This window comes from Phascolarctos cinereus, unplaced genomic scaffold (assembly GCF_003287225.1).
Source record: "Phascolarctos cinereus isolate Bilbo 61053 unplaced genomic scaffold, phaCin_HiC Scaffold_2;HRSCAF=192, whole genome shotgun sequence".
Lineage (NCBI taxonomy): Eukaryota > Metazoa > Chordata > Mammalia > Diprotodontia > Phascolarctidae > Phascolarctos > Phascolarctos cinereus.
In genome coordinates this window covers 2,960,482-3,030,328 of record NW_027555625.1, presented here as the reverse complement: position 1 = coordinate 3,030,328, position 69,847 = coordinate 2,960,482, and the positions used below count along the sequence as shown (strand labels likewise).

The 69,847-nt window shown below is 53.1% G+C and overlaps 2 protein-coding genes across 2 annotated transcripts; both read right to left on the bottom strand.

Annotated features, from left to right (window-relative positions):
* Window positions 1-24,723: 24,723 nt before the first annotated feature.
* Window positions 24,724-45,957, bottom strand: HS1BP3 (HCLS1 binding protein 3). The gene is made up of 7 exons (XM_020967405.2): window positions 45,650-45,957; window positions 42,344-42,509; window positions 38,777-38,984; window positions 36,319-36,538; window positions 28,138-28,274; window positions 26,876-27,014; window positions 24,724-25,745 (listed from the first exon to the last, which is right to left on the bottom strand). Exons 1-7 carry the CDS (start codon window positions 45,682-45,684, stop codon window positions 25,478-25,480), a joined length of 1,173 nt encoding a protein of 390 aa, XP_020823064.1. The 5' UTR covers window positions 45,685-45,957; the 3' UTR covers window positions 24,724-25,477.
* Window positions 45,958-46,698: 741 nt separating this feature from the next.
* On the bottom strand, window positions 46,699-63,814 carry LOC110194844 (uncharacterized). The gene is made up of 5 exons (XM_078149216.1): window positions 61,459-63,814; window positions 59,781-61,043; window positions 58,899-58,999; window positions 56,964-57,157; window positions 46,699-56,796 (listed from the first exon to the last, which is right to left on the bottom strand). The coding sequence occupies exon 5, from the start codon at window positions 52,884-52,886 to the stop codon at window positions 52,437-52,439; it is 450 nt and encodes a 149-aa protein (XP_078005342.1). The 5' UTR covers window positions 52,887-56,796; window positions 56,964-57,157; window positions 58,899-58,999; window positions 59,781-61,043; window positions 61,459-63,814; the 3' UTR covers window positions 46,699-52,436.
* Window positions 63,815-69,847: the final 6,033 nt, after the last annotated feature.

Below are 69,847 nucleotides of genomic sequence, written 5' to 3'. Positions count from 1 at the left end.
CAGCCCAGGCCCCACCCACTATCCCACACTCCCCTGGGCTCCTCCCATTCTCCATAGCCCTGAATTGGGCCCGGGGTTCTCTGGGCCCATGTGCTGGCAGATGAGAGGCACTGGGGACACAGGGTCCTCCGTAGGTCTGAGGCTTCCTTCCTAGAGCCCCTGCCCTGGTCACCTACATTCCAGGCTCCTCCCCCTCCACTCCAGACCTGGTGCTTTCTCTATGCCAAGCCTACTCACCCTTCAAGACCCACCCCACCAGGAATGCCTTGCTTCTTAAATCCAGCCCCCACAAGGCTCCCTCCCTCCCTCCCTCCCTCCCTCCCTCCTCCTTCCTCCTTCCTTCCTTCCTTCCTTCCTTCCTTCCTTCCTTCCTTCCTTCCTTCCTTCCTTCCTTCTTCCTTCTTTCTTTCTTCCCTCCCTCTTCCCTCCCTCCCTCCTTCCTCCCTCCCTCCTCCCTTCCTCCTTCCCTCCCTTCCTTCCTTCCTTCCTTCCTTCCTTCCTTCCTTCCTCCTTCCTTCCTTCCTTCCTTCCTTCCTCCTTCCTTCCTTCCTTCCTTCCTTCCTTCCTTCCTTCCTTCCTTCCTTCCTTCCTTCCTTCCTTCCTTCCTTCCTTCCTTCCTTCCTTCCTTCCTTCCTTCCTTCCTTCCTTCCTTCTTTCCTTCTTCCTTTCCTCCTTCCTTCTTTCCTTCTTCTTTTCCTCCTTCCTTCTTTCTTTCCTTCCTTCCTCCCAGCTCTCTGCCCCCAGCTTCATCTCCATTCCCTAGGGGGCCTTTGCCTGCCTCCCACTGGGCATCTGGTGGCTGGCACCTTGACCTTTCTGGTCTGCTGCTGCTCTCTGTAAAATGGGGAGAAGAGTCTTGGTACCCCATCTGTCCAAGAGGGCATGAGCAGGGGTGCAGGGGACCCTCAGGGGGTGAATTTTGTCCCTTTCCTGGCCTCTCTTTAGAGCTCCCTAAGGGTGTTGATGTTTGCTTCTTCCACAGCAGTGGGGCCCCCCTCCTTCCCCCCAACCCTCAGCCTCCAAGGTCAGCCCCCCAGCGTGTACAAGTACATGCACACCCACAAAGAGCCCAGTCTTCTTTGGCACATTTCCTCTACTGTTCCTCTGTGGGGCTGGCTTCTGCTCTGACCTCCCATGGCCTGGGGCTGGGTTTAGTCTCTGTCTGTCTGTCTGTCATGTGTTGTAAGTGTGTGTCTGTCTCTGCAGATCTCCCCTGTTGTGTACCTGTGAGTGTATGGGGGTGGGCGGGCGTGTACATTGTGAGTCTGACTGGGCCTGCCGCTTTCTGTGTGCGTGAGAGAATGTGGGAGCGTGGGTGTGGGTGAGTGTGCACAGGCTTCAGGCTCTTTCTAAGAACATGAGGAAAGCAGGCGGGGACCCCCGTGGGCACTCCCTCCCCCCCATTTCCTGCTGTCTGGTCTGCTCTGCTCTGGTCTGCAGATGGCTCTGAGGAGTCAGACCGGGAAGCCCCATCTCACTGCCTGGAAAATGGGCCAAGGCCTGATTCCTCACATCAACACCGGGAACAGAAGAGCCAGAGGCGCAGACCGCCTCCCAGCCCTACCCAGTCTGACTGTGGTCCTGTCTAGGAGCTTGGGACGATGCCTGCACGCACACAAACGTGCAAACATTCATGTGCACACATCCACGCATGTGCACACCCACTCACAGCACCTACATACACACTCAGGCGTGTGCATGCCCACTCACAATTCCTACATACACACTCACGCATGTGCACACCCTCACAAAACCTACATACACACTCACGCACGTGCACACCCACTCACAATACATACATACACACCCATGCGTGTGCACACCCACTCACAGCACCTACATACACACTCATGCGTGTGCACTCCCACTCACAATACCTACATACACACTCAGGTGTGTGCACGCCCACTCACAATATATACATACACACTCATGCATGTGCACACCCACTCAGAATACCTACATACACACTCATGCATGTGCACACCCCTCACAAAACCTACATACACACTCAGGCATGTGCACACATTCACACATATAAATAAAAGCAATATACATACACACACACCACAAACACACCCATTGACACACATGCACCATACATACAAACATACACACACTCATTCATACACATGCACACGCACATATAAACACAATGCACATGCACATACACACGAGGAAGCCTGTGCCCCACCTCCACAGCCCTAACCTGCCAACCTTCCCCCCATTCAGCCTCTTTGGCAGGTGTAGACACCCTCCTCCGTGTGTCTGTTTGCCCTTGGGGACCATACACTCATCCATTTAGAGCTCGTGGGGGCCTCTGAGGCTGCTCAATCCAACCCCTTCTTTCTACAGATGAAGGCTTGAGTCAAGTGACTTACCCAAGGTCATGAAGACAAAACTTTGATTTGAGCCCAGGACCTCAGGCTTAGAACCAAGCCGTCTGGGTAGAGGGCCTTGAGCCCACACCACAGGAAGACCAGTGGAAGGAGCCCAGGACCTTGAGCCCTAAGAGGACGAAGGTCAGGGAGGAGGGCTCAGCAGCCTTCAGGAACCCCAAGGGCTGGGTTTGTTCTTGGCAGTTGGGGTGGCAGATGGAACACTGGGCTTGGGGTCAGCATAGACCTGGGACATTATCTTGCCTCTGACACATAGCCCCTGTGTAACCCTAGAAAAGCCACTTCACCGCTGTCTGCCTCAGTTGCCTCATCTGCAGAATGGCTATAAAGCCTCCCCAGGGTTGTAAGGATTGAATGAATTCCCATATCAAGTACTTAGCAAACCTTCCAGTGATCTATATACTCTAGCCAGTGTTATTCTGGTGATGGGCAGACCTGGGCTGTCTGATGATGAGGATTGGCAATGGGGGTGGGGCGCCATCTTGCTGTCAGGACAGCCTTGCTCACAAGGACACCCATCCCCCATGACCTGGGCCACCCTCTCTCAGTGGGCTTCCCCTCACTTGGGGCCTGGAGCAGAGCCTGGGGGGATAGGGTGGGGGGCATTCTTACTGAGGGCCAGCTCAGCCTGAGGCCCCTTCGGACCCATGAGACAAGGGTGGTAAGCCTGGGAACCCAGGGAGGCGCCCTTGGGCTCCCCAAGCCAGGAAGGGGGGCTGCTGCAGCATTGAGGCTGAGGAGAGATAGAGTAGGGGGAGACAGGGAGTGCCTGGAGGCAGGGAGGAGTGGGCCCAGTGAGTCTTCACAGGCCAGCCAGAGATGACAAGCCCAGGCCAAGGGCCAGGCCCTGTAAGGCAAGGAGGGAGTGCAGGGATTCTTCTGCCCATTTTACAGATGAGGAAAGTTCAGAGTCAGGCACAGGGGCTTGCTCAGCTCCCCCAGGCCTTCTGCACCAGGGTCTTCACTGACTTTTCCCCTCGGAGTGAGGCACAGCTCCAAGACAAATGGGCATGGGCCTGGGGCCAGACTGGCTTCTCACTGGGCCTTGCTCTCCCAGCCATGGCTCCTCTCCAGCTGGACCATGTGCTGCCCAGGATTTTACCTGACCTGCTTATCTCTGCCTCTAAACAATGGTGTGGCCCCCGACTCCAGTCTCTGCCTGAACATCTAAAATTCCAGAGGAAACCAGGCAGGGACATCTCTGGCAGCAGAAAGTGCCAGGCTGCTGAGGCCATCCCCGGCCTCTCTGGGCGCAGCCATCATGAGAAGAGGGATGGGCCAGAGCCTGGATGATGGATGGAGGGAGTAAGAGAGGCCACGGAGGGGCAGGGTACAAACCAGACCCTGGCAGGTTTCAGTTTCTCATTTGAGGCAAGCCGGGAAGGACCTGTCCTCTACCAACCAAGTTTCATTTCTCATCCACAGGCAAGTTCTTTGTCAGCCACGGGCCCTGCTCCTGAAGGGCCCAAAGGCCTCACCTCTTTGTCTGAGCCAGGGTTATCTCTGTGGAATGAGGGCCCATTCTTGGTACCTATGATCCTGTGGTCTCTCTCTCATCCTCAGTTTCCTCATGTTCCCCTATTTGTAGGAAGGGGGGATGGACCTGATGCCAGGGGAGTGTGGGCTCTACAGATCTTACCTTGGTGGGAAGGCTTCAGGTACAAGGCCATTCCCTGCCTCCACCATCACCCATGCTTTGGCAGATCTAGCTCTGAGTAACCCCCTCCTTTCTCTGGTCCTCCTTGTGACCTGCTGAGAGAGGCCATTAAATTAAGCCATTCAAGCCCCCACTGGGGAGTCTGCAAAGTTCTGTCGGCTGCGTCAACTTGGCCCTCCTTGGTGATCACCATGCTCTTCCTTGGGAGCTTCTCATGGCAATGCTTCCAACCCTTCTCTGCCCCCCTCAAACCCCACCAGGCCCCCTTTCTCTCTCTCCACTGAGGCCCTCGCCTCCTCCTTGATGGAGAAAATGAAGTCACCTCTTCTCTCTTCTATCTCATAGCCCCTTGGCACCATTCCCCACTGTTCCCCTCTCTTCCTGCTTCCTCTTCATCAGGGTCCATCTCTACTTGTGCCTTGCTCCCATCCTACCTGAGTGAGCTTGGGCAGGTCACATAACTTCTCTGGGGCCTCAGTTTCCTTAGCCATCCAATGAAGGATCTGGACAAGGTAATGGATGTCTAAAAGCCATAACACTAATCCTACAAGCCCCCAGCTCTGCCCCTATCTGTGAAATGGGAGTAAGGGGCCCCTAGACCATTGACAAGATCCCAGGTTTCCTGACTTCACTATAGGATTTTTAGGAACAAGTGTGTGGGAAACCAGGAGACCCTAAAGTGGGGGACACACCCCCAATAAAGAAATCAGTTTGGTTACACGGTGATGGAGAAAATGGGGCCTTTTCCATCTGTAGCTTCCAGCCCAGGGAGCCCCTGCCTCCCAAGATAGGACTGCAGTGGGGAGGGTCTCTATAAGCTTCATTCATCTTCACATTGGCCCTGCCTAGCCTCCAGACACCCAGGCCCACCAACCTCCCCCCGGCCCCAGTGGAGGAACGGCATTTGGACCGGAGGGATTCCCCCAGCCCTGACGAGCTTACCCCTAATTATGGTACAATCTGTAGGCTGGACAATCCCGGCAGCATTTCTGTCCTTCCTACATGAGTCATCTGGGGTTTCCGGGCCTGGAGAGCATGCCCCGCATCAGCAGCCCCCAGGACCTTTGCAGACTAGCTGAGCTCACTTTCTGTTTTAATCTCCCCTCTAAACAAAGCTTATCATCCCCAGCTGGGGCCGGGAATCTGCTGGGAGAGCCAGACCCAAAGGAAGCCCACCCCCAGTAAGTGTGTCTCTGGGGACCCGGGGGGCCCTGGGCTCAGGGCTCAGCTACTGAACCTGAAAGCTGCCAGGTTTGCCCAGAACTTGCCTTCCCAACCAGCTGCTGGAGCTCAGTGGTGGGGGCACCATTATTCCTATCCCCAAGCATGAGTGAGCATGTTCTAGGCATGGTGCCCATGGACTCTGTAGCCCTCCATGGGCTGGGCTCCAATCCCACCTCCATGACACCAGTCAAAGCACTTAAGGAAATACATAGGAAACAAAGTATCAACAGAACCTGGGCGCCTCCCCCACAACTACACTGTGCCTATTCCCACAAGTGGGGCAGGCATGTATGGGAGACATCCACGGGGCACGCAGGCAACCAGGGCGACATAGCCTGACAGCCCTCCCCACTCTTTGCTGGGCCTGCCCCCTTCCCGTGCCACCTCATCACTGCAAGCCCCTTCCATACACACACACACACACACACACACGCACACACACACGCACACACGCACCTGCACCCTCGTGCACACACACAGACACACACAGAGACACACATGCATGCGCACATATGCACATTCACAATGCACCCACAAGAACGCATGCACATGTGCACACACGTGCATGTGCACACACAGACACATGTGTGTGCACACAGAGACAGACACACGCACACTGTTGATGCCTCCTCTGCTCTCTGCCGTGGAGCCTTCTCACTCCAGTTGGGATCCTGAGCTGCAGTTGGGGGTGAGGTGTGGGTAGGGTTGGGGTGGTATTTTCCTCAGGGACTGTGGGCCAGGAAAAGCCTTTGAGCCATGTGACCCAAACCCCCTAATTCTGGAGAGGGGGGAGCCAGACCCAGAGAGAGAGGAAGGGGCTTGGCCAAGGTTTGCCCTCCCCCCCTTTCCAGCCTCTTTCTGTGAGGGGTTGTCTCCCCCATTAGACTAGGAGCTCCTTTGAGGGCAGGCACTGGCTTGTGCCTTTCTTTGTATCCCCAGTACTTAGCCCAGGGCCCTGCACATAGTAGGTGCTTCATCAATGTTTATTGACTGACTGACTGACTGACTGCCTGACTGATAGGCCAAACAGGAAACTCATGCCAGGGCTGAGACTGAAAGCCCACTGCAGGCCAGAGACCACGAGGGCCAAAGCTGCCCAGAAGGAGATGAGGCGCACTCAGCTGTTGCCCTGGGGGACTGAAGGTCTACAGCCTGGAGCACCACTGGTCAGGGATGGCAAAGATGACCTTCCTAGGTGGATGGGGGTCCTTCTGAGGTTTCTGCCATCTCCACTGAGTCACAGGGGATCCGCACTGCGACCCCTTCCAGGGGTCTGCTCTCCAACCTGTGCCCAGAGCAGACTCCCTTCTCTGACACCCTCAGACAAGCCTCTGCTGGAGGCCTCCAGGGAGGCAGACACCAAATCCTCCCAAGGAAGCCCACTCTGGGATGGCTCCAGTTGTGAGGAATGCTTTCTTTACTCTGTCTGGTGATCTCTGGGCAGCAGATGAGACCGTGGAAAGATCTTCCAGCCTTCAGCTCAACAGAAGAAAAGGGGGTCACCGTTACCTCTCCTGTGTTCCCCCAGCACCCCCAGACCTCCCCTGGCCTGGCTTCCTTCTCCTACTTCAGCAGGACAGCTGCCCCTGACTGTCCCCTCATGGCCCAGGGAGGACAGATCAGCTGGGTGCCAGTCCTTCCTCCCTGGAAAAGGTCAGGCCCTCAGCTGCTGGAGGGGGAATTTCTTGAGGTAATGATGTATCCAGCTGTTTTTTCCTGTTTCATGCCTGGCTTAGACATAAAAAACACCAGTCTTCCTTTTCTGGAAATCACCCAAGTACAAGAAACATTCAGGGCTGACATGTCAGGATGTAGAGTTTGGAGGAATCTTAGGGGCTACCATTTGGCAAATGAGGAAACTGAGGCCCAGCCAGGGGAAAGGACCTGCTCGAGGTCACCCATGCCATCAACTTTGTTTGAGGTTCACTGCTTGTCGAGCTGGAGAGCTCTCACTGGTGAGAAGGCATTAGGGGAGGGCATTCCAGCACAAAAGCATTAGAAGATGCCCCCAACACCTCAGGGACACCCTGAAGGCCAAAGGAGAGCTGTGTGCTCCTGTATAGGGGTGGAGAGAGGGAGTCTAGTGGGCAGGGGTCTATTTTCAATTCTGTAAATGACTCCCACTTTCTGAGTGAAATGTGGTCAGAGAGGGGCGTCAGCTGGTTCCTGGCTTTACCATGGGCATTCCCTCTGGGGTTTTGCCCTTTCCTTCCCCAGGCTTTATAGTGGAAGCTCTGTGAGGTCTGGAACCACAGCCCTGGCCTTGGAATCCCTGCTTCAGCCTCAAGCCAGTGGCCCCTCAGCCCCTCTGGGCCTCAGTTTCCTTCCAGGGAGGAGGCTGGGAGGGTCTCCACAGTCCTTCAGACCCAAAGTGTGCTTGTCCCTGCTTCCTCCACATGCACAGGAAGCTGGTCTTCCCCACCAGTCTTGGCCCCCGATACCCCCAGGCTGCCAAGGGCTGGTGCAGCTGGGGTCTTGCCTCGCTGGCAGCCCCTGACAATGGAGATGGTTGTCCATGACCAGCGGCTGAGACATGACATCAGGCTGATCTGGCTGAATTCTGCCAGCCCAGATGGCTGACGCACAGGCTCCCAGATGGGAACAAGGAGCCCCTGTCCTGTGTGCACTCCCTGGGGGGCTCAGCCACCCGCCAGGAGCCTTTCCGCTCACCCGGCGGAGGAGAGGTCACGGATCAAGGAGGGATCAGGTGTGGGGTGGGTGGACAGGGTGCTGACCTGTGCCATGAAGCACTGAGGCACCTTAGGCTAGACCCTCACTGCTCTGAGCCTCAGTTTCCCCATCTGTAAAATAACAGTGTGGTGTGATGGAGAGAGCACAGGATGGGGAAGCATGGCTTCCCATGGCTGAGCTCTGCCTCATTTGGCCTCTTACTAGGCTGAATGACTTCAAGTAGGTTACTTCCCCTCTCTGGGCCTCAGTTTCCCCACCTGCTTAGCTCTAGTGCCTAGTACACACTTAGTGTGTGTTGAATGGGTCCTTTGGCAGAACAATTCACTGATCACTTACTGCCGACCCCCCCTCCCCCTCCCCCTCCCATTCCTGGGTATCAGGATTCCACATTGAGTTCAAGGAGACCCAGACCCTAGGTAGAGCGGATGGACCTCTCCCCTCCTGGATCCCCAGTAGGCCGGGTCCACTCCCTGGCCTCTTGGTCATCGGCAAACCTCAGCTTGCTTACTCAGATGTGGAGCCCCATCATGACCTTTCCTCACAAGGCTCTTCAAGGAGAGAACGGGTAGGAGCAGAATTGGGAGGGATCTGTCCCTTGCGGATCAGTGTGAGAGAATCCTGGTAAACATTCTCATCTCCATAAAAGTACAGTGAGCTTCTCATCGCTGGGCACAAGCCTCCGAGCCAGCTGCATGACTCATGGAAATGCCCCTTCTATAGAATGGCTCATATCCCCCAGAGTGCCATAAGCACCTACTTTGTGTGAAGCCCTGAAGTCAGAGCTAGAGAAAAGAGACGCTTCTTTCATTTTCCCCTGGCCTGGCTGGCATCTGGCACAGTGCCTGGCGCATGGCAGGAGCTCAGAAGGTGCCTGAGGATTGCTTGGCTGGCTGCCTGGCTGTGCCCAGTGAGGACCCTCCATGGAGCGAGCAGGCTGGGACCCCTCACCAAGTCCACTCACTCAACTCCCATTTCTTTGAGCTGGGGCTCATCCCACCTGCCTTCAATGAGCCCAGTGTGGATGAGGAGAGATGTGGACCTGGGTCACCAGGACACGAAGAGGCACAATTGGATGGGGTGAGGGACAGAGCTGGCCAGAGGCATTCCAAGAAACTGAGGAAGGAGGGGCCAGGGGCCAGGGGCATAGGGTTGGGGAGAAGACAAAGTATCTTCACATACTTCCTCCTTGGAGGAAGGGAGGGAAGAGAAGGCAGAGAGGGAGGACTGAGAATTCCATTTCATGTGTCCCCTCTCCCCTCCAATGACCTCTATTTACTAATTGGTGTCCATGTGGTCACCACCACCCTCTCCACTTTCCCCCACCCAGGCAGGCACAATTCCTGGTACACAGTAGGTAGTGACTAAATGCTGATTGAGTTGGACAGAGCTGAAACCACAGAACGGCAGGATAGCGGGGCTGCTGCCAGGCACCTGAGAGATCGATGGTCTAGGGACAGAATCCCAGACTTGAGGAGCCGCTGGGGTCTCAGAGGGGACCCATTCCTGCATCCCCACTCTGACAGCCTGCAGGAGCGGCCAGACCTAAGGCAAGGGGAGCCCGCTGCCTCAGAAGCCAATCTGTTCCACTCTGGGACAGCTCTCCTGGGGAGGAAGTCTTTGCTGAGATCCAGCCTGAATGGCGGGCCCTCTCTGCTTGGAGCCCTGCCTTTGGGGGCCGAGCAGAACAATGTGGAGTCCTCTCCAATGCGATTGGCCCTCACCTATCTGAAGACAATGATGGTGTTATATTCTCCCAGGCTTTTCTAGACTGATTCTCCCCAGTGCCATACAAGGTCTGTATCAGCCACATTTGCGGGGGCTCCAGACCCTTCCGCATCCTGCTTGCCTTCCTCTGGATACTCTCCAGTATGAGAATGTCCTTAAATGGGAATGCTCAGACTTTAATCCAAGCCCCAGCTGCTCTCTGACCAGGGCAGGGGCCTCTCCCCACCCTAGTCCTGGACACGCATCCCTCCTCTGTGGCCCAAGGTCCATTTGCTTCAGGTGCCACTATGTGACATTGATCATTCATTCATTCCTCTAGCATTTATGAAGCACTGGGCTGGGGGCTGGGAGTCTAGGAACAAAAATGAAAGTCTCTGCCCTTGAGAAGCTTACATTCTGTTAGGCAAAACAATGTGTAAACATACATAAGTGCAAAATATAACAAGTCTTAAAAAAGTCTTTGTTAACCATTGTTAAAGGGGATACTAATAATAACTAACACCTCTATAGCGCTTCCTATGTTCCAGGCACCATGCCAAGCTCTTCACAATGATTATTTCATTGATTCTCACAACAGCCCTGTCATAGGCGCTATTATTATCCCCATTTTACAGCTGGGGAAGTCAAGGCAGACAGATAAAGTGACTTTCCCAGTGTCCCACAACTAGTGAGCAGGATGGTTTTAGAAAAACCTGGGAAGACTTACATGAACTGATGCAAAGTGAAGTGAGAAGAACACTGCACAGTTGCAGCAATACTGTGAGGATGATCGCCTATGAAAGAAAGACTTAGCTGCTACAGTCGAGACAGTGATCCAAGGGGCTCATGATAAGAAATGCCATCCAGTGCCGGTGAAGTTTAATTTTCTCACTTTCTGCATTTTGTGCTTTTGTTGTGACATGGCTAACATGGAAATCTATTTTGCCCGATTTCACATGTATAACTGTTATTATTACTTGCCTTCTCAGTGGATGGGGGAGGGAGTGGAGAGAGGGAGAGAATTTGGAGCTCCATTGGGAGTTCCACTGGGAAATCTTGAGAACATCGTCCATTATCCAGAACTCGGGCAAACGTGACGTTGAGAAATTGACGCGCAATGCTGATGAACCTCTCCTGGCAACCCAATGTTGACATAATTTTCCACAAGCCCTCACGACGGGCAGTATCAAAGGCCTTGGTCAGATCCACAAACATTGTGTGCAGACCTCTGTTCTGCTCCTGGCATTTCTCCCGGAGTTGTTGGGCAACAAACACTATATCGACCATTCTTTGGCCCTCTCTGAAGCCACCCTGGCTCTCAGGAAGATCACCATCTTCCAAGTGAAGGATCAGCCTATAAAGGAGGACTCGGGCAAGACCTTGTCAGCAATGACTAAGAGAGAGACCCCCCTGTAAATGTCATGGGACAACCTATTTCCTTTACCTTTACAGAAATGGACAATGGAGGCGTCCTTGAACTCCTGGGGAAGAACTTCCCTCTAGTTGTATAACCTGGAAAATCTCAGTCAGCTTTTGTATGAGCAGTGAACCCCCTGCCTTGTGAGTCTCAGTGGAGTAGAATCAACACCAGGTGCTTTGCCACATGAAAAGAGCTTAACGGCATTCAAAATCTCTTGTTAAGTTGGAACCTCAGCTAGGGAGGGATCGACTTCAACCTGTGGTAGATGGTCAATGGATTCAGCATTGATTGGTGATGGTCTGGTCAGAACACTATGGAAGTCTTCAGTCCCATCTCTCCAGGGTCCTGTCCTCATCACTAATCAATGTGGCTCCAGGAGCACTGAGTGGTTGAGATGCACCAGAGTCTTTGGACCATGAATAGCCTTCAGGGCATCATAAAAGCACCTTGGATTGTTACTCTTAGCATAAAACTGAATCTCATCTGCCTTCTCACTGAGCCAAGCAACTTGCATTTCTCTAAGCTTTGCTTGTATTTTACTTTTGATGGAATTAAATGCTGCCTTCTTAGAGATGGATGAACCATCCTGCTGGTAAACCCTGTGGAGTTCTCCTTTTTTCCCCTCCAGGAAGTCCTTCCCGAAAGTCCTTAATTGGAATTCATTGCTCCCTCTTCTGTGTTCCTTCCCATTTATTCTTCTTTGCATTTATTATGATTCTCACTGTATCTAAACTGTGAGCTCTCTTAAAGGCAGGGTCCAGATCTTGTATCTGTGCTCAGTGTGCTAAACACAGTGAGAACTTAATAAATACCTGTCCATTCAATGGATGGATAGATGAATGAATGGAAGGATAGATGGATGAATGAGTGGAAGGCTGGCTGGCTGGCTGGCTGAATGAATGGAAAGCTAGATGGATGGTTGGTTGGATGGAAGGCTAGATGGATGGATGGATGGATGGATGGATAGATGGGTGGATGGATAGATGGATAGATGGATGGGTGGATGGATGGATGGACGGATGGATGGATGGATGGATAGAAGAATGGATGGATGGATAGAAGGATGAATGAATGAAAGGCTGGCTGACTGGCTGGATAGATGGCTGGCTGGATGGGTGGGTGGATAGATGGATAGATGGATGGATGAATGGAAGGCTGGATGGATGGATTCAAGGAGGGATGCATATATGCATCTGTAACTTGCATAAGTGACCTTGGACAAATCCCTTCCCTTCTTTGGGACTCTGAAGAAATTAGGGGGTTGGAGGAGATGCCTTCTGTGCCTCCTTTGCATCTGTGGTGGTGCTGTGGTGTAGTGGTTCAGACTTATTTTTGTCCCAGTTTTCATTGGAATAGATTCTGGGTGGGTCATGTCCTAAGAATTATGCACAACAGACAGGCCTTCTGACTCAAAGACTAGATAATACCACAGGATAAGTGTATGTTCCAGTTTTTTGGTACAGTAATGGAGGCAGAGAACATTGGATTGTTCTGAAATTTAGTAGGTCCGTGCTTGAATGCTGCTCAATGATGATGGATTTGAATGCATGCTTGATCAAACCAATGGATGAGTAAATGAATGACTGAATGACTAAATTAGCAGATTAATGAACAATGAATGAATGAATTCTGACCCCAGCCTTGCCTGGATCCCCTCTGTGTGATGAGTTCTTTCTGTCACTCCATGGCACCAACAGGAGAACTTAGAAAAGGTCAACAAACTTGTCAGGAGGCCACATGTTTGCCCCTTGAGACCATGATGGACCTTTGACCTCAGCTACTGACTCACAGTGGAAAAATCAATCAGGAGTCAATAAGGAAAGAGCAACTTAATGATTGATTAAATGAGGCAATCATGTGATGAAGAGATTGAAGGAGAGGCTGAACGGGCTTCCTGGCACTAAGATGTCTAGCCATGGTGACCCCTGCATCAGAGAGAGTGGGCACTTGCACCTGTCTCAGAGTGGGGGGTTGTGGGTAGAGAAAGAAGTGTGCAGGGTCTCGAGGCCCCCTTCTTGAGCTGATGTTCTGTGAGCACAATGTGGTGGCTGGGTGGTGGTGCTTCATGGCAGAGGTTGGATTTGGCTTCAGCATCACAGCTTCTCCCTCCGAAGGACCGGGGAGATCTCTGCTCCAACCCATCCATAAAAGAGCATGTCCTCTCCAAGTTCCTAGAGGGGAGTCAGCCAACATCTTTTTGAAGACTTCCTCCAGAGGCAGCCCGCTCCACACTGGGATGGCTGTGCTGGTTCAGAGGTCCTTCCTGAAATCTACCTTTGTTATCTTCCACTGGTTCCTGCTGGTTCTGCCTTTAGGGGACAAGCAAAATAAAGTTCAGGTGATACTTCAGCACAGCTACCACTTCTCCCCACTGGCCTTCCTAATTCCTTCACTGGATCCTGGCATGACGCGGCCTCTGGGCCCTTCACCATCCTGGATGCCCTCCTTGGACTGTTCTCCAGCTGGTCAACATCTTTCCTAAATGGCCATGCTCAGAACAGACCCCCAAGCTTGAAGAAGGCATAGGATCGACCTCAAAGAGCTAGGCTCTTTGGGAGCAGTTGGAAGAAAGAATGACTCTGGTGCCACCTTCACCATCCATGCCAAGCCTAGGACAGATCACCCCTGATCCCCATCTGGCAGTCATCATCCATCTCATTGGACCCCATTTTTTGTGAGGTCTAGCTCTGCATTCTCAGCCCCCCAAATGGGGCCTTGGGCAAGGAGGTGCCTTCAAAAACGTCTGCCCAATTAAATGGAATGAGTAGGGAGAAAGGCCCCATTGGCTCAGGCTCCCAGGCCTTGGGACATGCGGCTAAGCCAGAAACCAAAGAAAGAATCCTCTTCCTGGGCCACTTCCTGGCCATTGTCCTCGGTCTCTTAACCCAAGTCCTCATTTGACCAGGCTGGGCACAGAGGTGGGGTGGTGGGGTGTCAGACAGAGCTAGAACCATTTCATAAACCTTGAGATTTCAGAACTTTCCAAAAATCAAAGCCAAAAGACACCAACAAAAGCCTCCACCAGGCCAAACAAGGCCAAATGACTTCTCAGAGAATACAGGAAGCTGGAGCTGGAAGGGACGAACCAGGTTCCCAAGCTGGGGGCTCAGAGTTATACGAGAGCCCCATTGATTCAGGGTAACAGACAAGGAGACAGACTTTCTGTTGATGAAATAAACATGATGTCTACCACATTAGCAGGTGACTCTTTTCCAAATATAAGTAGATGCTCCAGGGGAGACAAATAAAATACAAATTAATTTGAACACATCACTGTAGACAGGGGATCTTTTTCTAATCCTGTATCTTATATACACATGTGTTTCTGTGTGTGTGTGTGTGTGTGTGTGTGCATGTATTTAAATATACCAAACCCTCTCTTATGATGAGGAAAAACAATGAAGAAAATACGTCCAGTATAGTGACTGTATCTGACAATGTATTCAATGCTCTGTCCTAGCAGCCCCCCACCTCTGCCATGAGGGGAAAGGTAGGTTTCACTGCCTGTTCTTCAGGACACCAGGTAGTTTCTCAGTTAGTGGATGCTATCCCACCCTCGCCCACGGAGATGGGAAGGAGACCCTCTTACTGCCCTTGACAAGTTTGGGTTCCTCCTCCCCCAACTGAGATGCTCTATGGCTGCTGTGACTGCTGAGCCCTGTCAGGGACCTCTTAAAGATCATGGCACATCAGAGAGGTGCCCCAGTCTTGGAGAAAGGCAAGGGTCCCCTTTTTCCAAAAAGGTAGGAGAATGGAATTGTAGCAGGCTGGGATGGGCTGGGGGGAGTCAGGAAAGGACTCCTACAGGAGGTGACCCCAGAGCTGAGCTTTGAAGGAAGAGAGAGATTCCAGGAGGTGGAGATGAAGTGCCTAAAGGGCCCCGGGGATATGGCCCCCAAAGGCATGCTGGGAGCCAGCACTAGGGCTGGGGCCAGAGGCAAAATCCCCAGAGGTCTGAGGTCCATCCCCAGCCTGGTCACTGCTCTCTGGCCACCTCATACAGAAGTACTTCCCCAACTCTTCCTAGGCCCAGGGTGAAGGGACCAGCAGGGGTCACCAGAAAATATCTGTAAAACTGGACTCAATCCAGGTGTTCTGGCTCTGGCCAGGCCTCTCTCCATCCACACCCCTCCCACACATACCACACACAAACACATACATATCCACCACACCATACATAGCACACACACCATGTATACCACCACCCCTGGCATATACCAACTGCCACACAGACACCACATACCATATACCACATACATATCTCACATAAACACAGACACTACATACAATACACACATGCCTTGCATAAACACACACACACCACATATACCACACATTGTCTCACACACACACACATACACACACACACACACACACACACACACACACACACACACAGTACTGCTCCTCAGCTGGCCTACCTGGGGGCAGTGAGCACTGGCTATGCCAACACTCAAAGGCTCTCCTGTCACAGGTCCTGAGGAGCCCAGTTTCCCTTTCTCTCTTGGAGGAGCTGATGTCAGACAGGCCTTCCTGCCAGACGGTGTGTGCGTCCATGCCACAGGCAGGCCAGGGCAGTGGGAAGAGCAAACTCTAATTCTGTACTACATAGCTTTGCCCAGGTCCTTACTCAATCTGGGCCTCAGTCTCCCAATTCATAAAATGAACACTTGGGCCTTGACAATGTCCAAGAGCTGCTCCAGGTCAGCAGCTTATGATTCTATTCAAGAGTTCATGTCCCCAGGGGAAAGGTCTGAATGACTGTTACTGTCCTCTACCCTGGCCATTTTAACTGCTGACAACCCCCCACCCCAATGTGTGTGTGTGTGTGTGTGTGTGTGTGTGTGTGTGTGAGCACGTGCATGTGTACAAGATGCCTCACAGGGTTGGGACAGCCAAAAGGTCCTTTTGCAAAAGAGGCCATAGTTTTGGCCCCGAGAGAGGCAGCCCACGGGCCCTCTTCCGTCAGCAGAGTCCCCCAGCTGGGACACGGGTCCTCCACAGCCACAGACAAGAAAAACAAGCCCCCGTGTGGGGGGGGGCTGGCAGCCAGGGCTGCTTGGCTCAGCCCAGGCTCAGGCCGGCCACTCTCCCTTGCCCTCCAGGGCTTCGGCTGGCCTTGGCCCAGCCTCACTGGGGATGTTGTGTTCCCAAGGTCTGGAGCCGGCGGAATACACCAAGGCCAGACGAGGGTAACGGGGCCAGCTTCTGGACCCCTGCCTCGCCCAGCCCTGCCCCTTCCCCCTTGGCCTCCAGCTCCAGCTCCCTGGTTTCCTGAGCCCTGGGGCCCATGCTCCTGACTCTGGGGCTCCAATCTGTGCAGGATTCCCGGCTCTGGGAAGAGCTTTCCTCCCAGGAACTCTACAGAGATGCAGGTGGGGCTTCAAGGACTATTGCCTCCTTGCTAAGTGGTGCAGTGGGCCTGGAGTCAGGGAGATCTGAGTTCAAGTTTGGCCTCAGACTCTTACTAGGTCTGAGATTGTGGGCAAACCAATTAGCTGCTGTCTGCCTCAGTTTCCTCATCTGTAAAATGGGGTTAATAACAGCCCCTCCTTACCAGGGCTGCTGTGAGGATTAGATGAGATAATTGTAAATTGCTCCAGCACATAGTAGGTGTTATATAAATGCTAGCTATTATTATTAATTTTCAGATAAAACAACTCAGGCTCATTGGACAAGTGACTTGTCTAAGGTCACATAGCTTGTATGTCAAACCCAGTCAGCAGAGAGCACAGAGTGCTGGATCTGGAGTTAGAACTGGGTTTGAATCCTGGCTCCAACATGTAGGAGCTCTGTGACTCTGGGCCTTAGTTTCCTTATCCATAAAATGGGGAGAATGACACCCTGGATGGGTTTGGGTAGGGCTAATAAAGTCTGTGACACTTACCTTGTGGGAGCAGGGAGAGGCTGCAATGGAGTCACATGGGAAAAGTGCTCCTCCAGAGTGCCCTGGTGACCTGGCACCTGGGGGGGGGCACGGTGCCAGAGGCCTCTGAACAAGGGGGGTGCTCACTGCTCCTGCTCACAGGTGGTGACATCAAGCTTCAGAGCCCTCTGGGGCTCCTCCCAGAGATCCAGGATTAATTGTGCAGGATTGATTAATTAATTAAGTCTGGAGGACCCACACGCACCATCTCACAGGCAAGAGCATGGGGCTGGATCTGGTGAGACAGAATTTGACAAGGATGAATGTAAGGACGTCAAAACCTCCCAAGTACAGGCAGAGGAGTGTGCCTATACCCTCAAGGGACCGGAAAAAAGGTCCTGGGGTAGTAGGTGCCCACAAGCCCAGTGTGATGTGGTAACTTCCAAAAGTCCATGCCATTGTGAATTGCCCTGAGAGGGGCAGACCTTCCAGGAATAAGGAGGCAATGGTCCCCTGTCCTCTTCCCTCTGCCCTTACCAGACCTCATTGGGAGAGGTGTGAGCTCTCTCTCTCCTGTCTCTCCTTTTCTCTCTGTGTCTCTCTCTCTCTTTCTCTGTCTCTTCTCTTTCTCTCTCTGTCTCCCCCCCTTTCTCTCTCTGTCTCTGTCTCTCTCTCCTGTCTCTCCTTCTCTCTCCTCTCTCTGTGTGTCTTTCTCCTCTGTCTCTCTCTCCTCTCTCTTTCCTCTTTGTCTTTCTCTTTCTTTTCTCTTTCTCTCTCTTTTCTCTTTCTCTGTCTCTCCCCCCTCTCTTTCTCTCTCTGTCTCTCCCCCCTTTCTCTCTGTCTCTGTCTCCTCCCCTGTCTCTCCTTCTCTCTTCTCTCTCTGTGTGTCTCTCTCCTTCTCTGTCTCTCTTCTCTTTCTCTATCTCTCTGTCTCTCCCCCCTCTCTGTCTCTCTGTCTCTCGCCTGCCTCTCTCTCTCTCCTCTTTTTTTCTCTCTCTGTCTTTGTCTCTGTCTCCCTCTCTTCTTTCTCTCTTTTCTCTTTCTCTGTGTCTCTGTCTCCCCCCCGTCTTTCCCCCCGCCTCTCTCTCTCTCTCTCTCTCTCTCTCTCTCTCTCTCTCTCTCTCTCTCTCTCTCTCTCCTCTTTTTTTCTCTCTCTCTGTCTTTGTCTCTGTCTCTGTCTCTCCCTGGCCTCTCCGCTCCCCCGCCCCATTCTGGGGAGGAGAGGAGATGGGACATGGCTGAGGAAGGAATTCCTTTTGCTTGAGCACACATTGTCTGTGATGGGTTTTGTTTTTCACTCTCTGGGCATTCCCTCTGGTGTACCCCAGTCCTGGAATGCTCTCCCTCTTCCGCTCCAACTACTGACCTCCTGGCTCGACTTTGGGAAATCTCCCTCAACCAACCTGCTGTCCCAGTGTGGAGCAGGCAGTGCCTGCCCTGGGTGGGGCTGGGTGACCCTCCTCAAAGGTCTCTGGGTTCCATGGGGGATTTTTTGCTGTTATGAACAGAGTCAGCTGGCTGCTCCCTTCTGGATTCTGTGAAGGTTGCTCCTCATGTCAAATCGAGGCCCCAGGTGCGGGAAGAAGAAGGCTGCCCCCAGGTGCATGTCTGGGTTATAGCTAGGAGCATCTTCTCCTGCTACGGATGACAAAACTGAGGCCATGGGGGAGGAGGGGACTTACCAGCCCCTCAGCCAGCAAGCATTTGTTAAGCCCCTCCTCTGTGCCAGGGCCCTGTGCTCAGTGCTGGAGCAAGAAAGAGGCCTGCGGCCTGGATCGCACATACATGTTGTATGTGTCCACACGTGTAGTTCTTGAGCCACCACCTCCCTCCCCGTCTTGGCCTCACTCCTGGCTCTCTCTAGACTTGCCTGTCATTATCAGCTGCCTTCTCCCTGAGGAGCATCGGCCCTCCGCCAGGCCGGCCCCTGCCATCGATGGTTCCTTCTGTGGCCTCCCTTCGGGGGATGGGCTTCACTGCCCTCCCCACCCCAAGCTGGGCCTGGTCTTCCTGCTTTGCTGCGTGTGCCCCCCTTAGTCCCCTCGCGGGTGCTCTTGTCCCTCCATTGGAGTATCAGCCCTCCGAGGGCAGGACTGGCTTGTTGCACTTAGCATGGTGCTGGCATAGAGTGAGTTTAACAGATGCTTATTGGCTGATGCCCTGGGTTCTTCCTTTGGGCCTCAGTTCCCCCCTGGGGATATCTGGCAGCTTGGCCTCCTTAAGAAGCCAGTGGCGTCATGGGGTGACAGGGTCAGGGCTCTTCCCACCCACAGAGTTGGGGTCCCAGGAAGGAGGCTCTCAGAGCTGAGCAGGGCTGGCACACAGGCTGCCCTGGGGACCTCCACGTTTGGGCTGTAGTGGATGCCCGCCATTCCTCAAGCCCTTCCTGGGGGCTCCTGTGGCCAGCGAGCTGGACATAGGCCTGCCATGCTTTCTCTCCTTCTGCACCAGAGGCCCCTGCGGAGGTGAGAACGGCCCCAGGTTGCAGCAGGGGACATGCAGGCTGTCAGGCCCAGGGCTGGATGTCAGAGGCCCGGCCAGGAGGGGAGTCCAGCAGCCCTGGGTGGCTGCCGGGGTCCCAGCGTGGGCAGGCTGGTTATTCTGGGCATTGGCACATGGGGATGGGAGGCCAAAAAGAAGTTAGAAGCCAAGAGATAATAATTCAAATCATTAGTTCCACCAACACTTATCATTACACGCCTACACTGTGCTCAGGCTGGGAAAAAAAAGGGGTCCTTCTTTCTGTAGAGGTCTGCAAAGGGGCGAGGGTGCCCTCTTCCCACAGAGGGGGCCCAGCTCTGCACTCACAACACCAAGGTCAGTCCTGGGGGCATCGAGTCCAGATGGAGGGGGCTCCTCCCTCCCTCTCCAGAGGCTGGCTGCTCTGGGGTTCCCTGAGAAGACAATGCAGGCCAACGCCCACATCCTGCCCACTCCGCACACAATGCTGTGACAACCTGGGGTCAGTTCCTAAATATAGCAGCAGCCTTGGCTCGGGCCCCCTCCCCAGCACAGCACACGGGAGATATCCCCAGTCGGGGGCAAGGGAGCCCTACAACGGCCCCTCCTGGATACCAGGGAAAGAGATGCCCTGAGTGTCAGAGCAGGGGGGGCTTGTAGAACACGACTCGAGGATGCTAAGGGTGAGTCAGGAGACATGGTCCAATCTCAGAGTGGGAGCTGGACCTGGGACCGCTCAGGTACCTTCCGCCCCAAATCTCTAATCCTACAATCACATCTAGCCCATTTTACAGATGAGAAAACTGAGGCCCAGAGAGGGGCAGGGGCTTGGCCACGGTCAGCCTCCTGATTCCTGGTCCTGCCTGCTGATCGCAGGTGGTCCAAGAGGCAGGGAGAGGGATGTGAAACAAGGAGAAGAGAGAAAGGGGAACTCGGGACCCACAGCCTCAATTTCCCAGGAATTGAGGTCAAATCCTTTAGGAAGAGAGGAAGGGCATTGTGGGAGGTTTGGGAGGGAGAATCCTATGGGACCCAATGCAGAGCCCAGCTCCCCACCTGCGGGAGGGCCACATCAATGGGGGGTGGGGGGCCCCAATCGGCAGCTTGAGGGCAGGATTGGAGGAGGTAGATGGTGGGGGCGGTCTAGGGTGAATTGGGCTTGAAGGGACAAGAGCAGAGGGCAGTGTGACAGTGACCTGGTCAATGAGGAGATCCGGCCCATGAAGGAGAGGGAGCCTGAGACCCCACTGGTCCGGAAGGGGCTCATGGTGACCATGAAGATTAGCTCGAGGAGGCAGGAGCCAGAGGCTGAGGGAGGGAGGAGAGAAGCCCAGAAGGTCAGGGTCACAGTCAGAATCAGGAGACCTCAGAGCCTCAGCAGCTGGACCTTAGACGCTCCCCTCCCCGCCTGCACCTGGCCCCTCCCACCCCCCCGGTTTGTCCAGAGCAGGGGGCTGAACTGGGGGGGGGGAGAAGAACGCCCCGAGGGGACAGAGGGAGGGAGGGTGGGACAGTGGTCAGTGCTGGCTGGGACGTCAGGAGGCAAGTTTGAGTCCTGGCACCAACACTCCCTAGCTGGGTGACCCCTTCTCGTCCTGGGCCTCAGCTTCCTGGTCTGTACAATGAGGTGCCACGAGAAACCTCCAAACACCCTGGCTCGGGACATCCTCTCCACCTCCGTCACTGCCCCGAGCTCTGTGGGGCCGGGGGCCAGTCCTCCCCCTCCCCCCAACGTGGCTAAACCAGAGGGCCTCTTGGCTCTGACCCTGTCGCTCATGGGCTCCTGGTCATGGAAGTGTGACCCATTTCACAGTGGAAGATACAGGGATAGCCAAGGGCCTTCCTTCCTCTTGAAGTCCCGTGGAGCACCCCCCTCCCATTCCTGTGGGCTCTGGCTGGCCATCCCTCAGAGAAAGATCATGGCAGCCTGGGCCTCAGCCTAGGCCCATGTCAGAGGCAGTGGGGGAGCCCCCACTATTCTCCCCTGTCCTCACAGACATCACTCTATCGGAGCAGAAAACAAAAGAAAAAGAAAAGATGGAGGATGGACCAGGGAAGAGATGATGGTGATGGGGGGGGTTGAAGTAGAATATAACGCTGATGTAATAATTACACGCTGGCTAGAGACAGGCCCGGCAGTGCCGGTACTACCCGCCGCATTAGATATGTTAAAACCCAAGCTGGACACGATAATTTACATGTTTCATATATTTAGAATTTCTCAGTTAACAAGGCTTCTTTCCTTCCCTTCCCCTCACTGAAAGGGAAAGAAAAACCAAGCCCTGGGGACAAATTAGAGGCAGACTGGTGGCTTCCCTCCCCACCTTCCCTTTCTGTCCTTTGGAGATGGAGTGCATGCATTATGAATAGAGCACCCACTAAGCCTTCCTTTGTGGGTTGGGACTCTTAAGTTTATGCTTCACCAGCCCAGCCCAGCTACTGCTGCTGCTGGGAAAGCTTCAGGTTTACAATGGCTTCCGGGCTCCCCTGCGAGCTTCCCATAATCTCTGGCCATCCCAGCCCATCCTGGGCTCCTGCTCCCCCCCCCCCAGTTGCTCTGGAGACTCTGGACTGCCAGATCCTCTTTTCCCTCCTGCTCACACCGAGCCCTTGGGAGAACCCAGGCTATCTCTCCTCTGTAGAACACATAGCTCTGCTGACTTTCCTCTCATTGACTGGTCAAATGTTCCTTCAACCTGCCCAGACTGTCTGCCCTCCTCTATGCATCCTCAAAAGACTTTCCAGGCTGTGGCTGGCAGCCGATGGACAGATTATCATCATTCCCCTTTAACAGAGGAGGAAACGGGGGACCCGGGAGAAGGGCACTCTCTCTCCAATGCCATCCAGTGAATGTCAGGCATGACTCAAACCCAGATCCCCTGCTTCCTGGTTCTCCTCCGTGCCCCAGTCTGCCCGACATCACTGTTTTGGAAAACAAATCTCTGAAATCACCAGAAGATAGGGGGACTTTCCCATTGTATTTTTAGGTGGAAAAGGAGGTCTGGAAAAGAATGGCCAAGTGGGGCCCCAGGTATTCCATGAATGCAGAAACATCCCCTGTTCTTACCCACCCCCTCCAAAAAAAATGCTGACTGAGGAATTTTAATAAAAACAAGGTTGATCCTCCCTCCTAAAAGTGACCCTGGGACAGGGGGGAGTAGGGCAAGAATTATTATGCCCATTTTACAAATGGAGAAACCAACACTCAGACAGTGAGTGGCCCAGGGTCACCCAATCCTAGTGTCAGTGTGTGGGTTTGAACCCCGGACCTCTGATCAGAGTCTGCTCAGCCTTCAATACACCTGGCTGTGCACCCCAGACTCGCAGGGCAGCTCCATCTTGGGTCAGCAGGGTCTGGGGCTAGGCTGGCCTGACTCACTGTTGTGTCTGCACTTGTCTCAGGGAGATGAGCAGCTGAGCTCCTCAGAGATGCCTGGGCTGTTTGCATTTCCTATCACCCCCTCTGGGACATCACACAGTGTTAGGCACCCAAGGGACAACCTGGGAAAGACATCACAACTGCTGGAAGGAACGTCTTAGGACATCCATTTCAAGCCCATTTCACAGACAAGATACAGAGAGGGAGAAGACTTGTCTGAGGTCATACACAGCTGGCTAATCAGTAACAGAGCTGGGATCTGACACAGATGAGCACTGGGATTTGAACCCAGGGCCTCTGGCTCAAGTCCACTCCTCTGCTCACAGCCCAGGGCTGGTGTCCCCTCATCTCAGAGTGCTCGGTCCATAGCATGTAGTTTCCCCATAGCCCTGACGCTGGGGGCTCTGAGCTAACCTGGTACGTGGGGCTCTGCACCCCACACCTCCCTCTGTGCCTTTTACCTCATGCTCTCATATATATCACAGCCAAAGGAATGTGCGACGTCAGAGCTGGGAGTGGCCTCCCATCTCGTCCCCGCATACAAGCCGCCTGACGCTCAGAGAGGCGAAGAAGGCCCATGTCCAAAGCCACACAAGCTCTAAGGAGCAGATTCTTCTGATCACTCCCCTGAAGGCTGGTGGGGAGCTCCCTGTGGGTGAAAGGTCTTTCCATCCTCCACATATCTGCGAGCCCTTCTCAGAGAAGCCCCTTACTCAATCAGCTGCTCAGCAGGCCCCCATGTGCCAGCCCTGCATAGCCAACCTTGGGGACTGGGGGGCAGAGAAGGCCTGTCCTTGGGGACCTTGAACTCTGGCTGGGAAAATCAGACTGATGGGAACAGAGCTTGGAAATATTTCCTGACTAGTTCTGCCACTCAGGAATCTTGGCTCGGATCTTCGGGAACTTTCATGTTACTTCTCAGAACCTGAGTCCTCACTGTTCTCAGGATGGTAGAGGGGGGCTGTGACCCCACTGAGGGATTTAGCCTTGCCCTGCAAGGGGCTATAGACACAGGTCCCACTCCTAGAACAAGGTATGAGGCGTCCTCAGAACCACCTGGTGAGGAAGGTGGTGCCAACATGATCCCATTTGCAGAAGGGGAAATTGAGGCTGAGATGTGGGTCGCTAGTACCCTGGCCAGGTTACTCTTTGCCCCTCGAGGACCCCACCCTTAATGACTTGGCTCATCCATGATGCCAGCGGGTGACACCAGGAAGGAGTTGGGGGGAGAGGCAGATGTACCGCCCAACAGCCTGGAGAGCGTGGCTTTTGCCAGTGGCCATCACACTCAGAGCTAAGCAGGGATGGCCAGAGGCTCTCAGGGCTCAGGCGCAGGCTGCCCTGGATGATCCTGGGGCCTGGCCATGTTTGCAAGCATCTCCCAGCCTTTACAAAGTTCCTAGAGCCTTCTCCGTGTAGCTGAGGTAAGGAGGAAAGTGAGGCTTAAAGATGCTGCCATTGCGGGGGAGCTTGCTAGGATCGCACTGATGGACGCATCCCACGGGCCAGGACTCCCTGGCCTCCAGTTCTGAGGTCCAGCAGGACCCGCTCAGTGCCACCTGGGGCAAGGTGAACAGGGTCATGGTGTCAGAATGGTCTGATTCCAAACGTGGCAATCATGTCTCTGGGTGTCTCGTCATGGGGTTAGAAGCTGCTCGGCATCGGGCCTCCAGCCTCATGGGACAAGCCTCAGAGGTAGTCTGTCTGGCCCCCTGCCTAAATCTGCACCTCCCCCTCCCTGTTCAGTCCTCTGGGGCCGCTGCCTCCTCCAGGGACACACACTCTGGTGGCCTGGGGAGGCGGAGGCTTGGTCATCCCTGTTAGCCTTCAGCCCCTACCTCCATGAAAAAATGGCTTCCCACAACCACGCCTGACAGCAGGGCATGCCCCCCTTTAGACAGCCCCAGGGGCAGCTGGGCAGCCTCATTTCAATCTCATTTTATTTGAGCACCTGCTGTGAGACAGGGAACACGGAAGACATATGACCCCCCCTTCAGAAGACAGACAGGAGCCCTCCAAGGCACTTGACAAAAACCCGAGGATACTGCGAAGATGGCAATTCTCACTTTGTAGATGAGGACACTGAGCTACAGGGGAGCTGGTGACCTGCCCAAGGTCACAAAGTCAGTGAGCACGGTCCCGCTGACCCTCTCATCTGCACAGACCTCCAGGGAGACTCTGGCAAACGCTCTGCCCAAAGCCCACCGAGCCCGCCCGGCAGCCTCCAAACGAAGGACCATGGTGTCGGCCAGGGCCTCCTCACCCCAGAGGCTTCCGCCCCTCTCACACCTGGGCTTGCTCTCGGACGGCCTGTGTGCCAGCATGGAGCTGGAGCGCCCACGAGCCCGGCTCCCAGGTCTGTGTCTCTGTCCTCCCCTGTGCCAGGGTGCCCTTCCTCTGTGGCAGTCGGTCCTGGCCCTTCTGACTCTCATCCCGTGGGATGGGCTGCTCCTTCCCTCTGCCCAGATGGTTTGCGCCCCTCCATCCATCCTCCACAGCCTCGAGGTCCTGACATGTGGGATGTCCTTCCCAAGCTCTCCATCCTATCTGCCACGCCGGGTCAAGGTCAGCACAGTACTGTCAGACCCACGGTATAAAGGCAACAGCAGCAGGTCCCAGGGCGAGCGGGCAGGGCTCACTCCTGGGCGAGGGCACCAGCCAAGGGTCCAGCGCTCACTCAGAAGAGACTGGGGGCAGCACCGTGGGCTGAATTCTGGTCCTCGATGTACCTCAGGATGTCCAGCTCATTCAGAGCTTGGACCTGCACCTGCCGCTGGTCCTCCCTCGGGGCCGCTCTCACCATTGGGGCAACAGCCTTTGGGGGTGGGATCGTGGGCTTCTTGGGGATTGCTGGCTTGGCAGGCATCCAAGGCTTGGCCCTGGGCAGGGCTTGGGGTCTGGGCTCTGACCCCAAGCTCAAGATCTTCTCCAAGTCCTCGTCCACTCTGAAGAGCAGAGGAAAGGGAGCTGGTGAGCAGGCCCTGGCACCGGCAGTGCCCATCCCCCAGCAGTGCCAAGGCTGGCCGCTGCCCACCCCAGAGGCCCAGCCTTGAACCAGCTTCCTTTCACAGACTCTGAGGCCACAGGTCTCCAGCCTAACTTGAGCCGGCACCCAGTGGTCCTGAGGGGGCTTCCCCGAGATGGGGAGGGCAGAAAGCGCCTCGTCTGATGACTGACCCATCAATGGATCACTTTTTAAGTGCCAGGAGCTGTTAGATGACAGACAAAAGAGGGAGAGCCTGTCCTCAAGCAGCTTACACTCTACTGGACAGTAGGGAGGTGCTCAGGGCAGAGCCGGCCCAGGGAAAGGCATGCTGGGTGACTAAATACAGTGCCAAGGTCTCCCTGCCATCCCTCTTTGGAGATACGACCGCTAACACATCAGTCACAGGACCACAGGCCACCAGCTGTGCTGGCCTTGGGCCCTGGAGCCCCTCGGTCACCAGCTCAGCTGACCCAGATGCCCCGGCTCCCATCTGGCCCAGACTCCTGGGCCAGTCAATGGGCAGAAACAATCCTATTCACCCTTGAGGACTGAGCCCAAGTGAGATGAATCATTGAGCCATCAGTCCCCGAGGGTGCCAGATGCTGGAAGACATGGGGTCTCAGGACTCCAAGCTCCTCATTGTACAGAGGGAGGCAGCCCACAGCAGGTCAGGGACTCCACGCTGGGCTCCTGACCCCTAGGCTGGCTCTAACCACAATCCTGCCCCACTGCTGGGCACATCCCAGAGAGACAGGAGAGCAGAGAGCACAGCCATGGAGAGGGGGCTCCAGGACTGCTTAGGGCCACCCTGTGGGGGTGGGCCCATGCTGCCCCAAAATGCTCCTGGGGATCCCTGAAGGAAGGCAGCCCTGGTGGGGGTCAAAGCTGAGCCTTGTGGGACAGATCCAATGGGGGTCTTGGCAAAGCCTTTGGGCTAACCCAACGATGGGACAGAGGACCCGGGAATCCTGCCTGACACCTTCTCCCTGGGTGACCTTGGCCAAGTCTCTTCCCCTTGGGCCTGGGTCCCAGCTGTCAGATGAGGGGGGTGGGTTTCCCTTCCAGCTGCGGATCCCCTGAAGCACATACCCAAACAGGTCATCATTGACGTCCGTATGGGCTGGGCCCAGCACGGGCTCCTGGTGGCGCTCGCAGGCAGTTGGTAAAAGCAAGGAATCTCCCAGGGAAACCTTTCCTCCTAAGTCAGGGTCTTCGAACAGCCTGAGGCCTGGAAGGAGAGGCAATTAATCAACATTTATTAAGCACCTACTATATGCCAAGCAGTGAGCTTGCTGCTGGCAGGGCGCAGAGGGAAAGGACAGAAGAGCCATCCTGGCCGGGTGTTCTACATGTGCAGACACATAGCCACTCAGGCACCGCCCCTGCTGGCTCTCATTAAAGCGTGGATTTATTTTGTATGACTTCAAGCATTTGTTACAAGGGAGGGCTTTCATGTTGGCGGGGGGTGCTACTGACACCAGAAGAGCATCTGATGAATCTGGGCATGGACGCACAGGGAAGAGGCAGGGATTCAGGTTCAACTGGAAACAAACTCTCAACAGCCTGGACTGTGCAGAGCCAGATTCGAGGCTTCCCCTGGAATCTGCCGGCCTCATCTATCCCCACCTTGTCCCCGGGCTCCAGGCCCTACTGCAGAGTGCGGGGCCGAGAGTTGGGAAGACCCGAGTTCAAATGTGGCAGCAGAGGTGCTCAATAAATGCTCGTTGTCTGACTGACAAAGCCCTGGGCATCCCAGGCCCTGTCCTGCTGACACGGGTGCCAGACGCGCTGGTCCTCTGGGCCACAGAGGGCCTGCCTGCTTCCTTGGGGGCGGGGGAGAAAGGAGTGGCCCTGTGAGAGCCAGGCATCCACGTCAGGGCCGGAGCCAGCCAAGGGAGGGAGGCCTGGGGCCCGGCCTTGCCTGGAATCAGAGCGAGGCTGAGGAGGGCCGCAGTCCAAACCTCTCCCTTGTCCAGACGTGTGGACTTGTCCACTACAACAGTGGGTGGGGTGTGGGCAGCAGGTCCTGCCCCTGGAGCTGAGAGCCATGACACCAACGCAGGCAATTCAAACCCCGGCAAGGCGCAAGCCGAGGCTGAGAGAATCCAGGCAGGCTTCCAGGAGGAGGTACTCACACAGCACAAAGATGCTCTCATCTGATCTTCACACACTGGGAGGCAGGAGCTATTATGGTTTTTCCCATTGTACAGAAAAGGAAACTGAGGCAAAGGGTAAGTGACTCGCCCGGGGTCACACAGCCCCTAAGTGTCTGGGGCAGATTTGAACTCGGGCCTTCCTGACTCCAGGCCCAGCCAGGACCCTCCGAATGCCCAGGGTGTTGCACTACTCACTGTCCCGGCTCGGGGCCCCGAAAAGCTCGTCATCTTCAAAGATGGTCAGCTTGGGCCTGCTCTCTTTGCTCGGGCCCGCCGGGGTTTCCTGAGGTCTGGCCTGGAAGGAGGCAGGAGGCTTCTTGGGCTTCTTGGACCTGGCGAGGAAGAAGAGGTCAGCCTTCAGCGCTTGGATGCCCCCTGGAGGGGGTCTGCAGTGGAGCGCCCCAGGGATCCGCACTGGGCCTTGGCTCCTGTCCTAGAGATCAGGAAAGCGCGTGGGGGGGTGTGTGTGAGGTGATCTCTGGGGCCCTTCCAGGATCGATGATCTCATCCCTCCACCCCCACTTTACAGAGGGGCCTGGGGCTCAGAGAAGGAAGGGATATGGTCCATGGGCACAGAGCTAGCAAGGCCCAGGCCCAGGATTCAAACCCAAGGCCCCTGAGCCCTCCTCCCCACCCTGCTCTCCCTTCAGCCAGGCCAACTTCTGGCTACCCCAGTGACGTGCTTGCCGCTGGAAGAGGCCATGAACGTGCCTGGGCATGAGGCCCCTGCCCCAGGGCAGGGCTCAGGCTCAGGCCAGGCGTTGCCCGGAAATGAACCAGCCTGGCACGTTTTCCACTCGGTGCCACCAAAGTCTGCATTTAGCAGAGCAGGAGAGAGGGGGCCTATGGACTGTGGTGGCTGTATGACGGGCCCAAACCTGACGGCTCAGCTGGGGACCCAGGGAGGGGCCCTGGAGACCATTGAAGCCTGGAGTCCTCAGTCCCCGGGGAGGGGAATCCTGAGGAGGGAAGAGGAAAATGCACTTGGCCAAGATCAACTGAAAAGAGGGAAGCTGGGGAGAGGGGAGCACATGGGGAAATCAGCAGAGGCAGGACCCCTGCAGTCCTGGCCTCAGACCAGGACAGGTCTGTGTGCCCCAGCGATATGCGCTGAGCCTCTGCTGCCTCACACTTATCAATGGCTGGGACAAAGGGGCCTGCACCTCCGATCGGCATGTGACAAACGTGGGGAGGAATGACAAGCAGGCTCAGCATTTATTAAGATCTCCAAAGGTCTGAACATCTGGGGTAAATCCAGGAGGGCAGAATGAAGTTGGCCGAGCCGGGTAGACACCCACGACCCCACTCACTGAGGGGGATGGACAGGAGGAGATGGGTGGGGCTTGGGGCTGACTGCATTTAGTTATAAGCGGGAAGGGCAGGGAGAGAAAACAGATTTTTGTCAATTAATTTTAAAGTTAATTGGGCTCAATCTAAGGTCACAGAATCCCAGAATCTCTGATCTGGACAGGTCCTTCAGAGGTACTGAGCCTAAGCTGTGCCTGACCCAGAATCCTTCACAAATGGTCATCTGGCTTCTGCTTGGTGACCTCCAGTAATGGGGGGGAGGGACAACGACGGGGACAGAGATGGAGAGACAGAGAGAGACAGAAAGAGAGGGAGAGGGAGAGAGAGACAGAGAGAGCATGCCAAGGGTGCTTTGTGCCTAGACAAAGGCAGTCCTCGCTTTCATCTGGCTGGACAGTGAATCCAGGGAGGGGAGGGTCATGGGAAAGAAGGCTGGAAAGGAGGTCAGACCCCGACTTGGGAAGACCTGAAGCACCACTTCAGGCCCTGTTTCTGTTATCCTAGCCGCTGAAGGTGTTCCCGAGGGGAGGAGCCCGGTCAGAGCTGTGCCTTAAGTCCTGGGGGCAGCTGCAGGCACTGGATGGGAGGGGGTTGAGCCTAAGGGAGGGAGAGCTAGAAGGAGGCTTTGGCAATAATCCCTAACCCGGCCTGAGCATGCAGGGAAGGGCAAAGTCTCCAGGGCCGGTGTCTGGCACTCCAGTGGTTATGGGGGTAAGGGAACTGGGAGCTGGAGAGGGCAGAGCATGAGTGTGCTCTGGGCGTTGAGCTTGAGATGTCTCAGACATCCGGGAACTGTCCAGCAGGCCAGCTGGCAATACTGGACTGGAATTCTGGAGAGAGGTAAGGGCTGCAGACAGAGAAGAGGGAGTCATCTGTGTGGAAGGTGGCTTTGAACCCCTGGGAATTTCTGCTACCATGAGGAGAAATTACAGAGAGAAATGAGAAGAGGGACCAGGACAGAGCCCTGGGGGAGGCCCAGTTAGGGGGTAGCATGGGAGATGGAAAAGGAGTAGGCAGAGAGGAAGGAGGCAAACCCACAGAGAAATCAGGGGAGGCAAGTATCTGGGAGGTGGGTGAGGAGAGGTTAGCCATATCAAAAGCAAAAAGGTTCCAGACTGAGAAAGGGTCATCAGATCTGGCACTAAAGAAATCTTTCTTTGGCCAGCCTGGAGAGAGCAGTTTCAGTTGAGAGGCTGCAGGGTATGATGGACAGAGTCAGGCTGGGTGACCCTGGGCCAGTCACTTAACTTCTCTAGGCCTCTGTTTCCTCACCTGTAAAATAGGGTTGGATTCAACAGCAGCGTCTGCTGGCCAAAGCTGCTCAGCGCAGGGAGGGAGGGAGGACGGCAGGCAGACCCAAAGGGCCCAGGGTGGGCAGGGGCTGAGCCACCGGGCCAGGGGCCTGTTCAGACCATGCAGGGCTGCCCTTCTGGCACACACAGTCTTAGGGCTCTGCCTTCCACCCAGCTGGATGTGGTCTGGTTACTGCCCAGATGCCAGCTGCAGCTCTTGGGCTCCCCACTCTGGCCACAATGGGGATGGACAGCCTGTGCCTGCCCCCTGACAGCAGCCCACCAGGGTGGACCCTTGAGGCAGATTAATGGGAGGGTAAAAGGGAGCAGGAAGGGTTTCTGAGCACAGAGGGACCTTAGGGGTCCATCCCAAAGCCCCCTAAGTCATTGTACACATCAGAAAACAGGCCTGCAGAAGGGAAGAGACTGACCCAAGGTCACCCAGGTAGCAAGGGGAAGAATCAGATGTGGAATCCAGACCCCCGACTCCAGAGCCAGGGCTCTCTCTACTGACCTCTGGCCAGAAGTGGCCTCGGATGACACTGCCAGCAGGTGTGACTTGGGGGTGGCTGGTGCCTCAGCCCACAAGCCCTGCAGAAAATGACCCCCCAACACCTTGGGGGGCCTGGGCTCCTGACTGTCAGGACGAACAGCAGCTGACCAGCTGAGCTGGGTATCTGGGTGTTGGGGAGAGGAGCCTGCCCTGGCAGTCGGGAGGCCTGCACCATGGCCACTTGTCGGACCCCGAGCAAGGGACTTCTCTGCTCTGGCTCAGTTCCCCATCTGTCAAGTGGGAACCACAATCCCTCCCTTGCCTTCACACAGGGACCCAATGAGAGAGGGCAGGAAGGCATGTGGGAAACATGGAAAACCTAAAGTGATGCACAGGAGAGTGACTCTGAGGGGGTGGGAATCGTGGCCCTGCCTCACTCACCAGGTGAGGCACTCTGTGGGGCTCAGAGAAATGGAAGGCCATCCTTGTTACCACCCTCCAGTGCCTCCAGGTTCATGCTCCTAGAATGAAGGGCAGAGCTGGGAGGGCCCTCAGAGATCCACCCCCCCAATTTAGACAAGAAGAAACAGGCCAAAGCAGGCTGAGGGGGCCAGAGCTGCCTCAGCTGTGGCCCTCTCCTATCCTGCGCTCAGTTCTGGGTACCACAGAATTGAAGAAAGACAGTGAGAGGCCGGGGGTCTCCAGAGGAGGCAGTTAGGATGACCAAGGGCCGTGGAAGGAGTGCGCAATGATCTGGGGATGTGCAAGCCCATCAGATACCTGAAGATGAGCTCCAGGGAACAGAATCCGGGGCCACAGAGGGGAGCTACCACAAGGACCATGGAGGCTGCAGGGTAGGGCGAGCTTCCCTGCAGCTAGAGCTGCCCAGAGGGGGCTGGGTCCCAGTGCTTTGGGGAGGGGGGTGTCTTCCTTCGAAGCCTGCAGGACCCCTCACCAAGTTGTCCGTGATTCTGGCTCTGGCTCCGACCTGTGTGGCCCTGAGCAAACCGCTTGTCCTCTCGAGGCCTCCGTTTTCTCCCTCACAAAGTGGAAGAAGGATGGCCGTGAAGGCCTCTGAGGGCCCCTCCATCTGGGCACCCAGGAGCGTAGGGTGACCAGTCCAACTCAAGCTCTGGCTATGACACCAGGTGTTAACTCCTACTTACTTGGTGTGCTTATAGGTGTGCCACCTGGAATAGGCACAGAACCCTGCATACAGGAGGCACTTAATCTATGCTTCTGGAATGGAAAGCGAAGTGACCCAACTCTACCGAACCAAATGGCCAGCCACCCAAAGGGAAAGGCCCAGCAATGGGCTGGGCGCCAGGTGGGCTGCTGTTTGGCCCACCGAGCTCTCGCACCTCCTCCTGGAATGAGGAGGAGATCCAAGGGAACATTCTCTGCACCCAGAGTATTTTCCTGCCCAAAAAAGGAGCAGCTCCAGGCTGGCTCCGGGAAAGCCAAGCCTCTCCGTATGTTGTTGGATGGGTTACCAGGGACAAGAGACGGAGCTGAGGACACACTCTTATCTCTACCAAAACAAGGCCAGAGTGGGAAAGCTGGGTCCAGGCCGCGCCGGCTGCCGACAAGATCATCACTCCACTTTAGCCCTCCACTGTCCCCGCCTGACCCCGGCTGCTGAGGAAATGGCTGCAAGATGGAGGGATGGCCATCAGCTCTGGCCACCAAGGGAAGGCCGAGGAAGGCCGGGGGACCTTGACGACCAGCTACCATCCAGAGGGAAAAGGGGTCCGGAGAGGGGAAGCCACTGACCCAGCAGAGCCCTGGAGCCGTGTCGCCATCTGCTCCTATAAACTGGTGTTAGGAATTTCAAGTTCACAAGAAGGGGAGGCTGGTGCAGGACAAAGGTGCAGGCTGAACCCAGGGCCAAAGTGGCTTTGGCAAAACTGCCCCCGGGGGGAAGAGAAGCCCACAGAAGAGAGAAGACAGGCAGGAGGGTGGCCCGTGGAAAACATGGAGAGGACAGAGTGGCCCCAGGGGCTGGTCCGCTGGTCATCTAGCTACAAAGGGCCTGAATCAGGGGATGGGGGGTGGCCCCCAAGAGGAGCAAAGAGAGCACCTGGCTGCCCTGGACACGGAGCAAAGACATCCAGGGGTCCTGGAAGAAGCAGCACATGTGGCTGCTGAGCCCCACGAGGAACATCTGACAGACCGCAGACAACGGGGGAGGAGGACAAGCCGCAGGCAGAAGGCAAGGTTCATCCTGACCGTCAGCCACAGTCAGCAGACTCAAGATCGGGCGGCGCGGCTGTGGCTCCTGGGGAGATCCCAGGACATTTCACGAAAAAGAAGGCCCCAAGGGGGGGATGCCATGGGGCCAGCCTGGCATCTTCCAGAGAGCTGCTGGTTCTGGTGAAGTGGCTGCTACAAGGGAAGGCTGAGGCAGTGCTACGCAGACGGCCAGCAGAGAGTCATGCAAAGCAATCTGATGCAGGTCTTGTGCTGTCCTTGCAGAAAAGACAGAGAGGCAAGACCTCAGGAGTGAAATGGAAAAGAAGGTGTAAAAGCTCACTGAAGACAGTAATTCCTTAAAAATTAGAACTGGGCAAGTGGAAGCTAATGGCTCCCTAAGACATCAAGAAACAAATGAAATGAAATGAATAAAAAATATAAGAAAATGTGAACTATCTCACTGGAAAAACAACTGACCTGGAAAATAGACGGAGCAGAAATAATAATTATTGGATTACCTGAAAGCCATGATCAAAAAAAGAGCCTAGACATCACATTCCAGAAGTTATAGGGGAAAATTGCCCAATATCTGAGGTCCAGAGGATAAAACAGAAATCGAAAGAATCCACTGATCACCTCCTGAAAGAGATCCCAAAATAAAAAGTGCCAGGAATATTATAGCCAAATCCAGAGATCCTAGGTCAAGCAGAAAATATTGCAAGCAGATGGAAAGAAACAATTCAAATATTGTGGAGCCACAGTCAGGATTACACAAGATTTAGCAGCTTTCACATTAAAGGAGAGGAGGGGTTGGCATATAATATTCCAGAAGGTGAAGGAGCTAGGATTACAACCAAGAACACCCTATCCAGGGGCAGCTAGGTGGTGCAGTGGATACAGCCCTGGATTCAGGAGGACCTGAGTTCAAATCCAGCCTCACACACATAACACTTACTAGCTGTGTAACCCTGGGCAAGTCACTTAACCTCATTGCCTAGCTAAAAAAAAAAAAAAAAGAATACCCTATCCAGTAAAACTGAGTGTAATCCTTCAGGGAAAAATGGATATTTACTAAAATAGAGGATTTTCAAGAATTTCTGATGAAAAGACTAGAGCTGAATAGAAAATCTGGCATTCAAACACAAGCTCGAGAGAAGCATAAAAAGAGAAATCATAAGGGATTCAATAAGTTTAAACTGTTTACATTCCTAAATGGGCAGATGATACATGTAACTCCTAAGAACTTCATCATTATCAGGGCAGTAAGAAGGAGTGTACACAGAGGGTACGGATATAAGTCAATCATAATGGGATGATCTCAAAAAGAAATGAATTGGGAAGAAAGAGGGATGCACTGGGAGAAGGGGCAAGGGACGGGTGGGGGAAATTCTCTCACATAAAAGAGGCATGCAAGGAAGAGCTTTTATAGTGGAGGTGGAAATGGGTATGTGTGGGGAGTAGCCACTCTCACTGGAATTGGTTCAAAAAGGGAAGAACACACACACACACACACACACACACACTCAGTTGAGTATAAAAATCAATCTTACCCAATAGGATAATAGGAAAGGAAGGGGAAAAAACTTAAGAGGGATGGGAGTGGGGGAGGTGGAGAAAGAAAAGGATCATAAAAGGAAGAGCAGACTTCAGGGAGGCAGTGGTCAGAAGCAAAACAGACTTTTGAGGATGGACAGGATTTAAAAGAAGAAAATGGGATGAAAAGAGATACACAGTAATCATTACGGTGAACATGAATGGGACAAGCTCACCCATGAAAAGGAAGCAGAGAGCAGAACCGATTAGAACTAGAATCCAAGAATCCATTGTTTACAAGACACACATCTGAAATAGAAAGGCTTGCGTGCACACGGAGGCAAAATAGAGCTGGAGCAGAATGCAGTAATCTGCAGCTGATGCAAAAAAGGCAGGGGCCACAAAGTGAAGGCAGCAGAACCAGGAGAACATAGTACACAGTGACAGCAACGTTGTGTGGTGATCAACTATGAATGACTTAGCGATGCAACAGTCCAAGACAATTCCAAAGCACTCTCAATGAAAAACACTATTCGTCTGCAGAGGAAGAGCCGATGATGGACCCTGAATGCAGATCGCAGCACACGGCTTTAACTTTTTCTTTTGTGTTTTTTTTCCCCTTTTGGTCTGTTTCTTCTCTCACTAATATGCAAAGATGTTTTACATGATTACACATATATAACCTATAATCAAATCACTTACTGTTTTAGGGAAGGAGGGAGGGTAGGAGAAAATTTTGAAGTCAAAATTTTCAAATAAATGTTAAAATTTGTCTTTACATGTAATTAGAAAAAGTAAAATACTATTACAAAATACAGAAGTAGCAATCATGATATCAGAAAAAACAAAAGTAGGGGCAGCTAGGTAGCGCAGTGGCAGATACGTGACATCAGCTATGTGACCTTGGTCAAGTCACTTAGCCTCAATTGCCTCACCCTCCCCCCAAAAAAGCCAGAAAAGGCAAAAGTAGACCTAATTAAAAGAGATAATTAAAGAAACTACATTTTCCTAAAAAGCAGCGTAGATAATCATTTACAACAAGTTTCTCTGAAAAAAAGGCCTCATTTCTCAACTATATTAGGACTTGAGTCAAATTGGTAAAAGTAAGAGTCATTCCTGAATTGATAAATGGTCAAAGGATATGAACAGGCAGTTTTCAGAAGAAGAAATTAAAGCTCTCTACTGTCATATGAAAAAATACTCTAAATCACTATTGATTAGAGAAATGCAAATTAAAACAACTCTGAGGTATACCTCACACCTAGGGATGTGGAAAAATAGGGACATTAATGAACTGCCAGTAAAGTAGTGAACTGGTTCAACCATTCTGGAGAACAATTTGGAACCATGTGCAAAGGGTTATCAAACTGTATATACCCTCTGATCCAGAAATACCACTGCTAAGTCTATATCCCAAAGAGGCCAAGGAAAAGGGAAAAGGACCTATAGGTACAAAAACATAGCAGCTCTTTTGCAAAGAAGTGGAGTAAAATGGCAGGCCCATTACTTGAACCCAGGCCCCAGGATTCCCAACCAGCTAGTGGGATGAAGACATACCTCATGATGCCCAGAGGGTCTAGCACCTCCTCTTCTTCCTCCTCTTCCTCCTTCTTCTGTTCTCTCGAGTGGCTCAGGCTGCTAGGCAAGGGACCCCCACCCACTGTCTTGTCTGGCTCCTGGAAGAAGTCAATGCCATCCTCTGCGTCCCCATCAGCTTCATTCTTGTGCTCTGGGGGACCCCTTCCCATTAAATCAGTGCCCCCAGAGGACTTGGTTCCTATAGCAAGAGACATAAAAGAAGGGGCAGGGGGAAGGCACAAGCCTGGGCACTGGTTTCAATTTTGCCAAGGGAATGGATAAGGCACAGCAGGCCGTGATGCCAGGAATCTAGATTTCCTGATGGGGGGGCAGGTGGGAAGGAGAGAATTTGGAATGGGAAATAAAATAAAACGGGGTTAAATAAAGACAAGCCTAAGGCAGCAGCATCTCACCCCCACCAAGCTGGCAAACATCCTAAAAAGCACCATGGCCCAGCGCTGGCAGGGCTGAGACAAACAGGTTCCCTCTGTTGTTGGGATGGCAAACCGGTGGAATCTTCTCAGAGAGCCATCTGCAGGTGCCCACCATGTGAGCCCCCCCTTGTCCCAGAAATCCTGGCTTCCTCAGTCCCATCATCTGCAGGAGGCCTTTCCTGGTCCAGCTAGAGAGCCAGAATGCTGCCAGTGCATCCCCCCCCCCCCACATGACCTTCTAGCCATTCTGCAAACCCCTGGGGTGGGATCTCCACCCTCATTCCAGTGGGAGCTCTTTGAGGTCAGGGGCTGTTTACCTTTCTTTGTAAGTCCAGCATGGCACACAGTGAGCACATGAGAAATGCTCTATCACATCTATCTTTCTCATCCTTCCATTCCTCTGCCTCTGTCAGTCTAGCCATCCTTCCAGTCCTTCTTCTCCTTCTCTCCCTCCCTCTTCTCTCTGTCTCTGTCTCCTCCCCCTCCCCTTCTCTCTAGGTTGTTTCTCCCATCAGACTGTGAACTTCTTAAGGTCAGGGACTGTGGCTTTCCTTTTCATTGTATTCCCAGTGATTAGCATAGTATTTGGCATACAGTAGGTGCTTAATAAATGCTTAGTGATCCGGGGGACCAGCTGGGAAGCATCCAGGACGCTGTGCTCCCTCCAGGACCAGGAGGCATAGGGAGAACCAAGAGATCTGGAGAGGTCTCTAGAACAGAGGACAGAAGGAGCGAAAAGCCGAGCCAGAGGCAGAGAAACACACTCCCTCCCTCCCCAACAAAGTCAAAGGGCCCCTGGCCTCAGTGTTCATTCCTTTACCCAAAGGTAAGCTCCCCAAGGGCAGGGATCTGGTCATCCTTCAGACTCCTAGAAATCCAGCTGGAAAGAACCTTAAAGAGCCCTTAGTCCAACCCCATCATTTTCAGGAGCCCTGGACCAGGAAGCAGGAGAACTGGGTTCCATACCTGCCTCTGCCTCTCTGTGACTTCAGGCGATGGCTGTCCCCTCTCTGGACTGCCATTCCCTGCTCTCTGCTCCAAGGCCCCTCCCAGCTCTGATATCCCCTGTTCTATGTCTAAGAGCTTTCTCCAACCTGACCTTCCCCGTTCTAAGCTCCCTCACAGCTCTGACCTTCTCTGTTCTGTGTTCTTAGAGCTTTCCCAAACCTGACACCCCCTGTTCCAAGGCCCCTTCCAGCTCTGACCTTCCCTCTTCTATGTCTAAGAGCTTTCTCCAACCTGACATCCCCTGTTCTCAGGCCCCTCTCAGCTCTCACCTTCCCTGTTCTATGTCCTATGAGCTTTCTCCAACCTGACCTTCCCTGTTCTAAGCTCCCTCCCAGCTCTGACATCCCCTGTTCTGTGTTCTAAGAGCTTTCCCAAACCTAACATCCCCTGTTCTAAGCTCCCTGTCAACTCTGACATTCCTTGTTGTAAGGTCCTTCCAATTCTCAACCTTCCCTGTTCTAAGCTCCCTCCCAGCTCTGACATCCCCTGTTCTGTGTTCTAAGATCTTTCCCAAACCTGACATCCTCTGTTCTAAGGCCCCTCCCACCTCTCACCTTCCCTGTTCTAAGCTCCCTGCCAGCTCTAACCTTCTCTGTTCTATATTTTAAGGGCTTTCCCAAACCTGACCTTCCCTGTTCTAAGCTCCCTCCCAGCTCTGATATTCCATGTTCCAAGGTCCCTCCCAGCTCTAACACAAGGTTAGGAACAGAGAAGCTGTTCCATATTCCAAGGGCTTTCCCAACCTGAAATTCTCTGTTCTGTGTTGTAAGCTCCCTCTCCATGCTGACATTCCATATTCTAAGCTCCCTCCCAGCGCTGACATTTCATGTTCTAAGCTCCCTTCCAACTTAGAAATTTCCTGTACTTGGGATCCTCTCAGCTCTAACACCCTAGAAACCAATCCAGATCCAGCCTGGAGACCTTAGCCAACAATGCCTACATGTTCAGAAGTCAGGTAGCGGATGTGAGTGATAGCAGAACACCTGGTCACTCACCTAAGAATGCCAGCAGCTCAGGGCTGGTGGTGAGCTCCTCATTCCTTGCGATCTGATGCATGATGTCATTGAACGCAGCCCTCCGTTCCCGTATGTCAGACTCCCCAACAAACAAGATTTTTCTGGGGAATGAGGGAAGGGCAGCCTGTGGATATCGACTTGTCAGCTTCTGGTAAAACTCTTCAATCTCACTGTATTTTTTAGAAACCTGGAACAAGACAGACATGCGCTGACCTGGACATCAAGGTAGCCCAAGGGGAGAAGTCATCCAGTGAGGGTGGGAGGAGGAAGAGCCCAGCCGTGGGGGTTGGTGATTGCCTCCGAGGGGTATCCGTGCTTCTGGCCTGGAGAGCTCTCTCATGTCCCAAGGGCATGAAGGGGAATTCCTAGGACTTGTCCAGAGCTACTTCCAGTGATTGGTGTGGGCACCACGGAGAGTTCGAGGAGGAGCCAAGAACCCCTTACTGAGAAGTACAGTACTTGGGGACTATGGAGACTGGTGAGTCTAGCCTGCAACTTGCCCAGAACTTGCAACATTCTTGGTAATCCTATCTTGCTTGAAGATCCCTACAGCCCATCACTGTCACTGAGTCAACACGCATTTATTAAGCACCTGACTGTGTGCCCTAGTGATCTGGTGGACAGCTCTCCTTGTTAAGAAGGTCTTCCTGATATTCAGTCCAAAATGGTCTCTTCATAGCTTCTCACCTGGTTCTGCCCTCCCCCCCAGCTGGAAATGTGGCTCTGGAAAAGGCTCATTTTTTTTAATGATAGCCTTTAAAAATGTATTATTTTGTTTCTGTTTTTTCCCAATCAAAATGATTTTTAACATTCATTTTCTTTAAATTTTGAGTTCCAAATTCTCTCCCACCCTCCCCAATCATGAAGAAGGCAATCTGATATAGGTTATACATGTGCAGTCATGCACATTTCCATATTAGTCATGTTGTGAAAGAAAAGACAGCCCAAAACAAACAAACAAAAAAAAACACAAGAAAAATAAAGGAAGTTTTAAGTGTGTGCTTCAATTTGTATTTAGACATCATCAGCTGTTTCTATGGAGGTGAAGAGCGTTTTTCATCAGGAGTCAGTCCTTTGGAATTGTCTTGGATCACTGTATCGCTGAGAAGAGCTAAGTCTAGCAGAGCTGATTATCCTACAATGTTGTTGTTACTGTGTATGATGTTCTCCTGGTTCTGCTTGCTTCATTCTGTATCAGTTCATGTAAATCTTCCCATGTTTTTCTGAGAGCATTTTGTCTGTCACTTCTCATAGCACAATAGTATTCCATCACAATCACGTATCACAACTTGTTCAGCCATTCCCCAATGGATGAACATCCCCTCAATTTCCAATCCTTTGACATCACAGAAAGAGTTGCTATAAATATTTTTGTACTTATAAGTCCTTTTCCTTTTTGTTTTGTATGTCTTTGGGATACAGACCTAGTGGTGATATTGCTGGGTCAAAGGCTACGCATGGTTTTGTAGTCCTTTTAGCATAGTTCCAAATTGATCAAGATAAGGTCAAAATGGGTACATGGTTTAGACATAAGGGGTGATGCCATAAGCAAATTAGGAGAGCAAGGAATAGCTTAGCTGTCAAATCTATGGAGAATGGAAGAATTATGACCAAACGAGAGACAGCACTATGAGATGTAAAATGGATAAATTTTTACACCAACAAAACCAATGTAGCCAAGAACAAAAAGAAAGCAGAAAACTAGGAAACAATGTTTACTGCAAATGTCTCTGACAAAGACCTTATTTCACAAATATGTAGGGAGCTGAGTTAAAATTTGTAAGAATACAAGTCATTCCCCAATTGATAAATGGTCAAAGGATATGAACAACAGTTTTCAGACAAAATAATCAAAGCTATCTGTAATAAAAAAATGCTCTAAATCACTATTGATTAGGGAAATGCAAATTAAAATGACTGTGAGGTACTACCTCATACCTACCTGATGGACTAATAGGACAGAAAAGGAAAATGCTGTATGCTGGAGGGGATGCGGGAAAATTGAGACTTTAATGCACAGTTGGCGGAGTTGTGAACTGCTCTAACCATTCTGGGGATTAATTTGGAACTATGCCAAAAGGGCTATAAAACCATGCATACATACCCTTTGAGCCAGCAATACAACTACTAGGTCTGTATCCCAAAGGGATTTAAAAAAAAAAGGGAAAAGGATCTATCTGTTAAAAAATATTAATACCAGTTCTTTTAGTGGTGGCAAAAAATTGGAAGTTGAGAGGATAACCATTAATTGGTGATTGACTGAACAAGTGGCATATGAATGTAATGGAATATATTGTGCTATAAGAAATGATGAGCAGGCAGACTTCAGAAAAACCTGGAAAGACTTGTCTGGACTGATGCTGAGTGAAGTGAGCAGAACCAGGAGAACGTTGTACAAGCAGCAGCCACGTTGTGTGATGGCTAACTTTGATGGACTCAGATCTGCTCAGCAATGCAATGATCCAAGACAAGTCCAGAAGACTTGTGATGGAAAACGCCACCCACGTCCAGGGGAGAACTATGGAGTTTGAATGCAGATCGAAGCATGCTATTTTCACTTTTTAAATTTTTTGTTTTTGAGTTTTTGGGCCTGTGTTTTCTTTCACAACATGACTAATATGGAAATATGTTTTGCATGACTGTACAGGCATAACCTCTATCAAACTACTTGCCTTCTCAGTTAGAGGGGAGGGAAAGGAGGAAGAGAACTTGGAATTCAAAATTTCTTAAAATGAATATTAAAGATTGTTTTATATGCAATTGGGAAAAAATGTAAAGTGCACAGAACTTAGCTATGAAGCTATCCCCTCTGCAGAAGCTGACACCTCCAAGGGGGCGTCTAAGTGGCTCTAAAACCCTAAGAGGCCCAGAGTGAGCTACTGAGCTCCCCAGGCACGGCCCCACCCAGGCCCACACGATATGCCCCAAATTACAAGGATCCCCGAGCACCGAGGCACAGGGCGGGATCTGGAGACCTTGGAGGCTCCTGCAGTCACAGGGGAATTCTCCCAGAACAGATAGGCTGGAAACCCCGTGAATGCCAAGGTCCTGGTGTCATCATCCACAGGCAGCCTGGGTCACTATGGGGGTCCCAGAGCCCAAGCACCAGTTCTAAAACAGAGTGCTCCCTGTGGCCCCATCTAGAGGCTGCTCTCTCCCTCTCGCCCCCTCGCCCCCTCCCTCTCTCTCTCACTCCCACACATATACATATGCATGTGTGTGCGTGCACACACATGTCTTGGTAGAGCAACCCCTCTGGCCCCACGGATACTTTCATTCTGTCTCTGGATCCCCGGCACCAAACACAGAGCCTGGCATCGATGTGGACAGAGGAATGGGGCGCCCTCACCACCATCTCTCACCTGATCTACAATGACAGGTTCTCAGGACTGACTGGGAGGCGTCCCCAGATGGCTTCTGAACCAGACTCCAAGTGCCCTCCAGCCTCTGCCTGAAGCGCCCCCTGGAGGCTGCCTCAGAAAGGAACTTCGTGGGTCACCCTGTCAGAGGCCTCCTGCCCAACACAGCACTAGGACGTGCGCTCACCATGAACTGGACGATGTCCTCGGCTCTGTGCTTGGCCGACTTGAAGGCGGACAGCCAGGTCACCACCATAATCTGGTATTCTATATGGCCGGACATCATCTTTCCCCGGAACTCCTGATATGTGGGGACGGAGAGGTCCAAGCCAGTGTGAGCATTCTGAACTTGCCTACGCAGAGGAAGGAAAAGGCAAGGAGGTCAGAGAGCAGGTGGGGGCAGCAGGGGAGGGATGCCGACAACAGGCCAGAGGGGCTCACACCTCGGGGAGACTCACTCAGTCGATGATCACTTATGAAGTGCTTACCATGGGCCAGATTCTGGGGATGGAAATACAACCAGAGCCCAGTCCTGGGGGGAGCTCCCTCCCTGCATCCTGGCCCAGCTGCTTCCCCTCAGCCGCTCAGGCAGGCAACTACTACAGCTGTCCTCCTGATTGTGCAGGTGAGGCGGCGGAGGCCCAGGAAGGCCCAGGGAGGCCCAGGATCACCGAGCTGGTGAACGTCTGAGGTGATCTGGAACTCGGCTCTTACCTGGCGACTCAGCCTGCTATTTTTATTAATTGTGAGAAACGCTTCCCAATTCCATTTTAACCTGGTTTGGCTGTACTCAGGAGGTGTGCAGGCTGCTTTGGGGGCTGCGAGTGTGACCCCTCTGCTCCGGGATCCTCCCAGGGCGCTCCATGGTGCCCTTTCCCTCTTGGGCAGGTTCAGTGCCCAGCTCTCAGTCTTTCTGCCCTCATATCAAGTGACTTACCGTTCAGAGTGATTTTTGGCTCAGATCCTCCACCCTGTGCCTTGGCTCCCACACGTATGGATGAAAGAAGGTAGAGAAAATGGAGAACCTGGGCCTCACTGTGCCCTCCCTGCCCCAAGGCCATTTCCTTCCCTCCTTCCCAAAATAGTAACAAAAGCTGGCATTTATATGGTGTTTTAAGGTTAGAAAGTTGATCCTCATGACAATTTAGGGTGCTGTTATTATCTCCTTTTTACAGATGAAGAAACTAAGGCAGAGGTTAAGTGCCTTGTCCAGGGTCACACAGCTAGGAAGTGTCTGAGGCCAGGTTTGAAAACCCATCTTTCTCCACTGCGCTCATTGAGCTCCCTGACCTCTAAGCTACTTCACTGGCTGTGAACTCCCCATTCTGTCCTCTGCTCCATCTCACATAACTGGGTGGCTTCCACACTGTCCTCCTGGCCCTTGTCTCACACGAAGATGTCAAGTGCCTCGACATGCACAAGTGGCCCCCTTCCATTCTCCAACAGCTCACCCCCTTTGCCAGTGCCACTCCTCATAACCTTCCAGCTCTCTCTCTACTGGTTCACTCCTGGCTGCCCACAGATATGTTCATGTTTCCTCCTTCCTTACTAACTAGCATCCTCTATCTCTTCTGCCCTTTGCAGCCAAACCTGAAAAGGCCGTCTCCTCTAGAGGGCTCTCCTCTCACTCTGTTCAACCCCTGACAATCTGGCTTCTGGTCTCCTCATTGCACCCCAACTGCTCCCTCCAAAGTGACCTGTGATTTCTTAGTGCCCAAATCCAATGGCTCTTTCTCTGTCCTCATGCCCCTTGACCTCTCTGCAGCCTTGGGCACTGTGGGTTACTTTCTCCTCCTTGACTCTCTTCCCTCTAGGTTTTCAGGACTCTGTCTCTATCTCTCTCTCTGTCTCTCTCCCCCTCTCTCCCCACCCCAACCCCTCTCATAGTTCTCCTACCTGTGTGACTGCTCCATCTCAGTCCTCTTTGCTCTTTCTTCATCCAGGTCAAGGACAGGTGTCCTTCAGGGTTCTGTCCTAGAATTCCTTCCCTTCTCCCTCTACCTTTACATCTCTCCTATCTACCTTCTCTCCCCAGACAATGTACCCAGCCTGGTGCAGGCCCTCACCATCTCTTCTATGGGCCATCACACTAGCCTGCAGCTGGGGCTGCCCCCCCCAAGTCCCTCCCCTCTCCAATCATCCTCTGCTCAGCGGTTAAAGTGATCTTCCTGAAGGGCACTCTGACCATGTCCCCCTCCCCTTCAGGGGAAGGCTTCCCATTATCTCCAGGGCCAAATCTAAAATCCTGTTTGGCTTTAAAGCCCTACTGGCCCTTCCTACCTTTCCAGTCTTCTTACACCTTCCTCTCCTCCATGGTCTCTGTGCCCCGTGATTCTGGCCTCCTGGCTGTTCCTCATACAAGAGACTCGGTCTTCTGACTCTGGGCATTTCCACTGGCTGTTCCCTGAGGCCTAGCCTTCTCCCCCTCCTCATCCCTGCCTTCCTTCTGGTCCAGCTCAAATCCTCCAGGAAGCCTTCCCTCTGTTGATTCTCCCTAGGCTGTCCTGTCTGTGTCTTGTCTCTACAGAGTTGTTTGCATGTTGACTCTGGAGGGCAGGGGTCTTGCTTCTGTGCCTGGCACATAGGAGGCACTTGCTCCATCTTGAGGAAGTGCTCAGGGACTGCCCACTCCTCTCTGTCTGTCTCTGTCTCTCACTGTCTGCAGCCTTCCTCGCTTGACTCCTTAGCTTGTCAAAACCAACAATGTGCCCCTCCATGCCCACCCTGCAGACTCTTCCCTGAACTGAGAGGCAGCAGGCCGGGCAGTCTTTTGGCTCCCCCACAGCAGGGAGACTGGGCTTTCAGTGCTGGGTCCCCTTTGCAGCTCTGCCCCAACGTGCTGTGTAACTCTGGAAACTGCCTCAGTCTCCTCCTCTGTAAAATGAGGGTGGTTGTGGGGAAAGTGAGAAAAAGTGCTAGAGAAAGGGGAGCTGGTTTTCCCTCCTCCTCCTCTTTCACAGAAGGGCAAATGAAACAAATGAGAAGACAACCTGAAGGCCTGGCCCTGAGAGGCTCTCCCTACTGCCCCACCCCCCCACACAGACATTCCTGGGAGAAGCAAAGGCAGTCTCAGCTGCCTCAGACAGCAACCAGAAGGAAATCTGCCCCCAGGCCCAACACAGGACACGAGGCCAGCCTATCCCCCGTTTTACAGGTGAGGACACTGAGGCGGCCTCAGAACGCTGGGCACCCTCCTCCCCAAGCGGACAGAGTCGGGCAGCCTGCGGCTGCTGGGGCCTCCCTCTGAGGCTCAGTTCCCGCCTAGGGGAAATGGGGGGAATCGTGCCCTGGGGCTGGCCCTGGACGGGGACCAGGCCAGGGGCCCTGGGATGGACAGCGTCTGTCGTGGGGAGAGCTCCCGGATTAGGGGCTCGGTGGGAGAGCTCAGTATTAAGGGCCCGGTGAAGGGCCCCGGGGAGGATCGGCTGCACCTCCATAGCTCTCGAAGACTTTGCCCCCGCCCGCCCCCGTCCCCGCCCTCCCCGGGGCTCACCTGCTGGCCACGAGCACGGCTGGTCCCGGCTGCATGGCGACGAGCTGCCACGGCTGCGGTCACAGTCACGGGATGGAGGCCGACTTCCCTCCAGCACCACTCCCTATGGTTCTTGGGGGGGGGGGAGTTCCTCGGCCTGCTGCCGCGCTCCTCCTGATCTTATTCCTCCTCCTTCCTTCCCTTCCTCCTTCTTCTCTTTCTCCTCCTCCGCCCGGCCCCCGCTGCGGCCAGCTCAGCGCCCCGCCTCGCCGGGGGTGGAGCGAGGATCGGAGCCGCCTAGTTGGGATGTCCCGTGAGCCTCGGCCTGGAGATGCCGGGCCCTGGCCGGCACATCCCGTCAGCCTGCTGCCATTCATCACTCTAGGCGTGGATTGGGGTCTTCCTGTGGGCTGAGGACTACAGAGAAAGGCCAAGATGGTCCCTGCCCTCTGGGAGCACAGAGTCTAACGGGGAGACAAGCTGGAAACAGGATCAATACGGAGTAGCCTTAGAGGGAAGCAAGGGGTGAGCTAGTAAGTGTTTAACAACCAGTTCTTGGAAAAAGTGTACACTGGGCAGAGACATAAGTGTAATCTATATTATCACTATTTTATCCGTCACTTTCTTCATTCTAAACAATAAAACAATCTAAAGTGGACCATTTGGAGTGTTTTCGGATTTCTGAGACGTAAATTTTTAAAAATGGTCAAGTCCCTTTGGACAGAGTACCCACATGTAAGGATATGCTACCCCAAGTGGAGAGAAGGAACACATGTGGCCGGGGACTAAGAAGAGGAAGAGGAAGAAGCAGAAGAAGAAGCAGAAGAAGAAGCAGAAGAAGAAGAAGAAGAAGAAGAAGAAGAAGAAGAAGAAGAAGAAGAAGAAGAAGAAGAAGAAGAAGAGATAGCAGCCTTCGCAACTCAGAATGGAAGACTGGCTCCCCGGGAAGGTTCAGGATTCAGTTGGTGACCTTGGTTAATTATGCTTACGTACACACATACATACATACACACACACACACACACACACATATGTATATACGTTTACATCTATCTGTCTATTTTGGTTGGTTATTGTCCTTCATTCTTTTATTTTAGTCATACACATGACTGACCTTTTATTTTATTTATTTATTTTTTAGGCAATTGGGGTTAAGTGACTTGCCCAGGGTCACACAGCTAGTAAGTGTCAAGTGTTTGGTCTGAGGCCAGATTTGAACTCAGGTCCTCCTGACTTCAGGGCTGGTGCTCTTTCCACTGTGCCACCTAGCTGCCCCTGTCTTTCATTCTTGAAGAGGACCCAAATGCCATCACTATGTTGGAGTCAAGCTACAGCGCAGTCGACTGGCTGCTCAGAGCACCATGAGCTCGGAATGCTCTACCACAGGCCAGGCACAAATAGTCTGTGTGAACATTTGGGGTGGATTCTCTACATTTGCGCATCCTGAGTTTCCTTTGAGCGCCTTCCACTCTGCTTTGCTCCTACAGCATAGCACCTTCTTTGATGAGGGCATGCCACACTAGGCATCCTGTGCCAGTCTATCCCATGTCACACAATCAATTCCAAAGTTCTTCAGAGAGACCTTGAGAGTGTCCTTGTATTGCTTCTTCTGCCCACCATGTGAGTGCTTGCCCTGTGTGAGTTCTCCATAAAATAATCTCTTTGGCAAGCACACGTTTTGCCTTCCAACAACGTGGCCAGCCCATCGCAGCTGCGATCTCTGAAGCAGAGTCTGACTGCTGGGCAGTTCAGCACAAGAAGGAACCTCAGTGTCCAGTGCCTTACCCTGCCAGGTGATCTTCAGAATGTTCCTGAGACAATTCAAATGGAAGCCATTCAGGTTCCTGGCATGGTGCTGGTAGACTGTCCAGGTTTCATAGGCATACAACAATGAGGTCAGCACAGTGGCTCTGTAGACCTTCAGTCTGGTAGGCAGTCTAATACCTCTCCTCTCCCACACTTTCCTTCGGAGCCTCCCAAACACTGAGCTGGCTCTGGTGATGTGTGTCTCAACCTCATTATCAATGTGGACATCTCTGGAAAGTACACTGCCAAGGTAAGTGAACTTACCCACAGCATTCAAAGCTTCTCCACTTACTGTAACCGATGGTTCCACCCCTGGATGGTGTAGTGCTTGCTGATGGAGCACCTGTGTTTTCTTGGTGTTGTTAGGCTAGGAAGCATCTGAGGCAGGATTTGAATTCAAGGCTTCCTGACCCCAAGCCCAGCCCTCTGTGCACTGTCCCACTCAGGGCCTCAAGATAATTTCATCCTCTGAGCCTCTTTCCTTCTCTACAAAGTGGGAATAATATTCTTCTTTGCCACCTGGGTCCAATGGGAGGCAGTTGCTTTGGAAACGGCAAAACTTGGCAAAGGCTGCATCTCACTGGTCGGTGGAACCACCAATCATCATGCCTGGCATTTCCATAGTGTCTGGAGGTTTGCCCAATGCTGACCAGGCAGAAACTCGTAGAAGCCTATTGGAAAAATACCCTGTTAGTTCCATCCTGCAGATGAGTAAACTGAGGCTGAGACACACCCATGTCTTTATGAAGTGTATTTGTGCTGCACATAGTTTTATAAGCACTTGTTAACAACAACAGCTTCAGATCACCTTAAGGTTTTCAAAGCACTTTACAAGTATGATTTCATTTTGACTGTCACAAAAACCCTGGGAGGCAGGTGCTATTATAACTCCCATTTTATAGAAACTGAGGCATGGAGAAGTTAAGCCAGGTCACTCAGATGTGGAGTTGTAACTGCCTCCCTCCTTAGATGTCAGCTCCTTATGAGGAGACATTGTTCCATTCTTTGTATTCTTGATGCCCAGCACCCAACACATAGCAGGCACTTAGATACTTGTAGATTGATTGATGAGGAAACCAGGCTCCAAGAGTGGTCACGCAGCCAGCCAAACAATCAATCCAGAAGCATTTACTAGCTGCAGAGAACTTGACTAGAGAAGTGAGAGAGGCAAATAGGAAAGCTCCTGCCCTCAGGGAGCTTCCCTTCTGCTAGGAGGCTACAGCAGGTTCCCTGAGGCACACCTAAGGACAGACTCCTAACCTGGTGGATGTCAGAGGCAGGATTTGAACCCAGGTTTCTCCTGATGCTAAGCCCTGCACCCTTTCCACCCTCCCTGCGCAGGGGAAGGCTCTGGAGGTTCAATCAAAGGACTTGGGTTTAATCTTGTCTCTGCTCCTTAGGAGCTCTGTGATCCTGGACAAGTGACCTCTTGGTGAGCAGAGGTTATTCATTTCTTCCTATTTGAATCCCCATGCCCTGCACAGAGGCTGGCACATAGGTGCTTAATGCATGCTTGCTCGTTGATGGATCTGTAAAATCAGCAGGTTCATCTCTAGACAAGTTTTCTCCCACCTTCAGGTCTTAAGCTCTGAATACAAAGTCCTAGATCTTTTCAGTGGCTCACCTCAGCTCAGTGGGATATCTCAACTCAAAGACGGTTCCCCTTCTCTGGGGGAGACCTTCTCTGGGCTGGCACACCTGGGCTCCAGGATTTACAGATTATTCCTTTTCCCTTTTCATATAAAGGGGTAGTCAGGAAGCCCCATCCCTGCCCAATCTGCTGGATCCTGCAGCTTCCCACAGAAGTGAACAGGTACTTCCCGTAGGCTACATACTCTGACCCCTTGCCAAAGGACATGAATGACCAGTGGCTCCTGGTGTCCCTGTGATTGGGGGCTGTATCAAAAGTGATTGGCAGCTGAGCTGGGAATAGCTGCCTAGGATTAGACCTCCAGTCTGTCTTTTCTGCTTCTGTCTGTGTCTTTCCCTAAGCCCAAGTGACAGAGCAGAGAGCCTGAGATGGCAGTTTCTAGCCTTGGAGGCCACCTCCTGAGTCCAAGAGGCTGGAGTGCCCAGAAGCGAGTGCTAGCTGCCCAGAGGTGATTCCTTCTACAGCTTCTCAGAGCAGGAGGATGCTGCAGCTGAAGGGACCAATGAAGCCCACACCACGTCCTGGCTGCCCAGAAGAAGCAGACCAGGAGCAGCTGAGGGTGCTCTGTGAGATGCCTGTTGAGAGGCCCTGCAGAGGTGTCTTTTCCTTCGAGACTCGTCCTGCCTCCCTGATAGGGCTGCAGTGAGGAAAGCCCTTTAGTGCAGCAGACTGAGCAGTCAGAAAGTCCAGGGGATGATCCCAGCTTCTGATACCTACTAGCTGTCTGAGTCTTCATTAGCCCTTTAAATTCTGAGCCTCAGTTTTCTCCTCTGTAAAATGGTGCAGTAGATAGAGGGCTGTCCTCAGAGCCAGGGAGTCCTGAGTTCAAGGCTTGCCTTTGATCCACTTTGGCCCTGGGCAGCACTTACTTCTCAGCACCCCAGACAGCTCCCTGAGATTGTGGGTTCCAGGGACTGTGATCTGAATCAGGCCATCTCCACCCCAGGGTTCCCAGGTCTCCATGAGATGGTCAAGCCTCTCCCGTTCCTCCCAGCCTCCACTCCATCCCAGCACAGGAGCAGCCCCTCCTGCCCAGTCCCCCAAAGCCCAGCTGAGAGTCTGTCATCCTGCTGTCCCCCCGATGTTGGACTGAGCACTGGAGAGGACTTTAGGGAGCATCTGGTCTATGTAGAGGGAAACTGAGGCTCAGAGTGGGGGAGGGGGAGCAAGCCAGAGGTAGAGTCTCCCTTTAAGCCTGGGGCCTCTGACAGACCAGATGCAGGGTTCTTTGCACAATGTTCCTTCTGAAGGCTGCTGGTGCTGGAGAAATGCCCCCGAATGGGGACCCAGGGCACAAGCCACACATACCTAGAGACCTTGGATGTTTCTAGGAGCCCATGCAGCAGAGGGTCCTGCCCCACTTTCTCTGAGCTGCCAGGTGGGCAAGTGGCTCCCTGGCCTGGGGAGCCCGTAGGGGGCCTTTCCCCAGGGCAGCTGCATTGGGCTGGAGCGGGGGAGGGGTCAGCTCCATGGAAGCTCCTGCTCTTTCTTCCCACCCCATTTTCCAGGTCACCCTTTAAGGACAGTGAAGACCGATCTTTCCCCCTCAGCCAGCCCAATGGAGCAGAGCAGGCCCAGACTCTGAGCCCAGCCACATGGGCCACTTGCTAGTTCTGGGGCCTTTAGCAAGCCCCTTCTCTTGGCTGGGACTCAGTTTCCCCCTCAGTCAAATGGATGGGTTTCATGGGATGTTCTTTCTACTATGTACCAAGTGTCTACTGGGACCCTGTCTGGCTAGGACACTTGGCCTGCCCAGTGGGTGAGCTAAGTGGTGCAGGCCTGCCCAGGAGCTGCTATAACTCCAGTGGACAGCAGGTGGAAGTGTTCTCCTGCCCATGGCTAGTTTCTCCAAGGCCCACAGCCCAGGTTGTCCTTCCTCCTAGGCCGTGGAAAAAGAAAAACGTTTTCTCCTCTTCCTCTTCTTCTTTGTCCTCTTCTCTCATCTGCTTCTCCTCCTCCTCTTTCTCCTTTTCCTCCTCCTCCTCCTCTCTCCTTGCTCCCCATCATCTCCTCTTCATGCCCCCTTCTCCCCTCTCCCCTCCTACATCAGCCATGTGAGAAGGCTTGGTCCTGAGACCAGGAGGATGCCAGCGCTGTTGCCTTAGTAACCCAAGGCAGGCAGGGCTTTTCACGGGGAGAGGATGAGGGACACTTCAAAGGCCTGCTGAAATTCCACCCGGGGCAACTGGCAGGAACCAAGGATCCTGGCCTGGAATTTGTGGAGAGCCTTCCCTGTGTGACTGAGGAGATGAAGGAAGAGGAGGAAGAAAAGGAAGAGAAGGAGGAGAAGAAGGAGGTGAAGGAGAAAGAAGAAGAGGAGGAGGAGGAGGAGGGGGAGAAGGAAGAGGAAGATGAAGAGGAGGAAGAGGAGGAAAGTGAGGAAGAAGTGGAGAAGGTGAGGAGAGGGAAGAGGAGGAGGAAGAGGAAGGCGAGGAAGAGGAGGAGGAAGAGGAAGAAGAGGAGACTCTGACCACTATCTCCTAAGGGCCACCTCCCAGGCCACCCCAGGCTGGAAGGGTTTTCCAGTGTGGGGCAAAGCAGAGTTTCTAAGTGTTTGGTGGCCGAGGCCTCTAACTCTCAGCTGCAGTGGGCAGCCCAGCCCAGATGCTTTGGGCAAGCTGCCTGACCTTCCATCCTCCCCCTTTCTTTGGCCTTCCTCCTTCCCTCTGACACAACCATCCAGCACTTATCCAGTCCCCCTTGGGTGCCAGGGCCTGGGCTCTGCTGCAGAGGAGGCTCAATTCCTGCCTTCAGAGGGCTCATGGTTAAGTTCCAGGGACAAAGCAGCTTCAGGGCCTGTCCCAGAGCTGTAGGGGAGAGATGGACAAATGCCTTAGTCAGAAGAGGGAGCGGGCAGGTGCAGGTGAGGCCAGCAAGGAAGACTCTCTGGAGGAGATGGTCTTTGAGGTCTACCTGAGCCCACCTGTGTATTTGGCGGAGGGAGTAGGGAGGCAGCACGTGGCAGCCAACTCCTCTCCATCCTGTTTTCCTTCTCTCTCCTGCCTGGCTCTCTAATTCAGTGCATGGCTGGCATGTAGCAAGTGCCTCCACCATGCCAGGTGTGCCCATCGTGGTCAGACAGACAGAAGCTCTGGGCCAGCCAGAGGCCGTCGGGGCCTGCTGATGAGCCCTCCAGCCTCTTGGCCTTTAGAGAAACAAACTCTAGGAGGATGAGCGAGTCTGGGTCCCCGGTCTGGGGATCAGGGGCTGATTCTTGCTGTTGCAGTCATGGAGCCTGCGTCTAAGCGGGGTCACCAGCCAGGTGCCACCGCGGATGCTGGGGGAGTTCCCGGAGCCACCAAATCCCCTCTGCCGCGCGCGCACCTATTGCCTGCCGGGGCCAGGCCAAGCTCAGCGCAGCCGAGGAAGAGAGGGGCTTGAGGAGGAGAGGGGCGGAGAGGGGAGCGCTGAGGCCGCCAGAGCCCAGCTGACTCCGAGGAGGCGGAGAGGGGAGCGGAGCGCCGAGGGCAGCCGAGCGCAGCGGCGTCGGAGCAGCGCACAGCCAGCGGAGGACAAGCCGCCGATGGACCTGAGCGCTGCTGCGGCGCTCTGCCTGTGGCTCCTGAGCGCCTGCCGCCCCCGGGACGGGCTGGAGGCGGCCGCCGTGCTGAGGGCCCAGGGGGACGGCCAAGGTGGGGACCCGGGCGGCGGCGCTAGACGGGGCCCAAGCGAGGCGGCCGGCGTGGCTGCCAGTCCCCTCTCGCCGTCGACAGTGAAGGCGGTGGCCAGAGTGCCGAGGCTCAGCGCGGGATCCACGGGCGGGAACGGCTCCTCTCCGTCCGTGGTCCCGCACCAGTTCATGCTTTCCCTTTACCGGAGCCTGTCCACAGGGGCACTCGTTCCTGGAGGGGCTCCGGCCCCTACCTCCGCCACCACCTCCGCGGGCGGTAACCGACGGGCTCTCGCTGACCAGTAGCCCCCAGGTACCTTCTCAAGGGCGGTGGCCGCCCCCTCTCCCTGTGCTGCCGAGTCCCAGGGTCAACTCCCTCCTGCTAGTCTGAGGGGGCTCTGGGAGTGTCTCTAGGTGTGCGCGAGCGCGTGTGTGTCTGCCCTGCTTCTCTGGGTCCAGGTCACCGTAAACTTTGCAATCAGCGGCGCCCAGGAACCCGGAGGTCTTCCTCTGCTCTGGCCTTGTGATGCTGAGATGAGTGGATTTGTGTGCGAGTGGGCCCTGAGACTGGTTTTCCTGGGCCCAGGTAAAGAAGGAGATATCTTCCGAAGCGAGGAGGGTCTGAGCCACTCGGAGTGGATGGGCAGTGAGGAAGCTCAGTGCGCCATTCCATTTCGCGACTATATCCTGCTAGGCAGCAGTCTGCGGCCCCGAGCCTTCGGGGCAGTGCCAAAGATGTGACCAGGGCGAGCTGGCCCCGCAGGCTGTGTATCGTTGGAGTCCAAAGGCCCTCCCTAGCTTATTCCCTGCCTGCCTGCCCTCAGACCCCCACCAGTGCGATAGTGTCTGCATGCTACTGAATTTCACCTGCTTTTTTGAAGGGGAGGGGCTGCCGGGAGGAGCGAAGGAAGGGTGTGACTCCTCAAAGCTCCTTTTATCTACAGGAGTCTGGGGGAGACGCTGGCTGACCCTGGTGCCCTCGGTTGGCCGCGGGCCTCAGAAATACAGCTCTGCCGTACTGCAAATGCCAAGAATAATTTTCTTAAAAATTATTTACTTTTAGTTTTCCACATTCATTTTTCGAATTTTTCATGCTACCATTTTCTGAGCTCTATCTCGGGGTCTTTGACTTTTTAGTTCTTCCAGTGTTCTATGGCCCATGTCCAAAGCCAGGTGTGGTCACTACTCCTCCAGCTGGTCTGTGAGTGACTTCAGGTACTCCTTTCCACCCCTGAGTCACAACCAGGGTCCCATGCACCCCTGTAATCCCCAGTGCTCTTGAACTCTTCAGTCCCTCCATCACATACTCACTCCTCCTCCTGGAACTAAATGCCGGGGCTCCCACCAGTGACTGCATTTACTTGTGTGTGTTTACTCCTTCTTGCACCTGGTCCCACTCCGGTGCCAGCAGACAGCCCTTGCAATCACGGCCATCGGCTGTCTCCACCAGCTCAGTGAAGCAGAAGGTCCCAAAGCAGGGCTGCCGTCTTTGACGTGGCGGTGCCTGTGTTTCACTCTGGACAGACCACCACTCAAGCTGTCTTAGGCTGGACTGTTTTACCCCCATTTTTAATCAGCTTTGTTGTTTTCACATTCATTTCGAAGCGTTATTTTGAGTTACTGGGGTGTGGGGGATTTCAGAGAGCCAGGTAATTTCTTGTCTTCTTCTGCCATCTTGCCACCATTGCCTCTTGCTCTGGGGCCCTCAACAAGCAATCACGAACACCAGGCATAAAATGACATAGAAAATGGGGAAACTGCGCTTTATTGTCTTTGGAACATGGCTCTTACAGTACATCCATAAGGGTGGGGGGTAGTATGAGGCTGATACACAAGGTAATATAAATCTTTGTAACAGGCCTAATATATTTAAAATCTGTGAATCAATTAAAAACAACATAATGCTTAACACATGGTGGCAAATTGATTAATCCTAGTCCATACAACTCCTACCCTAAAAGTGTTAATTAAATCAAACTTAATCCCATTCTCCTTAACTCGCTAATAATTAGGATTAAACTGAGTTTTTCTTGCTGCTGTCAAGCCCTTTCAGTCATGACCCCATCTGGAGTTTAGCTTGTCAAAATCATTCTCACAGCAGCTTCTGAATTTCCCCAGTTCTGGTGGTGGCCGGTGTTCTGACCCAGAGGAGCCAATGCAGTGCCATACACCAAACCTCTGAAAGCTGCCCACTCCTTTTCTGCTCCTGTTGGCAGCCTTCTCAGAAGGAAAGTTGGCTTTCCTTCTTCCACTGCTTTTTTTTTTTGGCTAGGCAGTGGGGATAAGTGACCTGCCTAGGGTCACACAGCTAGTAAGTGTTATGTGTCTGAGGCCGCATTTGAACTCAGGTCCTCCTGACTCCAGGGCTGGTGCTCTCTCCACTGCGCCAGCGAGCTGCCCCCTCTTTCTTCTCTGTGAAGGCTCAGAGAGGCGCTCTAATCTATTGACATGAAGTCTACTGGTAGTGCACCTGCCTTGGGACTGCTGCTTGTGTTGAACGTGGATGTTTAGCTTGGAGCGGATGATTCTACGATCACCCCGCACTCTGCTCCACACATCGCCTTCTTCACTCTCACGTCCTGTCTGTCTCTTCTCCTACAATGTTGTAGGCTAGTAAATGCCATTTGCTGCGAGGGTGCATCCATGACATTTTGCTGTGGTCAGGCAGCTGGAAGACTGTGTTGGTGACAAGCAGGCTGTGAGAGGAACACGTCTTCAGTAGTAAGAGACTGCTGCTGGTGCTCTTCTGAACGCCATTCCTCCCAAGGACTCCTGGCCACATCTTACAGTCTCGGCCTCCTCTGGCGTCACCCAGAATCATAAGCTTGTCCTGTGTCGGCACACTGATGATGAGGGTCTCCAGGTCTTTGTAAAATTTTATTTTTACCTCATTAGGGGCCTTCACGGTGGGAGTGCAGGCACTGATGATGGCAGCATGGCGCTTTTCTGCAAGTGGCAATCGCGCTGTCATGAGCCTCCTTCACTTCTTTCGGGAGGCATACCAAACGGCTGACCACATCAGATCTGACCATGAAACCTACGCCAGCCTCATGGTGCTCCCCTTCACTGCTCCAACTTCAGTGAGCTGGCCTTCCTTTGCCAACCTTGTTTCACTCAGAGCTGCTCTTTGTGACACCTGCTGAGCTCTCTCAGGTCTACTGAAATTTGTGTTGTCCACAAGCGTGTGCACATTCCAGGTGCCAATGGTGAGTGGGTTGGATAATCTCAGGATGTCCGGGCTCATTCAGAGCTTGGACCCGCACCTGCCGCTGGTCCTCCCTCGGGGCCGCTCTCACCACTGGGGCAACAGCCTTTGGTGGTGGGATCGTGGGCCTCTTGGGGATTGCTGGTTTGGCGGGCACCTGAGGCTTGGCCCTGGGCAGGGCTTGGGGTCTGGGCTCTGACCCTAAGCTCAAGATCTTCTCCAAGTCCTCGTCTACTCTGAAGAGCAGAGGAAAGAGAGCTGGTGAGCAGGCCCTGGCACCAGCAGTGCCCATCTCCCAGCAGTGCCAAGGCTGGCCGCTGCCCACCCCAGAGGCCCAGCCTTGAACCAGCTTCCTTCTCACAGACTCTGAGGCCACAGGTCTCCAGCCTAACTTGAGCCGGCACCCAGTGGTCCTGAAGGGGCTTCCCCGAGACGGGGAGGACAAAAAGCGCCTCGTCTGATGACTGACCCATCAATGGATCACTTTTTAAGTGCCAGGAGCTGTCAGATGATAGACACAAGAGGGAGAGCCTGTCCTCAAGCAGCTTACACTCTACTGGACAGTAGGGAGGTGCTCAGGGCGGAGCGGGCCCAGGGAATGGCATGCTGGGTGACTAAATACAGTGCCAAGGTCTCCCTGCCATCCCTCTTTGGAGATACGACTGCTAACACATCAGTCACAGGACCACAGGCCACCAGCTGTGCTGACATCGGGCCCTGGAGCCCCTTGGCTCCTAGCTCTGCTGACCCAGATGCTGTCTCAGGCTGAGCAGGACCCAGGGCCACAGTGGCCTTGAAGGACCGGAGCTGAGCAGATCCACAGGCTCCAGCAGCTGCCTGGAAATGGGAGAAGGGCATCCAGGAGGTGAGGGAGGAGAGGCTAGCCATATCGAAAGCTACCGAGGGATGAAACAAAAAGGCTCATCAGATTCAGGGGTAAAACGGGGGGAGGCTGCTTCATCAGCAGGAAGGGTTTCTGAGTACAGAAGGACCTTAGGGATCCATCCCACAGCCCCCCTGTCATTGTCAGAAAATGGAGGCCTGCATAAGGGAAGGGACTGACCCAGGGTCACCCAGGTAGCAAGGGGAAGAATCCAACGTGGAACCAAGGTCACTGGATCCAGCACTAAAGAAATCTCTCTTTGGCCAGCCTGGAGAGAGCAGTTTCAGTTGAGAGGCTGCAGGGTATGACGGACAGAGTCAGGCTGGGTGACCCTGGGCCAGTCACTTAACTTCTCTAGGCTTCTGTTTCCTCACCTGTAAAATAGGGTTGGATTCAATAGCAGCGTCTGCTGGCCAAAGCTGCCCAGGGCAGGGAGGGAGGGAGGACGGCAGGCAGACCCAAAGGGCCCAGGGTGGGCAGGGGCTGAGCCACCGGGCCAGGGGCCTGTTCAGACCATGCAGGGCTGCCCTTCTGGCACACACAGTCTTAGGGCTCTACCTTCCACCCAGCTGGATGTGGGCTGGTTACTGCCCAGATGCCAGCTGCAGCTCTTGGGCTCCCCACTCTGGCCACAATGGGGATGGACAGCCTGGGTGGGCGGGGCTGCCTGCCTGCCCCCTGACTGTCAGGACGAACAGCAGCTGACCAGCCGAGCTGGGTATCTGGGTGTTGGGGAGAGGAGCCTGTCCTGGCAGTCGGGAGGCCTGCACCATGGCCACTTGTCGGACCCCGAGCAAGGGACTTCTCTGCTCTGGCTCAGTTTCCCCATCTGTCAAGTGGGAACCACAATCCCTCCCTTGCCTTCACACAGGGACCCAATGAGAGAGGGCAGGAAGGCGTGTGGGAAACATGGAAAACCTAAAGTGATGCACAGGAGAGTGACTCTGGGGGGGTGGGAATCGTGGCCCTGCCTCACTTACCAGGTGAGGCACTCTGTGGGGCTCAGAGAAATGGAAGGCTATCCTTGTTACCACCCTCCAGTGCCTCCAGGTTCATGCTCAGACCCAGAGCCCAATGTCAATTTCTGGTCCTACCAAACCAGCATCAGGTAGGCCAAGTAACTAGGAGATGAGGCAGGTGGAGCAAACTCAGGTCAAAGCTGCCTTGGGGAAGGAGGAAGCCCACCAAAGGCAGAGGGCAGTTACAAGGGCAGGGGGGAGGGGAAGGAAGGGGATCATCAAAGGAGGCAGTGGTTAGAAGTCAAACAGACAAAGGACAGACAGAGAAAAAGAGAAAAAGAAGCTTGTAGGTGTGGTGGGAGGTGAGTGGGGCAAGCCCAGCAGAATGGATTAGAACCGGAATCCTACAACATGTTGTTCACAGGACACTCACTTGAAACAGGAGGCATGAGTGCACACAGAATTAAAATAAAGGGCTGGAACAGAACCTAATAAGCTTTGGCTGAAGTAAAAAAGGTAGGGGCAGTGGTCAAGGCATCAGAAAAAGCAAAAGGAAAAGCAAAAGCAGACCTGATCAAAAGAGATAATTAAAGAAACTACATTTTCCTAAAAGGTAGGGTAGATGATGGAAGTAATATCAAAAATGTTCATGGCAAATTTCCCTGAAAAAAGGCCTCATTTCTCAACTATATTGTAAACTGAGTCAAATTTTTAAGAGTAACAGTAATTCCTGAGTTGATAAATGGGCAAGAGATATGAATAGACAGTTTTCAAAAGAAAAAAATCAAAGCTATCCCTAGTCACATAAAAAAGTGCTCTAAATCACAACTGATTCAAGAATGCAAATTGAAACAACCTCACACCTATTAGAAATGACAAATGAAGGTGGGGATATGAAAAAAATAGGGACATAATGAACTGCTAGTCCAACCACTCTGGAGAACAATTTGGAACCATGTCCAAAGGGCTACCAAACTGCACATATCCTCTGACCCAGCAATACCACTGCGAAGTCTGCATGCCAAGGAAGAGGAAAAAAGACCCACAGGTACAAAAACACAGCAGCTCTTTTGCAAAGAAGCGGAGTAAAATGGCAGGCCCATTATTTGAACCCAGGCCCCAGGATTCCCAACCAGCTAGTGGGATGAAGACATACCACATGATGATGGCCAGAGGGTACAGCACCGCCTCCTCCTCTTCTCCTGGGAGGCTTAGGCTGCTAGGCAGGGGACCCCCACCCACTGCCTTGCCTGGCTCCTGGAAAAAGTCAATGCCATCCTCTGTATCTGCATCAGTCTCATTCTTCTCCTGCTCTGGGGGACCCCTCCCAGTTAAATTAGTTCCCCCAGAGGACTTGGTTCTTATAGCAAGAGACACAAAAGAAGGGGCAGGAGCTAGTCACTGGGGTGGAAGGCACAAGCCTGGGCACTGGCTTCAATTTTGCTAAGGGAATGGGCAAGGCACAGCAGGCCATGGCACCAGGGATCCCAGATAACACAGGCCAGGTTGGGAATAAGGAAAACTTGCATGTGAATGCCTGTTCTGCTCACTGGCTGCATGACCCTAGGCAACACTCCTAACCTCTCTGGGCCTACATTTCCTTCTGTTTAAAACAACAGAGCTGGTGTCCAACTCAAATCTAAATCAGGTCTAATGAACCATACCTGCGGGCACGCCCCGCCATAGAAAACTACCTATGAAGATTGTGTGTGTGACTGTATTCTTATGGATTTTAACCATTTCCCAATGACATCTCCTCTGGTTCAGCAGCACTCAGGAGAGGAGTGGGTTGTGGGACGTGTGAGACCAGGGGTTCTCAAACTTTCTCCACTCTCCACCCCTTTTTTGCCCTAGAAATTTTTACACGACCCAGGGTATATAGGTATATAAAACAGGGATGCAAACCAAACATTTACTTCTAATAAATCATAAAGAAATGTATTTTAAAACAATTCTTTGGCATACATATAATTTCACCACTTATTAAAGACAAAAGCAAATTTGCATACTAATGGGATGGACTGCTTGTTTGTTTTACCTAAAACATTAAATCTTGGTGGAAGAGCTGATCATGCAGGATGCAAAGCCTCTTCCCGTTTTTTTCAGAGTTGATCAATGGCTTCATAATCCTCAATGCTGACAACTCTGCTTCGCATAAATAAGAGGTACAAAATGGCCATTGCAGACATTGCTGGAAATTCTGTCCCACTCCCAAGCCCAAATTCAATTGACGACTGTGTATGTATAGTAAGAACGCTAATTCATAGCACACGAAAGTCTCGAATCTGAGCCAAGGTGGTTTTGGCAGCGTCGGCAGTGCAAAGTGTGCATGCTGTGTGCTCAGAACCAAGCCTGCGGGGTGGTCTCAAGGTGCAATACGGGCAAAGGCCGCCAGAAACACCTCGGGCTCATTACACGGCGGATTCTGAATTAAACTTTGGTCCTGAGCATTCAGAAACCTTGGACTGTGGCCAAATTTTTCAAGACCCCTACATTCAGTTACTCGACCCCACAGAGGGTCGAGACGCGAGGTTTAAGAAGCACTGGCCGAGACTAGAGGGGCTCGAAGGTTCCTTCCAGGACTAAACCTCCGATCCTGACACTTGAGAGGACATCCAGGAGAAGTCCCCTTTGTCAGAACAGAACACCGAGGCCTAGAGAGCTCAAGGGACTCAGTGCAAGTCACATGGGCAGCTAGGATTTGAACCCAAGTCTTGGGCTTTTTTCCAGCACAGCAGAAGGCACTGCCATGAGAGTGAAGGAGTCAGAGCACAGGGCTGGGGAGCTGGCCCCCCCCCGACCCCCGCCTCAGGAGGAAGGTGCTCTGCCCAGGGCCCTCAGCTCAGCACTGTACACTACCAGCCTGGCCCTCAGGAAGCTTGACAGCCAATAACCCCAACAGAGCCAAGAGTGAAAGGGGCACAGGAGATGTGCAGAGGGAGGGCAACATTCCCTTCACCTGGGAGGGTCCAAGAGGCAGGACCAGAGTGGGGCATGAAAGGGAGGGATGGGAGCAGGGGGAGAGACAGGATCATGGAGTTCATTCCAAGCATAGGTGATGGTGTAAGCAAAGGCACAGACCAGCCCTGAAAAGGACTGAAACGGTCATCTTGCCCCAACCTATCAGTATACAGAGGGAGAAACTGAGGCAGAAAAAGGTTAAATGACTTACCCAGGGTCATACAGTCAGTAAGCCAGAGGCAGGATTTGAACTCGTTTTTGTTGCATTACCTTGAGACCTTGCTGAAGTGATCAGCCTAGCTTGGTTGGAGTGAGTGCAGTTTATGTGAAGGACAGGAACCTGAAATGAGGTGGGGGAAAAGGGCTATGGAGGGCTTGATGATCCAGGACAAGAGCAAATGAAAGTGAGGGGGGAAAAAAGAGAAATAACATGTGGACAACAGCCTTCCTAGTGACGAAAGAGATGAGAATGAAAGAAAAACAGAAGAAAAAGCAGCTGTTGGGACAAAACTTCTGACCAACCCAAGGATCCCCCCAGGACTCCCAAGGAAACTCACTCTCTACCTCCCAGAGAGGGCTGATGGACCCAGCACACAGGGATCCGGGCTCCTCCACCCTATCTGTGAGGTTCCTTTTTTCCTGCTTTCCTAACTGGGGAGGGGGAGGGGTGGCAGGTGGGAAGGAGAGAATTTGGAATGGGAAATAAAATAAAACGGGGTTAAGTAAGGGACAAGCCTAAGACGGCAGCATCTCACCCCCATCAAGCTGGCAAACATCCTGAAAAGCACCATGGCCCAGCGCTGGCAGGGCTGAGACAAACAGGTTCCCTCTGTTGTTGGGATGGCAAACCGGTGGAATCTTCTCAGAGAGCCATCTGCAGGTGCCCACCACGTGAGCCCCCCCTTGTCCCAGCAATCCTGGCTTCCTCAGTCCCAGCGTCTGCAGGAGGCCTTTCCTGGTCCAGCTAGAGAGCCAGAGAGCTGCCAGTGCATCCCCCCCCCCCAACATGACCTTCTAGCCATTCTGCAAACCCCTGGGGTGGGATCTCCACCCTCATTCCAGTGGGAGCTCTTTGAGGTCAGGGGCTGTTTACCTTTCTTTGTAAGTCCAGCACGGCACACAGTGAGCACATGAGAAATGCTCTATTACATCTATCTTTCTCATCCTTCCATTCCTCTGCCTCTGTCAGTCTAGCTATCCTTCCAGTCCTCTTTCTCTCCCTCCCCTTCTCTCTGTCTCTGTCTCCTCCCCCTCCCCTTCTCTCTAGGTTGTTTCTCCCATCAGACTGTGAACTTCTTAAGGTCAGGGACTGTGGCTTTCCTTTTCATTGCATTCCCAGTGATTAGCACAGTATTTGGCATACAGTAGGTGCTTAATAAATGCTTAGTGATCCGGGGGACCAGCCGGGGAAGCCTCGAGGCCGCTGTGCTCCCTCCAGGACCAGGAGGCATAGGGAGAACCAGGAGATCTGGACCGAGGACAGGAGAAGCAAAAAGCTGAGCCAGAGGCAGAGAAACGCATTCCCTCCCTCCCCAACAAAGTCAAAGGGCCCCTGGCCTCAGTGTTCATTCCTTTACCCAAATACAAGCTCCCTGAGGGCAGGGATCTGGTCATCCTTCAGACTCCTAGAAATCCAGCTGGAAAGAACCTTAAAGAGCCCTTAGTCCAACCCCATCATTTTCAGGAGCCCTGGACCAGGAAGCAGGAGAACTGGGTTCCATACCTGCCTCTGCCTCTCTGTGACTTCAGGTGATGGCTGTCCCCTCTCTGGACTGCCATCCCCTGCTCTCTGCTCCAAGGCTCCTCCCAGCTCTGACATCCCCTGTTCTAAGGCCCCTCCCACCTGTGACAGCCTAGAACCCAGCCCAGACACCATGGCCCCCGGCCCAAAGGCAGCCCCCATTGGGGGGGCTGGGCGTGTCCGAGGAGCCCACCCTCAAGACCCCCGGCGCCCCGACCTGAGACACCCGATTTCCGAGAGGCCCGGCCCGAGCCCGAGGTATGGGTAGGGGTCTGGGGCAAAGGCGAGGGGGAGACAGACAAGTAGAGTCACAGAGCGCCGGGCCAGGAGTCAAGGAGACCCGAGTCCAAATCCGGCCTCAGACACTGGCGGGGTGACCGTGGGCAAGTTACTTCCCCCCGTCTGCCTCAGTTTCCTCATCTGTAAAATGATCTGGGGAAGGACGTGGCGGGCCCTCCGTGTGCAGATGAAGCACCCTTCAAGCCTAAAGCGCCACACAGACATGTTGGTGTTAATCATTATTACCCTAGCAGAAGCCCAGGGACCACGAAACAAAGCCCTGACTAGAAGGGAGCCGCGCTCCGAGGCCACGTGACCCCACCAGAAGGAAGTCCTGCCCCCGCGGTCACGTGAGCCGCGTTCCCCCTCCATCCTCCCGGCTTCTTCTGGAGGAGGGTCTCCCCCTCGGGGTCGCCCAGGGACAGCTGTTGCCCCCCAGGCACTCCGTGGGCCCTGACTCGAGAACACGGAGCCCCCTCGGGCTCGGCCTCGGCCAGCTTCACTCACCCGCAGCCGTTAGGAACACAGCGGGCGGGTAGCACGTTGCGTGCAGAAGCGGCAAACGCAAGTCTCGCGAGAGGCGGGCGATAACGTCAGGGCAGCGGGAGGGGTGAGCAAAAAGGAGGAGCCGCGTGGAGGCCTGGCCACGCCCCTTGGGGGGACGGGGGCGGGGCCCGGAGAACCTCATCTGCCCTTTCTGTCCAGGTGTCCGAGGCTGTCCACACCCCTTCTCTTACTGAGAAGGAAGCTGAGGCCTAGGCTGGGGAGAAGACCCCCTGAGCAGTCAGAAGCCACAGAACGGGAAGAGGCTCGAGGTCACCTGAGGTCACGCCCCATCCAGGCTCACCCAGTCGTACTCTCCTAAACCTGACGCCTGGGAGGGACGTATGCGCCAGAAGGGTGGCCTGCGCCTGCGCCTCCGCCCCCGACCAATCACAACGAGGATCGGTCTGCAGCCCCGCCCCCGGGGACCGCCCAGGATGCGGAGGACCAGCCCGTGAGGCGGGGCCGGCAGAACAGCTGGGACGTGACTATGACGTAAAGGTTGATGCGGAAGGGTGGTCCTTCCCCTGCAGATGAAGGGACGGGCTGAGGGGGATGGACTCACCAGAGGTCACGCCTCCGCCCAATCAGCAGACCTCCTGGATGAGGTCATCCTCCGCAATCCACCCATCGATCGAGCGTTCTTAGGTGCTCCTGTCCTGCTGAGCGCTGCCGCAAAAGACGTCCATTCCTCTGAGCCGCTCACAGTCTAATGGGGGAGACCACAATACATATCCAGGAGCCCGGAACAGGCTAAAGAGGAAATAATTCGCCGAAGGAAGACCCTCGAACCAAGAGCAATTGGGAAAAGATTGGGAGAGAAAATGGGGTTTTAGCTGGAGGGAAGGCAGGAGGGAGGGTGAGCATCCCTGCAAGGGCATGCCAGAGGAGATGCTGGAGGCCAGAAACCCTTGTAGCTTGTTCATGGACCAGCCAGGAGAGCCAGTGCCACTGGATGGAAGAGAATGTGGCAGGGCAGTGAAGTGCTAGAAGACTAGGAAGGCGGGTGGCTGGGTGGGGAACTAGGCTATAAACGGCCTTGAATGCCAGAGGATTTTGTGTAGGATCCCCAAATGCCTAGACCCATTCTAGGAACTTGACATAAGTATTGATACTCCCTCAAACACCTGAACCTCCCAGTTCTTCAACCTATTCACTTCCCATGACCTTCAACCTCACCTTAGCTGGACACAAGGATGGTCATACCCTTGATCATGTCCACTCACAAATCTTAATCACCCACAAATGTGCCACTTCCATGTTTATGAATTCTGCTAGTTCTTGTCAAAAACCAAGGATGAACAATGACCACAATGCCTTCTGGTCTCCTCATTGCACCCCAACTGCTCCCTCCAAAGTGACCTGTGATTTCTTAGTGCCCAAATCCAATGGCTCTTTCTCTGTCCTCATGCCCCTTGACCTCTCTGCAGCCTTGGGCACTGTGGGTTACTTTCTCCTCCTTGACTCTCTTCCCTCTAGGTTTTCAGGACTCTGTCTCTATCTCTCTCTCTGTCTCTCTCCCCCTCTCTCCCCACCCCACCCCCTCTCATAGTTCTCCTACCTGTGTGACTGCTCCATCTCAGTCCTCTTTGCTCTTTCTTCATCCAGGTCAAGGACAGGTGTCCTTCAGGGTTCTGTCCTAGAATTCCTTCCCTTCTCCCTCTACCTTTACATCTCTCCTATCCACCTTCTCTCCCCAGACAATGCACCCAGCCTGGTGCAGGCCCTCACCATCTCTTCTATGGGCCATCACACTAGCCTGCAGCTGGGGCTGCCCCCCCCCAAGTCCCTCCCCTCTCCAATCATCCTCTGCTCAGCGGTTAAAGTGATCTTCCTGAAGGGCACTCTGACCATGTCCCCCTCCCCTTCAGGGGAAGGCTTCCCATTATCTCCAGGGCCAAATCTAAAATCCTGTTTGGCTTTAAAGCCCTACTGGCCCTTCCTACCTTTCCAGTCTTCTTACACCTTCCTCTCCTCCATGGTCTCTGTGCCCCGTGATTCTGGCCTCCTGGCTGTTCCTCATACAAGAGACTCGGTCTTCTGACTCTCTGGGCATTTCCACTGGCTGTTCCCTGAGGCCTGGCCTTCTCCCCCTCCTCATCCCTGCCTTCCTTCTGGTCCAGCTCAAATCCTCCAGGAAGCCTTCTCTCTGTTGATTCTCCCTAGGCTGTCCTGTCTGTGTCTTGTCTCTACAGAGTTGTTTGCATGTTGACTCTGGAGGGCAGGGACCTTGTTTTTGTGCCTGGCACATAGGAGGCACTTGCTGAGTTGACTCAACTGGAGCTTTCCTTGTGGAATTGATGAGGATGGGAGCTAGACCCCAAAAAGGAAACACCCTGGACTTTCCCACATGGCCTAATGTCTGGGGTTCCCCTGAGGATATAATCACAACAACTGGCCTTTCATTTTGGCTATGCCCAATCTCTGTTACCCTTAACCTAGCCTGACCCTCCACTGTCTTACCTCCCTATGCTCCCCCCCCCATTTCCCACCTTTAATTCTATCTAGACTCCATTCTTCCTTGGCCACCCCTGGAGTTCTATTACCTCAGACGACTTAGCCACTCCTAGATCCCTCCCATAGTCTTTCTGTACCTAAGGTCAGTCTTGTCTCCATTAAGGTGCTCAGATTCTTATAATCTAGCCACTGCTCAGATTTTTACAATCTAGCCAGTAGCTCACAGACCTTCAGATTCCTTAAGAGTCTGGCTAATATGGCAGATCTCTAATAAAGCTTATCTTTGACTGAAAGAAGGCTTGGGTTGAATTCTTTGAGACAGGACCTGGGTGTCTCAATCTCAGGGTTCTAGCACCCCTAACCTCTAGACATCATCAGAACCTCCATCTTGAGGAAGTACTCAGGGACAGCCCACTCCTCTCTTGTCTGTCTCTGTCTCTCACTTCTGCAGCATTCCTTGCTTGACTCCCTAGCTTGTCAAAACCAACAGTGTGTCTCTCCATGCCCACCCTGCAGACTTTTTCCTGAGCTGAGAGGTGGCAGGTCGGGCAGCCTTTTGGCTCCCCCACAGCAGGGAGACCGGGCTTCCAGGCATGAGTGCTGGGTCCCCTTTGCAGCTCTGCTCCTGATATGCTGTGTAACTCTGGGACCTGCCTCAGTCTCCTCCTCTGTAAAGTGGGAGTGGTTTTAGGGAAAGTGGGGGAAAACACTAGAGAGAGGGGAGCAATTGGGAAATGACTAAAAAAGTTGCAGAATATAATTGTGATGGAAGAAATGAAGAGCTGGTTGATTTTAGAAAAACATGGAAAGACTGACATGAAATAATAAAAACTAAAGTGAGCAGAACCAAGAGAACGTGGTATGCAGTAGTGATGGTATTGTTCAAAGAGCAGCTGGGAATGATGAAGCTATTCTGAATATCAAGAGCACTTAAATCCGCTACGAAGGACCTAGGAAGGAAGATGCTCTCCACCTGCAAAGGAAGGACTGGTCAGCTACCAAGGGCCCAGGAAGGAAGATGCTCTCCACCTGCAAAGGAAGGACTGGTCAGCTACCAAGGGCCCAGGAAGGAAGATGCTCTCCACCTGCAAAGGAAGGACTGGTCAGCTACGAAGGGCCCAGGAAGGAAGATGCTCTCCACCTGCAAAGGAAGGACTGGTCAGTAGAAGGATGCATAGCTGCTGTTGTTAGGTCTGTGTTCTGGACCAACCCCCTCAGGAGGGCAGTGTCTTGTGCCAGGGAACTGGATTTGGGCTGGGAAGAGTCATCAGCCTTGCTCTCATGTCCAGGGACCCCAGGAGAACAGTGGCAAGGTATAGGTCAGAGTGATGCTGATGGCCCCAGTGCAGTGGGAGACCCTGGCCTTTTTTCAGCTTTCCCAGGTCTCACTTTGTCTGAGGCAACACTGAGGGCTAGGTTCCAGTTGAGACAAAAGATGGCCTTGTTTATCATCACAAAAGTATGAATCTGGGAGGAGAAAGACCCTCAGAGCTTCTAGCCAGAACAGAAAACAATTGTTCTTTGCCCTTACTCAAGACCCAAACTTATGGGCCACAGAGGCTTGGCCTGGGACCTATTATTGGCCATTCAGTGAAAGCCAGAGTGATTTGGGTTTAAAGATTAGTCAAGTAGCTCTGTTTGAATCACAATGGACTTTTTTGAAGCCTATTTTTTCAGACCTATGTTTCAAGAAATTAATTATAAATGAAAACAGGAAAGGACAAAGAGTAAATTGTACCAGTTTTTGGAAAGAAAAAAAAGAAAGAAAAATTTTAAAAATAATCAAGCCACCAAACCGTGATATCTTTCAAAATATATGCAACCAAAAGTTATACTCCTTTGGACAGAGCACCCACATGTAAGGGTATGTTACCCCAAGTGGAGGGAGGGAACACATGTGGCTAGGAAAGAAGAAAAGAAGAAATAGCAGGCTTCCCCAACCCGAAATGGAAGGTTGGCTCCCCAGGAAGGTCCAGGATGCAGTGGGTGACCTTGGTGTGGTTACATACATACAAACATACATATGCACATATATACACATGTACACACATATGCACATATATGTATTTACATCTATCTATCTGTCTATCTAAATCTGTCAAATGGTGACCTTCTCCAGGGTGGGGTGGGAAGGAAGGGAGGGAGACAGTTCAGAACTTAAAATGTAACCAAAACAAAATTAAAAAAAAAAAAGAAAGATAGTCATCATTCATCACAGCAGGCACCAATTGGGAGTCCCTACCTGACAAGGCATGGGCCCTGGGAACCGCCCCCCCCCCCAACTCTCCTTGAGTTTTCTCCTTTTCCCACTTGGCCAAGTCTTTGGTGTTCTCCTGAGGCATCATCCTAGTAACCCTCTCAACTGGCCTTTCATTGGACTATTCCCAATCTCCCAATTCTGTTACCTCTGACCTAGCCCGGGCTCTTCATTGTCTATTACCTTGAGAAGTCCCCTAGCTACTGCCCACCCTTGATCCTATCTAGACCCCATTCTAGACCTCCCAGTCACTCCCATCAAGATCCTCCCCAGACCCCTCCTCACAATCACCCCAGACTACTTGGCCACTCCTAGATCCCTCCCACAGCCTTTCTGTATATATAAGATCCATCTTGTCTCCATTAAGGGGCTCAGATTCTTAAAATCTAGCCAATGGCTGAGACTTACTCTAGCCTGCTTGTCAATATGAGTGTCACAAATGTTCAGATTCTTTAAGGGTCTGGCCAATATGGCGAATCTTTAATTAACATTGTCTTTGGCGGGAAAAAAGGCTTCATTCGGGTAGGACCCGCATGTTGCTGTTTCAGGGTCCCAGTGCCCTGAAGCCTCAACATGCCCTCCAGATGCTCAGAGTCTGACAACATTTGAATAAGGCCCAGCTGGCCCTTGCTCTTGCTCCATCATTCAATCGTGTCTATGTCCTGTCACCTAATCTATGTCACCCCATGGACTGTGGCACACCAGTGCTGACCGCAGAGTTTTCTTGGCAAAGATCTTGGAATGGTTTGCCATTTGCCTTTCAGGTGAGAATTAAGACAAACAGAGGTTAAGTGACTTGCCCTGAGTCACACAGCGAGTGAGTGTCTGAAGCCAGATTTGAGCTCTGGTCTTCCTGACTTCAGACCTAGGTGCTCTGGCTCTCCAAATCACTCTGGCTATCATTGATAGGCCAACGATAGATCACAGACCAAGTCCCACTTGGTCACTGTTTGGACCTGATTGACTCCAAATGAATGTAAAAAGCAATTGTGGCTGTTTTGGCCTGAAACCCTGAAGGTCTTCCCCTCCCAGATAGATATATTAACAGGCCTCTCTTTGCCTCATTTCTTGTTAAGCTTTAATCATTGTTGCCTCAGACAAACTGAGACCTGTTAAAGACCTTAGCTGGAAAACTGCCGAGATTCCCCTCTTCTTCCTGGGACCATCTCCAGTCAGCCTGATGTACACCTCACCATTGGACCCAGATCGCTCTGGAGGAGAGAGTGAGGCTGGTGACTTTGTACAGCCCTGTCTCACTTAAATCCAATTCACTTGCATGTTGGGGCATCACCTCCCTGATGCCATGGTCCTCTTTCAGCACGAAGGACAAACGGCAACCTGGATGAGCTATTCACCACACCACCCAGCTGCCTCCTACAAGCTATAGACAGGCTCAATTGGAAGTGAGTGGTCTTGGGGGGAAGCAGAGGGTGTGCTGATAATTCTTTAACAACCAGCTCTTGGAAAATGTGCACCCTCAGCAGGCTTACTTTCCAGCGTAATATGCATCATCACTAATTCCTCCATCACTTTCTTTGTTCTAAATGACCAACAACAAAACAATGAATCCAAATGGAGTCACGTGAAGCATTTGCTGATTTCTAACATACAATTGCTCATGATGAAAATTCAAGCAGGGGCTCTGCCAAGCCTGTTGTTTTCCTTTGGTTTTTGCGCCATCACAGGTGATGTCTTGACTCCAGCATGAACTGGATGTAAGTGCTTCAAAGAGCTGTCAGCCTCACTCTGGCCTCCAGAGTCCATAGAGTCCAGTAATAGGGTGAAAGTCAGGATGACTGGCAATGGCCTGGGATGCAGTGGATGACCCTGGCATGGTCAACGTCTGACACAGTGCTAAGGGACCCAC

What these genes read in the sequence shown, in the direction of transcription:
- HS1BP3 (XM_020967405.2), bottom strand. Translation starts at nt 45,684, where the DNA reads ATGCAGCCGGGACCAGCCGTGCTCGTGGCCAGCAG. An exon ending in TGAGCTGCTGGCATTCTTAG is followed by an intron (nt 36,539 to 38,776) that starts GTGAGTGACCAG and finishes CTCTTGCTATAG; the next exon opens with GAACCAAGTCCTCTGGGGGC. An exon ending in CGGGGCCCCGAGCCGGGACA is followed by an intron (nt 27,015 to 28,137) that starts GTGAGTAGTGCA and finishes CTCTCCTTCCAG; the next exon opens with GCCTCAGGCTGTTCGAAGAC.
- LOC110194844 (XM_078149216.1), bottom strand. Translation starts at nt 52,886, where the DNA reads ATGAACTGGTGCGGGACCACGGACGGAGAGGAGCCGTTCCCGCCCGTG.